At 42.6% G+C, this 72,089-nt stretch overlaps 1 protein-coding gene and 1 pseudogene across 1 annotated transcript; both read left to right on the plus strand.

The window, feature by feature from the left end:
• The first annotated feature begins 901 nt into the window (after positions 1-901).
• PHLDA1 (pleckstrin homology like domain family A member 1) lies at positions 902-3,038 on the plus strand. Its single transcript, XM_045872943.3, has 2 exons — positions 902-2,055; positions 2,504-3,038. The coding sequence occupies exon 1, from the start codon at positions 902-904 to the stop codon at positions 2,027-2,029; it is 1,128 nt and encodes a 375-aa protein (XP_045728899.1). The 3' UTR covers positions 2,030-2,055; positions 2,504-3,038.
• An 8,001-nt stretch (positions 3,039-11,039) lies between these two features.
• On the plus strand, positions 11,040-32,433 carry LOC123838271 (26S proteasome regulatory subunit 4-like; annotated as a pseudogene).
• The last annotated feature ends 39,656 nt before the right edge of the window (positions 32,434-72,089 follow it).

Raw genomic sequence — 72,089 nt, forward strand, 5'->3', positions numbered from 1 at the left:
CAGAATATCTACAGAATTTTTTAAGATGCGAGCGTAGTAGGAGGGAGCTAGGGGCGAGTACAGCATTACCTTCCCCAGGTCACAGATGAATGAGATTACAAAACCGATCTGGCCCGTTAGGCGTTTCCAAAGAGAGACCCGCGGAGGCCATTCGGCTGTTTGGAGGGCTAAGCTGTGCCTTAAAGTGTGAGGTCTCTCGCTGGACATTCCCGGGATCTGTACCTGCCGTTGAGTTACTGTTGTGAGATGTTGTAGGCTGTGCGGATGGGTCAAGAGGGAATCGAGAGAGCTTGTGTCCCGGGTGAAGATAGGCTAGTGCCAGAGCTCCGGGGTCGAGAAAGGGAAGGTGAGACGTTCTCTGAAGTGGGTCACCCCTCTCTACTGGCGCTTCCAAACGGGACAGACGGTAGCGCTCTTGCCTTGATTTAACAATCGCCCTCTCTGCTCCAAGAAGAGCTAATGACTGGAAGCATACATGAGTGTAGACACTGTGTCCTCTCGGCCTTTGTGCCCTCAGATGTTTACATAGGGTCTCGGAGCACATCGCGAATCCCCGGGGCTGCTTCCCGAGGACAGCGAGACAGTTTGGCATTCCAGGCCCTGCCTGGTAGCCGTACCCACCCTCGCAGCCCCCGTCCTCAATGAGACTGGTAGAGAGCCTGCCGGCCGGGGATAACCGTAGCAGTAGGATGGTCTCTCGGCGCCCTCTGAGCGTCGGCATTTGTCGCCGGGCAGCTGGGGCGCCCTCGGCTGTCGCCCCAGGCGGAGGAGAGGAGTTTCCGGGGCTCCGGTGCCTCGCAGCCCGCGCGGGGAAGGAGCACGGAAGCGAGTGGGCGGCGAGAGGCGGAGCGAGGGATGCGGGGGGCGTGGACGCGGCGGGCTTTGGAAAGGCCCCAAGTTAATGAGGCGTGCGCCGGCGGCAGAGCGCCTTTCCGAGCTGGGCTTTCCCCCGCGGTGCGGGCGCCAGGAGCCGCCTTTTCCGCTGGGTGTCACTCGGGGGTGGGGGGGATGGCCCATTCAAAAGCGCCGCGAGGGGGCCCGGCCAGTGGCCTTCAGTGAGCGCTCGCAAGAGGACGGCAGAGGCCCGGAGGCTCGCAGCTCCGGGACCTTGTGGCGCCTCAGGACGCGGCTGCCCGCTTGCCCGGACCTCGAGCCGCCGCCTCCACCGCCGCCGCTCTGCTTCCTGCGTGTTAGCCTCCTCTGCGCGCTCCGGGCGGGCGGCCGCGGGAGCCGCTGGGGCGAGGACGGCGCGCGGCTGCTGCTGCTGCCCCCGGCCCGGGCGGCTGGAAGTGGAGAGGCCGAGCCGAGCGGCGCCCCTCCCTATGCCGGGAGGATGTTGGAGAGCAGTGGCTGCAAAGCGCTGAAGGAGGGTGTGTTGGAGAAGCGCAGCGACGGGTTGCTGCAGCTCTGGAAGAAAAAGTGCTGCATCCTCACTGAGGAGGGGCTGCTGCTTATCCCGCCCAAGCAGCTGCAACACCAGCAGCAGCAACAGCCTGGGCAGGGGCCGGCCGAACCGTCCCAACCGGGAGGGCCCGCCGTGGCCAGCCTCGAGCCGCCGGTCAAGCTCAAGGAATTACACTTTTCCAACATGAAGACCGTGGACTGCGTGGAGCGCAAGGGCAAGTACATGTACTTCACTGTGGTGATGGCCGAGGGCAAGGAGATCGACTTTCGGTGCCCGCAGGACCAGGGCTGGAACGCCGAGATCACGCTGCAGATGGTGCAGTACAAGAATCGTCAGGCTATCCTGGCGGTCAAGTCCACACGGCAGAAGCAGCAGCACCTGGTCCAGCAGCAGCCCCCGCAGCCGCAGCTTCAACCCCAACCCCAGCCTCAGCCCCAGCCCCAGTCACAGTCTCAGCCGCAGCCCCATGCCAAGCCCCAGCCCCAGCCTCAGCAACTCCACCCGTATCCGCACCCGCACCCGCACCCGCACCCGCACCCACACCAACTACCGCACTCGCACCAACAGCCGCTCTCGCAGCCGCACGGCCACAGGCTTCTCCGCAGCACCTCCAACTCGGCCTGAAGGGGGCAGCACCCGGGCCAGACAAGGTAAGGTCCCGGCAACTCGGGCTACCAAGGGCCTTTCCGAGGAGGAGGTCTCGCGGGCTGTTGGGAGGAGTAGGAAGCCTAATTCACGGGTGTGGTGCTTGGAGGGGAAAATGAGAAGTTACTCCAAGTTTCTGGAGATGTAGAAAGAAGGGAAGCAAGCCGGAGGTAGGAGAGGCCGGGCAGAGAGGGGAGGATGAAGGAGCTCGGGTTAGGCTGGGCGGCCTCGCGGACCGCCTCCCGCCCACCCTGGCCCGCGCGGGTCCGGTGGTGCGCCGCCCAGCGACGCCGCTGGCTCTGTTCGTGTCACCAGCGCCGCTCGAGTGTGGACACTCGAGGGAGCGACCCCGGGGTCTTTCTGAGCGCGCTTTGTCCGCCGGACTGGCCTGAAGAGAGCTGGGTTTTGGAGGATTCTGAGCCAATGACTTAATTGCCTGTCATTTCTTTCCAGGTTTTGAGGACTCGAGGAAGTGGGACGAGCACCTTTCTGTTGTCTTCACTTGAATCGAAAGCAAAAGTCTCCCCGCCCCGCACCAGATCAAGTAGTTTGGACATCACCCTATTGATAACTTGAGATTCCTCTTAGTTTTCTGCATACTCTTCATCACAATGCGGGAAACGGTTTCAGTCCAGAAGGCTTTATTTATGAACCTTTGAAAGGATCTTCCAGTATGGTGGACCTTCTAGGAGCAATGATGTACTGTAATTTTATTTTAATGTATTTTGATTTATGATTATTTATTAGTTTTTTTTTAAATGCTTGTTTTAAGACATTTCTGAATGTAGGCCATTTTCCAAAAAAGAAACTTTATTTTCAAAAACCTATTCCCTAGTAAATTCTAATCTTGGAAAAGGAAAAAAAAAAAAGTAGAAGGGCGGTGGAGGGGAAAACATTAAGAATTCATTCATTATTCCTAGGGCATTTTCAGAAGGTCTGACACTTTCATTGTTATGCCAGGTGGTTGAAATTAAACTCTGTGATATTACTTCTTTTTTTTTGAGATTTTTTTTTCTTAGACATATATTTTCTGTAGAAGTTTAAAAAGCTAAATGTTCAGAGTTGTATAACTATGAAAATCTAATTGCTTTTCTAAAAGGAAATTCGTAGTAATGGTGTCTAATTCCAAATATTTAATACATAACCCAACTGATGGCAGGATGAACATACCATGAATATATGGTAGGGCTGGTGTAATGCAGGAAGAGCCTTGCTTATAACATCCGTTTGAAGGGACTAATAAGGAGATTTCTATGATTTCTGAGTATCAATGCACTAGGCGTTTCAAAAAACACAGTGGGGGGAAAAGAGAACCATTCAGTTTGTTTGAGAGAACATTTGTGCTCTTATCCACACTAGAGATTACCCTTCTCCAGCTTTGCATACTCTACTTGAACCACATTTTCTGACCCTTTTACTGTATTCTAGAAATATACTCTAGAATCTCATAGTTTAAAATACAGTTTGTAAATATTTTGAAGGACTAGGAGTCATAGCTTTTTTGTATTTGTACTGAAAATAATGTTGATGACAGAAACCAACTGTTTTGCTTTTTATTGCTCTGTGAGAAACTTGAGGGTTCTATGTTTTCCAGTTAGGTTAACTAAACTCAGAAATTGAAAAGGGAAGGACTGGATAAACACTGGATTTTCAGTGAGAAAACAACCCAGTCTTGTTTTAGCATCTACTTGTTCAGGAGTCTGAGGGGCGGGGTGGAGGGGGGAGCATGTGCTTTTTAAAGGTGGAACAAACCGTCTTCTGTGTCAAATCAAAAGGATGGTCAAAATCCACAAGGCAGATGCTACTTAAGCTTAAAAAGAGCCATAGTTGATAACAAATCCTCTTGGGGCTGAAAATCACTTCCTATCTGCGTGGCTTTACTGACGATCTCTGTTTTCCATTCTCTTTCCCACAAAGTCTTGATAGTATTTTTCCAGCATCCAAATGGGAATGGTCAGTATTAGGCTATTGCTAAGTTAGGTAGTACAGAAACAAAAATAGAATTTCATGCTAGAGATGTCTTTATTCTCCTTCCACCTAGAAAGGAATTTAGATCTAATTACTTCTTAGTGCAATATTTAAATGACGAAATTTTGAGATCACAACCCTAATCCGCAAAGTTGTGGGGAAAAACGAAAACTCAGGCAAATGGCAAGCAAAACTTAAGGGACTCCCACTTCCAGTGGCTAAGACACAGCTATGAAAATATGCTGCAAAGGGCAGAAGCATATATATACACACACATATATGTATATATGATGGGCAGTTCCGACAGCAAAGCTGAGGAGTTCTGAAGTATGGTTTGGCCTCTCTGAGACTACTGCTGTGCTTTTTAGATAATGTCTCATTGTATTGTTGTTTTAAAAATGCAGATCATAACATGATCTTCTCTGATTAAACCATAGTTTTTTCTTTCAAGTTTTTGTGCTATAAAAGTAAAATCCATACCAAAATTTTTTTTTTTAAGATTTTGTTTATTTATTTGACAGAGAGACTGCGAGAGAGGGAACACAAGCAGGGGGAGTGGGAGAGGGAGAAGCAGGCTTCCCACCAGGCAGGGAGCCCAATGTGGGGCTCGATCCCAGGACCCTGGGATCATGACCTGAGCTGAAGGCAGACACTTAATGACTGAGCCACCCAGGCGCCCATACCAAATATTTTTAAAATGAAGATTCATGTGGGCTTTTAAAAGATACTTGTATGTTGTTAGCTGACATATAGGCTAGGTAGTGTTGTTCAAAAAAATTTGCCCAGGCTCCCTCCTGGCTGCTGAAAATTTTTTTCCTGCCCCCACCCCCCATGGCTGTGGTTGTTATTGGGGCCACCAGAATCATGGTTACCTTGTCTTGTCTTTCCACAGCCCTTATTTCTTGGTCTGCTGTGATATTTACATTGAGTTGACCCTCTTAGTGACTCTCTAGTCTGAACCCCTCTTAGCATTTACCTGTGAAACCTCAGAAATTAGAAAGGAGAGAAATAGGATGTTTTTGTTGTTTGACACTTTGAAATGATTATGGCTGAATCATTTTTTCAGGACAGCAACAACAAAAAGCATGCTTACTTTTTGCAAACTCAACAAAACAAAATATAAATGCAAATCATTTAATGTGTCAATGCCCAAATTCTACCATATTCTGTAAGAAAATGATACGAACCACCTAAGGTATTTTGAGGCCTGACAAATCATGGAAAAAGGTAAAAATGATTCTTTCAGTCCAAGAAAAGGAAAAAGGAAAGGACAGGTCCAATAGAAAATGTACCCCTTAAATAAACACAATGTAAAGAGTTGGAAAAGGAATGGAAGAAGACATGAAAAGGAATGTCCCCATCTGGAAACAGCTTTTGTCCTTGAACTTGTGTTGACACCAAGCCTTGGACACAGTAAGCTCAATCACTATTTGTTGGGACAAATGAATGAAAGAAGAAAAAATATGTAGCTCCCAGTATCCAGGAGGTGCTTTCTCTTGCCTCACACAGTGCTTCCTTCACTGGCTTTCATGTCGTTCCTGAGAACAAGTACCACGGGCAGGCTAAGCCTCATGACGAAGCTCCTTAGACAGACTTTCTTAGCAGAAATGCACATGGATCTGCGTGTGCCCTACAGGGAGTGCTGAGGTCAGAGAGTAAATGGCTATAAAGGGCCCTTTCAAAGTGAGCGTTTCCGTCATAGAGGAAACGGATTCTCTCATCATGTAGAAATCAACCCGACTTTATAATTTCATTTAACGTGTTTTTTCCGATGGAGGTTAAAACAACCAAAAAGCAACTCATTGCTTAAAGGAGCTCCCTTCCCATGTGAACACCACGAGGAATGCTTGCTTTGACTCTCCTGCTCTCATACACCAACACTCGGTTTCTCTTAAAGGCCCCTCACTTTAAATCTGACACTACACGAGTTTGTTGCCAGTGTGTGAGTTCAAGCACATTGCTTGTTTTCTGTCCCCAGGGAAAGCGACTCGGTTTTCGTTGGGCTCCAGTCATTTGCAGTGTCCTGGGCAGGGGCAGGCCGAGGAGAGGTTTTGAGACTTGAGTGAGACGGGAACAATCCCATGGAGCTCAGAGCTTTGTAGGTGAAAATGGGCCTGGGAGTATTCCTTCTTCTCTTTTGCAAATGTCAAGCTAATTTGCTTTTGCTTTACCAATAAACTGCCCTCAGCCACAGCCTGAAATTTAAACTTGGGATTATAGAGCTTGATATTGAGTATATCAGCCATTCTTTCAAGAGAAATATACATGTTTACCTAAAGCAACCTAATATATATTAATTGTGGAATTCTGTTGAATGGGTTTTAAAGATCTGTTTTCTAAATTCTTGACACAATTCGAAGGGTGACTTTTTGATCTGCAGTGTTGAACAGCCAATCTAGATTTACAGAAGATTGGATGACAAAGGGGTCTGTGACTTTGTTGGCTGGACATTTGCCAAATGGAGGATAGAATCCAGCAGAGTTTTCCTGGCAGGGCACAATTGTCCAGTGAAGGCAGCTGAAGGACTCTGGAAGCATCTGCATAAACGCTGGTGAGACCTACAGCAACCTGCTCTAAAGTGACCTGTCGGTGATCAGTTAGGCATTGGGGAAGTTTTAATAATAGGTGGTCCTTCTGGATCACTGTATTTATTTTGAGAAGAAAGATAAAACTATTGTCCATTACATTCCACCATCAGTCTTCTGCTTAGTTTTAGAATATGCAAATGTTGGCTTCTGAAAACCAAGCATCACCAGGTACCAAATGCTTTAGAGAATGTCACATTTGTGAACTTAATAGTGTGGTCATAATTTGTGTAAATATGTCTCAAATGATTTTGGAGAGATGTGATTTATTTTTCATATTTTCAAAATGCATTCCATTTCAAATAAAGTATCCATTGTGATGACCAACCTGTGCCCCTTTTGGAGGCCTTGTTTACATGGCATGTACAATATGCGTTCCAGTGGGAGAAAGGTTCTAGAGGGCTTGGGTGTTATAAAGGCCATTGGCCATTCTGGGAAGAAAAGGACCATTTTTGAGGTTGGGAAATTTTTTTTAAGACTTATTTATTTATTTATTTATTTTGGAGGGGGTGTTTGCGGGGGTGGGGCAGAGGGAGAGAGAAAATCTCAAGCAGACACTGAGCTGAGCGTGGAGCCCCACGCGGGGTTTGATCTCACAACCCTAAGATCACAACCTGAGCCAAAATCAAGAGTCGGGTGCTTAACCAACTGAACCACCCAGGTGTCTCAGCTGGGAATTTTTAATATAGAAATTCACTAAGATCTTTTGGTGAAATAATTAGCTTTCAGATTGCTAATGAATTTGAGTTGAATTTTCCATAGCACCCCAGAGGATGAGAAATGGTCCATAGTGATTTGCTTGAAGGCAGTTCCCTCTGAGTTCCTGACAGATTAGTTCTCAGTCTCTTGAGAGCATAAAGCCTCGACTCTGAGAGAATCATTCTTCAAACAGGTTATTTGTAAAGCTTCCTGTTTTGTGTTGAGAGCAGAAGAGAGACTTGATTCTTTAAAGGAAAATAATATAACTTTACTCTTACAATCTCCAGTGGCATCTAAAAGACATTATATCTCAAAAGACTTTCAAATGGGGAATTTGAAGGCAATTTTTTTTTGTCCTTTGGCATAGTCTTACAGTGATAGCTTTATTACTCTGCCGTTTCTTTGTTTTTTAAAGAAGAAATGAAAAACGAGAAGACAAGTTACTGCCATTGCAAGGGGATGTCAGGGGTACCGTGTGAAAAGCGGGTAAAGCCGGGTTGGAAGGACTTCAGAGTCCTAGTGCGTAGGTTCAAGCCTGGGTTCTATCACTTACCAGATAGGTAGATCTTGCATGTCTTAACCTCTTAGAAAACCCAATTTCCTTCTCTGTTAAATTGTTAACAGAAGTTCCTACCTTAGGGTTATTGAGAAGATTTAGTAAGTTAGCACACATCAAGGTGCTTAGAAGCTCCCTGCATACAGCAGCTAAACTGGCTTGGGAATCATTATAGCCATATGAATGTATAATATATGACGTTTTTAAAGCTATGAATTGTATTTTTTGAGATCTCAGCACTTCTTTTAAAGGGTAAGACCGGTATGATGGTAACATCCTTGTATTTAACTTTGAAAAAGAAAAATAATCACTATTCATAGTGCTCCTGTTTTCATTTGCTTATTACTTTCCAGTTGTGGTCCACATGCTTATATATTTTAAGCGAGTTACAATTAAACAATAAAAATACTCTTATATGTATCTGTAGAGGCAATCACCCAGATTGCCACTTCAGGGCAGAGAGGACATTTGGTCCCCAGGTATGGGAATGAATGTTGGTGGCTGTTGTGCTCTCAGTCCTTTCCCTGGAATTGTCCTCAGCCTTGTCTCAGGGAGAGCCACCTTGCTCTAGGATGCACTCCTTGGGGATATCCCACGTCTGGTGATTGGTCTGTGGAGAGTGGAGGAAGACCAGGCGCTGTTGTATCCATCAGGACAGGTGTAAGGGGCATCCAGAGCTCCCCACAGAATTGTTGAGGCCTGTCTCAACAGTGAATTTGCACTGCAGTTCAGTTCCCCCTCTGACCCATCCTGTTTCCCTTGTTCCCTCACAGGTAAGTTTCTCAGGAACCCTGACCCTCCTCCCCTCTTCCCACCCAAACCTCCTGCAATCAAGTCTGAGAGTCTCAGAACCTATTTCTCAAGGAATCCTATGACTGTGTCTGTGAATGAACACCTGTATAGAAAGAATGTATGAATATACATATTTATACATCTGTATGTACACACATACAGTATTTATAAGTATTTATTTCTACCACTATGTTTCTGTAGGAAGGTTGGCGATATTGGACACAGTATATAGTATAATGGTTAAGCCTATGCTTTAGAGTAGACGCTCTAAACCTGGAGCAATTTTGTTCCCCCGGAGACATTTGACAATGTTTGGAGACACTTGGTTTTCACAACTGGTGGTAGGGGTCAGGGATCAATATCCTACAATGCTCAGGACAGACCGATCTTCACAACGAAGAATTATTTAGTCCAAAATGGAAATAGTGCCAAAGTTGAGAAACCAGCTTCAGAGCCAGGTACGCTTTTTTTTTTTTTAAGATTTTATTTATTTATTTGAGAGAGAGAGAGAGAGGATAAGAGAGACAGCACGAGAGGGGGAGGGTCAGAGGGAGAAGCAGGCTCCCTGCCGAGCAGGGAGCCCGATGTGGGACTCGATCCAGGGACTCCAGGATCATGACCTGAGCCGAAGGCAGTCGCTTAACCAACTGAGCCACCCAGGCGCCCCCCCCCTTTTTTTTTTTTAAAGATTTTATTTATTTGAGACAGAGAGAACGAGAGAGAGAGAGCACATGAGAGGGGGGAGGGTCAGAGGGAGAAGCAGACTCCCCGCCGAGCAGGGAGCCCGATGCGGGACTCGATCCTGGGACTCCAGGATCATGACCTGAGCCGAAGGCAGCCGCTTAACCAACTGAGCCACCCAGGCGCCCCAGAGCCAGATACTCTTGTTCTTGTTAGCTGAGTTCCCTGGGGAAAGTGAGGTAGTTTAACTTCAGTTTTCATGTGTAAAATGCAGACAGTACTGGTACCTGTCTCATGGAGTTGTGAAACCAACAGTAGGAAGTTTACTAAAGGGCTGTCACGGTTCCTGTCACAAAGTATCCATTCAACACATGGTAGCTATCATCCTAATTATTATTATTTAAAGTCCTATGGCAACATCATATCCCATTGTTTTCACTTATTATTTCATTGATTTTCCTATTGTCATCCAGTGAGTTTGTTTCTAGGCTATTGTCAATGCTGCTTCAGTAAACATATTCATGTGTTCCTCATATTGAGAAGAGCAGGGACTTGGATTCTAGTTCTGACTCTGCTTAGTCTTGTGATATTAGGCAGCTCATTTAATCTCCCTGAGCCTTAGTCTCCTCATTTGTAAGTGGGAATAGTAGCCCGGCTCTTGAGGCGATATTATGGACACACTATGAAGTGGCAGTGAAATCTCCATGAGTTCAAGTCCCAGATCGACCACTTAACTACTTTACACTCACAACAAAGCACTATGGGAATGAAAACATTGTTACTGTTATCTGGCTACTATTTTAAGAGGGATTAGATATTATATCTATATAACTATTATACCTATAGATATCATATGTGTATATAATACACATATGTGTATTCTAATCCAAATAATCTGGATTTAAGAAGTAGAAGGTTAGGCGCCTGGGTGGCTCAGTCATTAAGCGTCTGCCTTCAGCTCAGGTCATGATCTCAGGGTCCTGGGATCGAGCCCCGCATCGGGCTCCCTGCTCAGCGGGAAGCCTGCTTCTCCCTCTCCCACTCCCCCTGCTTGTGTTCCCTCTCTCGCTGTCTCTCTCTCTGTCAAATAAATAAATAAAATCTTTAGGAAAAAAAAAAGAAGTAGAAGGTTATTGCAACTAAAAAAATAACATCAAGTAATTCTGGTCTTTTTTAAAAATAGAATTTAAGCCAAATTTATATTTATATTAGGGTGGAAAGAATCATGTGAACATAATATTACAACTGTCCAGAATTACCAGCAGAGGAAAAGCTGAGGCATGAGCTCACTGGCCATATGAAGCTATCGAACAAGGCGTTCTTACTTGCTTTGCTTCTTTTTCAAAGACCTTGTTGGAAACTCTCACCATCCAGAAAGGCAAGTAAATATCACCGTGTGAGAGTTCTAGAGCCCCAGCCTTGATTGCCTACAGAGTGAGTCTGGTTATCAAAGATGGCGCAGGTGGGCCCAGAGGACTTTGGAGATTTAGACAATGATGTGGGTGGAATGCGGCTGTGGGCAGGTCTCCTTGGTCTGAGGGTTGTTTGGCATCTGCCTTTAATTTGAAGAGATTGTTGGCACCTGAGGACAGAGCTGTCCAGTTTGTTACCTGATAGGTCACAATTGACTGCTCTGAGGTAGGGTAGATGTGGGCTACTTCCCTGCCCGGGCATTCACCTGAAGCATCTGATGTTTTGTTAGACTCCGGAAATGAAGACTTGAGAAAATCGTCCATGTGGTTACGTTGCCTACTCTCAAACCCTGCCAGAGTCATTTATAATGGAGTGAGCAAACACAAACTGCCGTCCTGTAAGACCAGACATCCTGATGAATGAGTATTCGACTGTTGTGCAGAAAGAAACAGGAAATGACTCTTGAGGAGTCTCAACGTTTTAATTATGTCATTGTCCTCCGCTGGCTCTCTCCCGATGCTGATAGTTCACACAGGTCAGTTATTTTGCAATTATTTTGAACTCTGCTGGAGCAAACTCTACCAAGTAGTGCAGCTAACGCCGTCAGGGCTGACTCATCACCTCAAAAGTGCAGAGCGGCTTTGTGACTCATCACAGTCAAAGAAGCCAAACTTGTAATAATTTTAGGCATATTCCCTTTCTGGTTTTTTGCTGTTGAAGAAATGCCCATTTCTACAAAACTTGGCTGCAGTTTGTAAACACACACTTTAACGATCCTTCTAAGTAACTCCCAGTACATGTACGTGCGTGTGTGTGTGTGTGTGTTCACTTTTCCTGCTAGTAACTTTCATGGCTAATGAAGGCGGGTTGGTCAGTTTTTTGTTGCAGAACGTGACATCTGAAGGGTTTGAAACAACACTGGGCAGAGCTGGCTCCCTCAGAACGTTACGCATCCTGCTTTGAGGGTCAGCCCCACCTTGCCTAAACTCCTGTGGTCTGTGGTGGTGCCAGGGCCCTTTGCAATTTCCTGTTGTTTTGTTTCAACACCACCAAAGGAGGGAATGGCTAGATCTCAGTGGGAGAATAATTCAATAACTTTATCCTTAGTCCCTGACAACAAAGGAGACTCTTTTTTTTTAAGATTTTATTTATTTATTTGAGAGAGAATGAGAGACAGAGAGCATGAGAGGGAGGAGGGTCAGAGGGAGAAGCAGACTCCCCGCTGAGCAGGGAGCCTGATGCGGGGCTCGATCCCAGAACCCTGGGATCATGACCTGAGCCGAAGGCCGTAGCTTAATCAACTGAGCCACCCAGGCACCCAACAAAGGAGACTCTTAAGGTAGATAAAAACACAACACTCCTATGAGTTGTGTTTGCAGGTGTGAGAGTGAATCTGATCCTTCCACAATGCACAGGCTCACTATTCAATAATTGTAATTATTGCCAGAAGTTCTAATTAAGTCCTGATGCCTATAAAAAGTGCCAGGTAGCTACTGGAAGACCTGAGCTGCATGACTTTCCCAACAGCTAGTGAACTCTTCTTTGTATTTGCCTTCTATAAAATGGTAGTCAATAATACCTCTTTTCTTCTTGCATAAATCGTGAGTTAGAGACCAAAGCTGAAAACAGAATTTTAGGAGTTTAGACAAAGTCTCCTTCATCCTTCCCCTTTTCGTGGAGGAAGAAAATGAAGCAGGCAGGGGAGTGGGCGGGGAGAGGGCAATGACCTGCTCATGGTCACACAGCCAGTTAAAGTCGATGACCAGATTAGAACCTGAATCCAGCTTTCCTGATTCTTTTTTTTTTTCTTTTAAAGATTTTATTTATTTATTTGACAGAGACAGACAGTGAGAGAGGGAACACAAGCAGGCGGAGTGGGAGAGGGAGAAGCAGGCTCCCCGCTGAGCAGAGAGCCTGACGCAGGGCTCGATCCCAGGACCCTGGGATCATGACCTGAGCTGAAGGCAGACGCTTAACGACTGAGCCACCCAGGCACCCCCAGCTTTCCTGATTCTTAATTAATGCTTTTCCCACTGTACCACCATTTTGTGAGGTATGGAAGATAATTTACCTCAAGATGTGGTTGTTCTTGTGGATAACCACTTGAAGAATTCAGACATCACAGCTTTCCCCCCCATAAGTATACATTCTCATTTAAATTATATAAACCATCTTAAGGAGTTTATAGATATTGAAAATAAACCATTTATTTTAATTAAATTCCAATTCCACAAGTTTAAAAAATGAGTTGTGTCTTAGACCTTTCAAATATAATCTGTGTGTGGGGGTTAACAGAAACGTTAAGAAGAGGAAAATTCACAAAAGAAAGCAGATACATATTTTGCAAAGGACATATTTTATAATATGGTGGTTGGGATATATACATATATATTTAATTTATTGAAAATCATTTATTTAGAAATTGGGTTAAAAAGATTTGGGAATTTGTTTTATCATATGACTTCCAAAATATTCACAGAATGTTTCCAGTGTTATTAGTCACCCTTGAGGTCTTGAAATTATCTCCGAAGTTGAGAATTTTGAAGTGATTTGAATGTTTATACAGTTACCTGAGGAGGAAGCTGACTGGCTTTTCTAGCCTCTCTGTGTAGGTGTCAGGAGAAATACTCCCTGAAAAAAGTTTGTGGAAGGAGGTGGATCCATGGGCATCCATGAAATCCTAGTAGGTGGGATGGTGAAACTTGTTGCTGCCCTTCTAGGAAACTAGGTGCATGTAACCCACATGGCCGCAGAGTCAATCATAGATAACAGTTTATGACCTACCTAGGACATTAAATGCCCAAACTGGACAACTTGGAGATTTCATGAGAGGAGAGGGGAGAAAGAAGAAGAGGGATCTTGAACGAGTACATGTGCTCCAGCATCCAGTGAACAGGTTTTTGATTCAAAATTATGTATGCGCCCTGGGTGACGCCATTATTTCCTCTTACATAAAATGACCTTTTCCGGGGCTTCATTCATAGCACTTGGCTCCCTCCCGGAGTCACAGTGCTTGTCACAAGGCAACGGGCTGCCTGCTTGTCCTTCTGCAGTGATGACTGGACGGGCTTGATAGCAAGGACGCTGACAGCCTCTCTCTGATGGCAGATTGTCAGCATTCTTGACCCGGGCACTTCAAGAGCCTGGGAAAACACTTTGATTTCAATGTGGCTTTAAAAAACAAGATCCAGTTGAACCGAGCGACTGTGTAACATAGGTCCACAGAGCAGTTTTTGTAGGATTAGCTGGCCCTCAGGGCCCCTAAACAAATTCATGACGGTGTTGGTGTCATAATCAGGGGATCCTCTTATTTGTATGCATTTAACCTGACATAGAAAATCAATATTCTTACTTCAAAGTTATTGCACTGGGATTAACATGCGGAGCAGGGACAAGAGACAAAGAATGTGTGGGAATTAGAAATATGGAAAGAGTTGGGTGTGAAACAGAAGGGTATGTGAGTTGTTAAGGGTGGATGCAGGCAGGCCCGGGGAGTGAAGAGCTCTTGCAAGACAAGGGAGGGCCAACGAACATATTTTTTGAAAGACTTCCTCAATTCATGCTTTCCTCAAGTACCAAAGAATATTTCCCTTTTTCTCAGGATGTAAAGTTCCTATGGACCTTTAAGGGTTTGATTTGTTTCTTTTTTTTTTTTTTTAAAGATTTTATTTATTTATTTGACAGAGAGAGACACAGCGAGAGAGGGAACACAAGCAGGGGGAGTGGGAGAGGGAGAAGCAGGCTCCCCACAGAGCAGGGAGTCCGATGCGGGGCTCGATCCCAGGACCCTGGGATCATGACCTGAGCCGAAGGCAGCCGCTTAACCGACTGAGCCACCCAGGCGCCCGGGTTTGATTTGTTTCTAACAAGGGATTATGAACATAATTTTTTTAACACTTTTTTTAAAAAGTCTTATTTATTTAGTTTTGAGAGAGAGAGAGAGAAAGGGAGCCCAAGCAGGGGGAGTGCTAGAGGGAGAAGCAGGCTTCCCGTGGAGCAGGGAGCCCAATGCGCAGCTCGGCTGGATCCCAGGACCCTGGGATCATGACGTGAGCCGAAGGCAGACGCTTAACCGACTGAGCCACTCAAGCTCCCTGAACATCATTTTTTAAAAAAATAGAGATTAATTTGGAGGAAAAGAGAAATGAAGAATTAAGATTTCTTCTCTCTTTTGAAACCTCTCCTCTAAATGAGAAGAAAAGGGAAGTAAATGCAGAATAAAGGGGAACTTCTGTGAGTTTTCTATAGGCTCAAATCTTTTAAGAAACAGTTTCTGTAATTAGGCTTGAGTTTGAAAAGCTGACATTAGACTAGACTGCAGGAAGGGGTGAAGGCAGTCCCGTCTCTCCCAATGATACCAGCTGTTGATTCAGACAAGGTACAGAAAGTGCTTCACCCAGTGCCAAGTTCATAGTAAGTGCTCAACAAGGAAGAGCAACAATAGTAACAATGAGACTGTTGGATGTGGGCAGATCTTTTTGGGGTCTGGCGGGCAGACTTGCCATGATTTTTTGCACTTTTTTTTTTTTTTTTGTAAATAAAGATAATGTTAACAGCACACCTTAACAAAACTGGTTGCTAATTCACATATAAATAAGACACTTGTTTTAAAACAAGAATTAGGGAATACAGGCACCTATATAAAAATTGGTACTGTTTCTCCAGTGTTGTTAGCAGTGATTGATAAGCCTGATTCTACTCAGCCAATTTAGCTAAAAAATAAGCTTAAACTTATTTTTTCTGTAAGTAGGAGATGCCTTTAAGAAAATTTATGTGCAGGGCGTAGGGGCAGGCCTACAGGCGATACAAACAGCTATACTATAAGGTTTGCTCTCAAGAAATTGGCATCTGAAACCCTTTGGAAGATAAGACATAATACTATTGGTGGTCTAGTACTAATCATAGTTAAAAGAGTATTAGTAATAGTAGCAACAGCAACTAACATTTATTGGGTAATTACTAAGTGCCAGGCCCTACACTACATGTTTTATAGGAATTATCTTATTTGCTTAGTATAGAGAGATCTTTGATGTAGGTACTTCAATCGGCATTAGATTTGATGGTATTTAACAAGTAGCTCCAAATAAGCATATTAAGATAGAGATTTTCTTCTCCTTTATATAAAAGACATCTGGAGGTGGGCCGTTTAGGGCTGGTACAGTGACTTCTTGGTCATCATGGAACCACCTCCTTTTATCTTTCTTTTCCACCGCCCAGTTGGTACCGGGCTTATATCCTCACGATCCAAGATGTTTGCTGAAGTTCCAGACACATTATCTGAGTCGTGGACAAGAAGAAAGAGAAATTGGGAGCAGATCAAAAGGAACATTTTCCAGATAAGTATTTCTTTTTTAGAGAAATTTTGGTATCCCCATAGGATGACTTTCACTTACATCTTATTTTCCATCCAAAGTTGCAAGGAAGGCCAGAAATGTATCCCTTCAGCAAGGCATGTTGCCATCCCCACTAAAATCAGGGTTCTGTCAGCAAAGAAGGGGGCAAGAATGATTTTGGGGAAGAGAACTAGCAATCTCAACCATGGTTCTTATCACCCTCCAGTTCGTAGCTGAGAAATTGAGGATTGGGAATTGAAGACACTTGCCAGCAAACAGTGGGACCAGGATTGTCATTCAAGCATCTAACTCTATTGCCTTTGTGTTTAACCCCTATGCAAGCCATGCCCATATATTAGGGTGAAAATACAAGGCAGACCTCTCACAAGCATGGGGGGATGCTTAAAAACATCAACGTACAGTCTTTTACGTATTGTCACAATTCTTCCTAAGGTCTTACATGTTCCTTTCAAATATGATAGTGTTGTAATGATGTTCAATTGGTTCTTTTTTTTTTTTTTAAGATTTTTATTTATTTATTTGTCAGAAAGAGAGAGACAGAGACAGAGACAGAGCACAAGCAGGGGGAGCAGAGGAAGAGGGAGATGCAGACTCCCGCTGAGCAGGGAGCCCGATGCGGGACTTGATTCCAGGACCCTGGGATCATGACCTGAGCCGAAGGCAGATGCTTAACCGACTGAGCCATCCAGGTGTCCCTAAATTGGTTCTTTTTTACATTTGAACAATTTAACTAGAAAGATTTTTAAAACAGAAAGATGAGGTCACTTTCATGCCTTTGTGGCAGAGTCCTATTGACATAGGAGAGATATAAGACAGATCTAAGGTTTCAGAGGAATCCGGGGCACTGAAGGTGGCTCTCCATCAGTGCTGCTTGGGTATTTTACGGCAGCCAGCCCTTTTAGAGATCTCATGTCCACCCACATTTGAAGGTTCCATGACAAGATCCTAATCAGGGAAACAGGAAAAGAAATGAATGATTTTCATTCATGCTCGACAAGAGGTGCACACTTAGTGTTTATTATATGTTGAGAGCTTATTCTTTAGGGAGTTCCTTCAAGGGTCAGTACAGTAGTGCAAAGACTCTTGGAGTCTAGACTTGGCTTTGCTGCTAATGAGCTGTATGATCCTAAGCAAATGACTTTGCCTAAAGATATGTCTTCGATTGCTCCCTTTCAATGATAATATTTTACAATTATTAGTTATTTGTAAACTCAACTGCCTTTCTTTGAAAAGAGTAGAAGCTTTAAATTTGGAGGACCTGGGTTCTACTCCTAGCTCTGCCTCTCCTAAGCTGTGTGACTTTGCACGAGTCACCTCACATACTTGAATTTCAGTTTCCTTACCTGTAAAATGGGAATAATGAAACTTGTCCCATAGAGCTATTGTGAAGATTAAAATAAATAGTATTTGTGAAAGTGCTTTGCATAGTAGTACATGATCAGTAAATGCAATCAATATATGTTATTAACCCAACGTAACAGTTCTTTTTTAGTACTTAATGCATTATATCTATTTTATACCCAATTAAGAGAGAGAGAGAGATATTGATATTTTATGTCATCTCTATCTGCATTGGGAGAGACAGTAAAGGAAGGGATTTCTAGCTTATACCCATAGGTCAATATATGGTCTCTTCTGTTCATCTAGTTAGGTTTAGATACAACACCAAAGACCTTTCCCCTGCTGGGAAGCCTGTGTCTATTCAGGCAAAACATCTAGGAAGAGCTTGTCTCTGGTGTATGCTAAAGAGCATCCCCATCTCATGACCTCTTTATTTCCATCCACTGGAGCCACAGACATTGAAATCTCTATCAGCTTACAAGACCATCTGTCTTTATTCTGTACTTTCCCCTCATCCTTTCTTTAGGAAAAAGAAGGATCTACAACAAGACATGCTTACTTGGTAGGGTTTTGTTTTGTTGTTGTTTCAACAGTCCAATATGCCTTCAACTCAACCTCCTTCAACTCCTATCCAATGAAAACCCAGCTGTACGATGAGAACTGCTGATCAGAATGATGAAAGACATTAGTGACCCAAGTGCCCGATTATTCCCTAGACCTGGAATAAATGCTAGCATGATCTAGAATTATTTTCTACATGCTGGCCTGAAATGAAAATGGGTACTTCTCAAAGACTTGATTTAGGCAGAAAATGTATTGAGCTGACTCCTCTATTACCTGAACACTCTAGTGAGCAGTGTTTACCTTCAATAATGTAACCAGAGACAATAATGATTGAGGAAACACTAAAGATGTAATTATAGTAGTTACTATTTTGTTCCAGCATTTGCTTTATGACATGTCCTTTATCTTAACAGTGCTACTAGGTAGGTAGTGTTATCTCCCTTCTTCTGATAAGAAAATAGAAGCTTACAGAAGTTAAATAAGTTCCCAAGATCAGAAGGCAATGACACAGATCTGGGACACTCCAGAGACTCTGTTCCTTCCACAACAGGAGGCTGACTTCCAGCCCTTCAGACTTAGCGGGAATGGTGGAGCCCAAGCACAGATGGGCTCATCTTTTCCTGGGGAGAGAGGGCCTTGGCAGAGGGCAGCTGTGAGGCCAGGATGACTTTCCAGAGAAGAGTGTGGTGCCAGAGGCCATCATGCAGCCTGCAGATTCTCTTCCCAGACCACCCTGCTAAGCAGTCTGTGAGCTTTGAAGTTATCATTTTAGTTACGGAATGATGCGGTTATGGATCAAGGGGAAAAAACATAACGACTAGTTTCATTTAGCATTTATTTAAAAAAAAAAAAACACACATGCCTTTATAGGGAATGGAATGGAAGTCTTGTCTCCCAACTGCAACAACAGGATGACTTCCTGGGGAATTAATGGGAACATCTTGTCATCCCAGAGACCCGCCCACCTTGCCAAGACTGAACCCTTGGCCTTATCCAAGGAAGACACATAAATCACAGTGAATGGGAAGAAAGGCTGGGTGGCAGACTGTGGGGTGTGGGCACTTGCACAGAACATAAGTGCAAAGGAGCTAAAATCTAGACAGGGGGTGGGGGCTCAAGACCTGGCCCACTCACCATGCTGCCTTCACCTTGTTCTCACCAACCCTTGATTTTATTTGATTTTTTGGTAATTTATCAAATTTGGCTCCTTGTGTCTCATTTGCCTTTAGAGTCTCTGCAGAGCCCCAGAGCAGAGCTGCCTCCCTCAATCTGCAGAACAAAGGCTCAGGAGAAGCTGTGGAATCCAGGTTTGCTCTTTGGGTGTGAGAGGCACCTCCTCTCATAAGGGGGAACCCTCTATCTCCCACTGGGAGGAAGTGTGAATGTGTAGAAGACATTTTCCTAGGATGACTAGTTTCCTAAGGAATGTGGAAGTTACAGAGAGGGCAGACATGTAAACAGTAAGACAGACTTCGCTAGGAAGCAGAAAGGGGAAAGGTTTTGAGTGCAGATGCAAATTCTAGCCCTTACAAAGAGAAAATTAAGGGTGAGTAGCCTGGAAGCATAAGGAGGCTCTCACATTTTTATCTGATTCCATCCGTGATTCCTTCTTCAGCAGGTGATGATGTTGCCCAGCAGTGAGCTTTTTCCAAGAGTTGCGTTTCTGTACTCCCCACTCCACCCCCACCTTGGTCTGCCTGCAGCCTTATCCCTCCAAGACCTCTGCACTTGACATCTGGGCAGTCTGCCTACTCTGTGGATGGGGACCTTCCCTTTTGACTCCTGCTCACAGTCTGTGCCTCCCCCCGCCCACTCCTTTCCACATGATCTGCTGTCACTGCACGTCTGACCTTTTAACATGAGGGTGCTCACAGTACTTTCTAGAAGGAGGCTTCTCTCATGGAGTGCATGGCCCTGAGAGGGTTAGGATCCCAGGGAAGGAGCAGCTCCAGTTTCCCTGGTGGTGAGCACGTGCAGTCAAAGTATATGATAGCACATCACCAACTAAGGCAAGAAGCTGGAGATGGAAATGGGGTTCAGTGGAGGATCAGGATCACAGATGGCAGAGAAAAGAATGAAGCCTTGTGGGAACCCACAGGTGGGAGTAAGCACGCATGGCACAAAGGAAAAAGAGCTGAGCCAGTCTCCATTAGTATTATGGTCTTCTTAAGAAATCCTAATGTCCCCAGACCCCCGATCATGGAGATACATGCGTGGGCAATGCTGACAGTGTATTTGGTTGGACCCCAACCCGCTCACTTTTGCCTCCTCCTCTTTTCCCCTAGAAGGTCGGGACAAGATGACTCTGCTGGATGCTTGGTGCTGACCGTTCAGTCAAAGCTATTATCAGCATGACTGCTGCCATGTCCTCTGTCACGGCTGTCTTGGGTTTGTCCCTCCAGTGACCACAGGGCCTTTTGAGATCTTGGAGTTGAGTCTGGCTCTTTCAGTTTATACCATCACCACTGAGGAACTTTGAGAGGCCTCCCAGGCCTGGGCCATATGTCATTTGTGACCCCAGCGTGTGTGATACTGAAAAGTGTCCATCAGCAGAGGTTCCCCACACAGGACCTGCCCTTAGCTGCCTTCCTCCTGGGTGGTCCCCAATCATCAGTTTATCTTTCTTACCTCCCCACTGCTGTCCCAGGAAATCAAGGCAGCATTTGCTCAGGGGTGTTAATCCCAGTCTACCAGGTGTCTACTGTCAAGACCAAAGTCCCTTTGCTGTTTTTTTCTGGGAGCCTTAGGACTTCCTCACACAGATAGAGGACTCCTGGTAGCCTATCCCGTTTCACAGTTTCCAAAATAAGCATGTAAATTAGTACCCTACAGTGACATATAATTTAAAAAGTAGCAAAATCATTCTTTATGGATAGACTTGTAGAGACCAGGCCAGACTTGTGTTTTTAGGCAAAAACAGAGACTATTTCAATGAGGTCTTATTAGGCCCTGAGCTATTTTTGAGGTTGAGTGCTGGGAATCCTTTTAGTAATACAAGGCAGAATCCCTTTGGGCATATTGGACCACCCCCAGAGATACAAAGTGGATTGCAGAGGCATTCCAAAGAGAGGCTGGGAAAAACCTGACAGGAAGTATTCCCAGAACACTCTACTCCCCAAGTCCCTTTTGGCTAATGACTAGGGCATAACTGTAAACACAGCAGAAGGGTTCAAAGAAGAGCGATTTGTATATGCAAACGTCAGCTACTCAGCAAACAGAAAAAATGCCCTCCTGGCTTTTGCCAAACTCATAGCACCCCGTATATCAGGGCATTCTGACTTTAATCAAGGAAACATGCATGTCTATTACCCACGGCCATGTCTAAGCCCCACATACAGCCCTCCAAACATGCCGCCCCCCCCACCCCCCAGCGGGCTCCATCTTTCAGCCAGATTTTCCTGGCATTGGGAAGAAGAGTGATGGCTGAGACATGAGAAAAGGGGAAAAGGAGGCCAAGATGGTCAGGTTACTGGATCTCATTTGATGTCCACACAGGGTGGGTTTCTGGTGGTCATGGTCTTGACATTCATGACCTTGCTGATCACCCAGTTAATACTGCTCAGCAGCACCTGGCCTCACAGAACAAGACATATGTGCGCTTTGGAATTAGATAAGCCAAGAGCCAAACTCAGCTCTATCACTCAGTAGACTTGATAGCTTACCGGACCTGTTTTCTCATCTGTACAATAGGACCGATAATTCCTGATCCAAGAATAGGCCTCATTTTGACATTATAAATAAATATATTTTAGGGCTTGACATACAGGAGATAAATACTGCTATTGTTATTACCCTTCGAGTACTTCCACAAGTATTATAAAGTAGTGACTGGTCAGTGAGTGCTTACCATATGCTGGGGATTGGATTAAATATTGTAAATACACCCATTTTGTGATCACCCTTCTATTATAAAACTTGTTTTTTTTCAAACCATGATTTTTTTTTTAAAGATTTTATTTATTTATTTGAGAGAGAGAGAGTGAGAGAGCACAAGAGGGGGGAGCGGGAGAAGCAGACTCCCCGCTGAGCAGGGAGCCCGATGCGGGACTCGATCCCGGGACTCCAGGATCATGACCTGAGCCGAAGGCAGTCGCTTAACCAACTGAGCCACCCAGGCGCCCCTCAAACCATGATTCTTAATACAGTGGAGTATTGCTATATGTCAGTCTAGCTAAATAAGAATCTCAGCCAGAAAAGGGAGGTTTGAATAGACTGACATTTCTGTTTGCATTTGTTTATTTGAAATTCACTCATATTTCACAAGTGATCTCTATTTGCACCTAGAAACGATATCGTATTTCAGCAAGCGTTAATCCTGACTGTTTCTAAACTTCTACATGATGTTAAGAATTGGGACAGTTGGCTCTATGGGCTAGATTAAAAACCTAGAGGTAAAAGGATAAACAAACAAACAAAAACCACCCCCACCCCCCCAAAAAACCCTCTACTTTTAGGTAAACAATTAATTGAAACCTAAGTATTGGGTATCAACTGTTTCAATTATTCTACTATCTGACATAATCTTCCTCGACTCTGCTTCTATATAGATACAACTCTTTTATGCCACCTTACACTTCTCCAAAATTTCTGGGCTCTTTAATAAGGGGACAGGAAACATTTGCTATTCTGGACCCTGTCTGTAAAGAGTCTAAAATCATTAGCTTGTGATCCATCATGTGCCAACACATTTTGTTTGTTAGGAGTCGATAGCTTTGATGATTCTCACGCCAAGTGCCCCGCTCTAATTGAGAAGTGCAAGGGCGCCCAGTGAAATAAAAATCTCCAAGTGGGGTATGGGTAACCAGCATGGGGGGCTGTGTCTGTGGTAGAGCTAACTCACAGCTCCATCCCTGCTTTCCTGCAGGTGTCTGGGAAACACTGTTTGCCCCGTGCCTCCCCTGTGATAGAAAGATTTGATTTTAAGTCATTCAATCTCTCTAGCAGGTTGAGGTGATCTCCTTTTCCTGGGATACACATTGAGGGTTCAATACATTTTCCTCGGACATACAGTTATTAGATGAGGGCTTACAATGGGGTGGGAAAAATGAAGGAAGCAGACATGGATCCATTCGCGGTGACAGACTATGGTAAGATGCTTCCTGTGTCATACCTCTTTTGATTCCCACAATAAACTGTACATTAGTTATTGTTATCTGAACTTTACTGATGAGGAAACAGAGAGGTCAAGAAACTTCCCAAAACACTTGGCAGCACCATCAGGATTCAAACCAGCGTCTTTCCAATATTCACTCTGGTATTCCAGACGAGTGGCACATTCAGAATAACTTGGGATATGGGTAGTAAGAACATTGACTTTGTTGTTAGAGTTCATGGATTCCAGTCCCAGGTCCTCCATTGTGTGATCCTGGGCAATTTCATGCCTCTATAACTCAGTTTCTCATCTAGAAAAAAGGGAAAATAAGAATAATAATAGTAGTAGCAGTAATACTTACCTCAAAGATTCGCTGGGAGGATTAAATGCACATAAACCTTAGCACCCAGGGAAACCTTAAAACGTACCACCTGTTACTCGTGCTCTTTTTATTGATGAAGGACATCACTAGGTTTATTGAGAAGGATACCACAACAGTGCTTTTTCACAGCATCTTGTTAGAGACTTCATTACCAGAGGTAGGCTAAGAGAGATGGTAACAGTATTTAATTTAGGATGACAGAAGTAAGGGTTCACAAGACTTTCAGTACTCACTGGAGGGAATTTAAGTGCAGTGAAAACACAAAATCTGTGCCTGGGAGTCTTGAGCAGCAGTTGGGTTGGACTGATGTGAGGCCCAGGGGGATGGAGGAAGGAGCCCTGCTCTGCTTCCAGCAGCAAAGGGAGCTCTGGGGGGATTCCTATTCTGGCTGCCTCTGAAGGACTTATTGACAAGGAGTAGTGGCTTTTGTCACCACTTACCCCAAGCTGTGGTCCCTTATAGCTATTTCCTTTTTTTTTTTTTTACTCTTTAAAAAAAAAAGATTTTATTTATTTGTCAGAGACAGAGATAGAGACAGAGAGAGCACAAGCAGGGGGAGTGGCAGGCAGAGGGAGAGGGAGAAGCAGGCTCCCCTCTGAGCAAGGAGCCTGATGCGGGACTTGATCGCAAGACCCGGGGATCATGACCCAAGCCGAAAGGCAGACGCTCAACCAACTGAGCCACCCAGGCGTCCACCTTGTAGCTATTTCTGAGCCAATCCTTGGGGAATGGTGTGAATGGTGGTGGCGATGGGGTGTGTGTGTGCATGTGGTGTTTGTGTATATTTAAACACACATGTTTGTGTATGTGTGCATGTATGTTTGAGAATACTCGAGAAACAAGAAACCACCGTTACGTGATTCTAGTCTATCATCTCTCTCCCTATTCATTCAATACATATTAAAAAATATTGAATAATTCAATATTTCATTATTTCATTTACTCACCAAATATTTATTGACTATTTCTTACTTGCCAGGAACTTTGATAAAGTCTGTGTTAGAAACTTGAGTAAGACACAATTCTCTGCTCCAAATGAGCTGATAGATAGATAGACAAATGTACGTATGTATGTATATATGTATGTGTGTGTGTGTGTGTGCGTGTGAGTATGTATGTTACTGGAGGAGTCTGCAGAGGTTCTTCAGATAATTAGTTCTCTACCTGTCAGGAAAGAATGTGAAATTCAGTTAATAGCAAACCATGGATTTTGCCCCCAAATTAGACATAGACAAACACTTTATAAAATACAAATGCTGTTGGAGTAATGGGTTGAAATGCATTCAGGTTACTGTGTATGTAATCAGTGTGCCTGAAAATGACTGAGTTGAATCTGTCTGATTTAAGTATAGGATAAGGGGTGTGGATATGGGTGGACAGTGATAGCTGTTGAAGAAGCCAGAGTGGAAGACAAACCTCCTACTTGGCCTTGTATGATGTCAGTTCACCCTTGGGAGGGCAGCACCTGGGGGACACTTTCCTCCTGCCTGTCTCTATAAATATCCTTTTGTGTTGGTGGCACCACTTTCCTTCAAATAAAAAAACATGCTATTTGGGGCGCCCAGGTGGCTCAGTCGTTAAGCGTCTGCCTTCAGCTCAGGTCATGGTCCCAGGGTCCTGGGATCGAGCCCCACATCGGGCTCCCTGCTCGGCGGGGAGCCTGCTTCTCCCTCTCCCACTCCCCCTGCTTGTGTTCCCTCTCTCCCTGTGTCTCTCTCTATCAAATAAATAAATAAAATCTTTAAAAGCAAAACAAAACAAAACCCAAGCAATTTGCTATAAGGCAGTTTTTAAGGATTTGTTAATCAACCCATCACTCTATTAATCTGTTGCCCAAGGAGCGCTCCTGTCTCAGTTACAACCATTCCCTGAGGAGAAAGCGACTAAGAAGCCTTGGAACCTCTTAGACGGTGTAACATGTGTGGGATTTGCCCAGGTTGGTGAAATTCAAGCTGAATTTACTTAGTACTGAAAAGCAGTACTAAGTCTAATGAAAGATGAAGAGGTAGATTAACCTACCAAATAATTAGCTCTGACAATAAGGTGTAAATATAGTCTTCCCTCCAGCCTCTTGGGTTCTCAGGAAGACTCCAAGCTGACTTCCGGACTCTCTGGGGGAGAGGGTGAACGGACAGGCTCCGGAAGGCCTTCGGTGCCAAGCATAGCAGCCCCACCCTCCTGGCGGTCTGTCCTCAGACATACTCTGGTTGTCTCAGTCTCGGTTTCTCATCTGCAAAATGAGGATGCTAAGACCCATCTCATAGAGTTCGATGTTGAAAGAGCCAAGTGAGATCTTACCCACAGTTATGTGATCTTGGGCAAGTTATTTAAATACTTTATGTCCCAGTTTATCCATCTGTGAACTGTGGATAATGTGGATAATAGAAGTATCCACCTAGGGCGCCTGGGTGGCTCAGTTGGTTAAGCGACTGCCTTCAGCTCAGGTCATGATCCTGGAGTCCCGGGATCGAGTCCCGTGTCGGGCTCCTTGCTCGGCGGGGGGTCTGCTTCTCCCTCTGACCCTCTTCCCTCTCGTGCTCTCTGTCTCTCATTCTCTTTCTCAAATTAAAAAAAAAAAAAAAAAAGAAGTATCCACCTAACGGAGTGAATTAATGGAGAGAATTAAAATTAGTTAATATACACAGTATACATAAAGTGCTCAGAGCAGTTACTGGCACATAATCAGCATGATGATGATGATGATGATCATCATCATCATGTAAAGCATTTGATGGTCCTCAATAAGTGGTAGTTCTTATTTTATTATTTTTTTCTCTAATCCCAGGCATGTCATTTTGTTAGAGCCCTGCTTTTATCATGCAGCTTTCTAACTAGATTACCTAGGATTATTATTTTAAACTGTGGTAACAGAAAGACCTGAAAGTATCAGCACAATGAATATTTTTTCCTGTAATGGTCCAGGATGCATCAAGATTGGAGGTAGGGCTCTGCTTCCCAAAGCCACTAGGGGATCCATGTTCCTCCCTACCAGTCTCTCCATACGTTTGCTTCAGATTCAGATTCAACTAATGCTGGTGGGCCTATTAGATGACAGACACTTACAATCACATTTACAACAACCCTGTGAGGTGAGCATTATTACGTCAATTTTATGGATGAGCAGTCTGAACTCAGAGAGCTGAAATCATTTGCTTACAGTCAGAATCTGCCCACTACTCTTCCTTTCTTCCAATCCCATAGCATTTAGAGTCTCTACCAAATCAGTTAGTATTCAATCCTCCCTTTTATAAGAATGCTTCTTGCTTCCCCAATAAAAGTGGAGCTAAAGCTTCTAGGTCAAGCATGGGGACTCTCTTTGTTTTTCAGATCCCTGGAATGTTCTTACACAGGCTGGTTAACGTCAGGATTACTTGAACCTGAATGTAACAAAAGTCTCACTGATGAATTTACTAATGGATCTTTATAACTTAGGTGTTAGCCTTCATTCAGGCCAAACCCAAGACCGTTCAGACTCAAAGTTACGTACAAACTTCTTTCTTTTTCTTCCTCTTAGTGCGTGTTGAAAGAAACGCTGTCTCCTGAGGACATATACATATGCTTTGCCCCAAGTTTCTCACCCCCACTCCCCCAGGCACCCCATTACTTGAAAAATGAACCTTGAAAAAATGAACCTTAAGCAGAAATTTGAAAAAATGAACCTTAAGCAGAAATTCACAGCTGTGATTTTCCGTGTCCAACTTCCCGTGTTTGACATGAGGGGGAAAGACTGGAAATGCTAGCTCCCTGACCACTGAAAGGTACTCGCAGTCTTTCCTTTGTGATCCCTTTGGGTGCTGGAAGGTCCTCAGAGCCAGCAGCTCGGGAAAGAAAACCAATGGGGCCTCAGATGATGATGATCCTAAGGGCCTGGTCAAGAGCGAGGAAATGGTAGTGGGGAGCTTTCTTGCTTTGTTGTGCTTCCCCCCTCTTCAGAGACTTTTAGTACAGTTGTCTAAAGCTGGTTACGATAAAACAAACATTACGAATGTCAGGGAGATTGTATTGCACTGGGGTTCTCTGGCTCCCTCTGTCTCACAGCTGCAAGTGCTGCCTCTTCCGTGTTATTAATTTAGAGGTAATCAGGTTTACATTTGCAGCTGTGCAGCATATGTTTTCCTCACACAGTCATGGCCATGGGCACCAGGACGATTAAGACTGGAAAAAATGCTAGCGTTTTTTTCCCCTCCTCTGAGGAATTAATGATGTTTTTCCTTTTAATGCTTGGTTTTGTGTGATTTTATCAATAGAGTATGGCAAACGTGTTTTGAGCACCTCCCATGTGTCCGAGCTATAGGTTTTTTAATAAATGTGATCACTTTGAAATATACCATCTTGGTTTTTTAAAAAATGGTTCTAATTTTATTAGCGGAGAGAGAGCCGAGGGCCTGAACTGCTAAATGGTAGGAGGCAGGATGTGAAGTTAGGCACAGCAGAACACCTGTAACGCTGCGGTTGGACTGTCACGTCAGGAAAAAGCTGATTAGGTATTTCCAGTTGGAATTTGCTATTTCCTTTTCCAATTTCAGTGGAACTCTAAATCGTCCTTAGGTTGCTTTGATAGAAAAGTCCATACTGCTGTAATCTGGTTTCTGACTCAAACACAAAAACCGTCTTTACTTTTTTGGATAATCTTGTACAATTTAGCAGACTACGGATTCCTTTGAAAGAGATTTTAACTGAATTATGGTGTGCAGAGGAGAGAGAAGCCAGGAACAAGTCTTGCATCAGAGAGATCCTGAACCGCAGGATGTGCTTTTGGTGTCTAAGCTCCCCTGTTTCTTTCTCCATTCAGTGCAATCATTCTCTTGCATTAAATAAGACTATCAATACAAATAAAATTCACTTGAAGAGTTGCCTAGCTAAATTAACCCCTGTATGAAATGGTGCGTATTCAGCAAAGATGCAATTTCATTTGACTTTGTTTTTTGTTTTTTTGTTTTTTTTAATTAGCTTTTCACTAGCTTTCTGAACATCAGGGAGCAGGCCTTCATGCTAAAAGATGATCTAGCTCGGGGGTGGGCAGACTACAGCCCTTGAGCAACTCCTGCCACCACCTGCCGATTTGTGTACTTGTCTCCAGCTGCTTCTGCATACCGATGGCGGGGACAAATAGTGGTAGACTTGGAGAGGCTACAGATGAGGCTAGCTTTGTGGGCGTATGACTTGTGCGGTGACCCAGAGCCCCAGGCTTAGCGCGGTGACCCGGAGCCCCAGGCTTAGCAGGGTCTTGTGCTTAGCAGGGTCCATACCCCACAAAGTATGTAGCTGGAGCAGATGACAGAGACTATATGGCCTGAAAAGCCTAAAATATTCATTGTCTGGCCTTTTACAGAAAAGTCTGCTGATCCTTCATTTAGCTAATCTTCTGTTTTTATAGTTGTAATTATTTAAATCATTTAATGTGTATAAGAATGAACTGGAGAACATGTTTAAAATGTAATTACTCAGAGATTCTGGTTCGACCAAGGTCTCTTGTGTGGCCCAGGTATCTACATTTTAAAAAAGCCCAGCAGCCCTCAGCTGACAGCCAGCAATGAAACAGGGACCTCAGCCCTACTACCGTAAGGAACTGAATTCTGCCAACAATCTGAATGAGTGTGGAAGTGGATTCTCCCTTAGAGCATCCAGATAAGATCTCAGCCTGGCCAACGTCTTGATTTTAAGCCTTGTGAGACCCTAAGCAGTGAACCCAGCTACACCTGCCCAGACTTCTGACATTCAGAACCATGAGCTAATAAATGAGTTTTGTTTTTTTAAGCAAAAAATAAAATAAAATTAAGAAGCCCAGTGATGGTTCTCAGGTGGCTGCTTCTTGGGCCACCCCTGGAGAAATCCTGGGGGCCTTTCTCACCTTTGTTTGGGCTATCTCATTAGATATAGGCTCACCGATTCACTTGCCACTAGCCCGCCCTTCTCCAACCCATATTTTATACTGCGGTCAGGGTAATCGCCCCCAAACCCTGCTTTTGACCTCTTACTGCTTTGCTAAAGATCTTTTCATAGTTATCCAATCTCTGCAGAACAGAGCCCCAACTCATGTGTTTGGCATTAAAAAAAATCCTTCCACTCTGGCTTCCACAAAATCCATTTCCAAATGTCTCCCCGCCCTGAGCCCGGTACAGAGGCAGCAAGTGATAGTGTACCCTCCTATGAGTCTCAGAATCCTCACCCTGAAAACTGAGACAATAATGAATATGATGCACTAAGAAGAAACACAGCAGCCTTTCTCCTGTATGCTTGCCCCAAATGTATGAGCTCATTCTAATCATGAGAAAACAGCAGACAAACCCAAATCGAGGGATATTCTACATAATGACTGACAAGTACTCTTCAAAAGTGTCAAGGTCATGGAAGACAGGGAAGATGGAGAAACAGTCACAGGAGACCAAGGAGACATGACAGTGAAATGCAATGTGGGATCCTGGATTGATCCGGAACCAGAAAAAGGACATTAATAGAGAAAGTGGTGACATTTGATGAAGGCGTATTTTCCAGTTAATAATACTGCACCTGTTAATTTCCTGTGTTTTGATAATCGTACCTCAGTTACATAAGGTTTGTTAAGGGAAGCAGGGTGAGGGATATAAGAAAATTCTCTAGACTATTTTTGTGACTTTCATGTAAGCCTAAAATTAGTTCAAGATAACAAGTTAAAGAGGTGGAAATAATAAGATACGCATTACGGGGTTGTAAGAAGTGAGAAAATAACAGCTAACTTCTGAGGACGTTTAATAGGTGCCAGACACGGAGAACTTCACATGCACGTAAGTCATCCCAAGAACCATGTGTAGTAGGTAATACTTTTCTCAGGTGCAGCACCTGCACTTAGTAAGGTCTCCCTGAGTCCCAGGAAACTTTCTTCTATTCACTGCTTCCCAAACGTGTCCACTTTTAGAGTCTCTGTAAAGCCTGTTGGGGCTCCTCTTGGCACTTTGGACTTCTAGAACTCCTATTGTCTGTAAAATTCATTTAGCACGAACTTTGTGCAACTTGGTATTGTTAATTTTCTATGTCTTGTCATTCCAGCGAGAAATGATCCTCTTGAAAGCAGAAGATTTGGATAACTCACAGTGCCTCACACCAAGAATCTTGGATAGCACACACTGCTTGCACCAATAATCTTGGCTATCCTGGGATGCCTTTCGTCAGGAATTTCCCAAGTACCTCATCATCCTCAGATTTCCAGGGCCCCCAGGTTCATCTTGCTTGGGCTTGGGGCAGGATCCCCAGCCTTACTGGAATCGGAGACATTTGTTTCTAGCACAGTGAGGGAGTATTAGCAGTTGGCTTCTTGGATGGTTTCCTGGAAAAGCACACATTGCAATCTGACTTCTAGAGTGACATTCAGCCATTACACTTTCTAAAAATTGTTTAAAAACACATAACAGGTGGTTCAGATTTCTTTTTTTCATCCTTGTCATCCTTCCTGCCACCTCCAGGGCTATGACCACAGCTCTGACTCTGACCCATCTTGCTTTAGCCACTCGAACCACCACTGCCGGGAGACATATGAACCTCCTGTACCGACTAGAGTTGGGGAGAAAGAAGAAGAAAACAAATGGACCAGATGCTGCCAGCAAGCTGCCCCTGGCAACACCTCACACTCAGTGCCAGTTAAAATTATTGAAGTTAGAACTAAAGACTGCCTTCTCATGGGGGAAGAATTCATTAGAAATCAGGAACAAATGAAGCCTTTAGAAGAAAAGCAAGAGGAGGAGAGATCTAAGGTGGATGATCTGAGGGTGACCCCAATGTCAGTAGGAACCTTGGAAGACATCACTGATGACAATCATGCCATGGTGTCTACATCTGTGGGCTCAGAACACCATGTCAGCATTCTTTCCTTTGTGGACAAGGATCTGCTGGAACCAGGCTCCTCCATCCTGCTCAGCCACAAAGTGCATGCCGTCGTAGGCGTGCTCACGGATGACATGGATCCCTTGGTTCTAGTGATGAAGGTAGAAAAGGTGCCCCAGGAAACCTATGCTATCGGGGGGTTGGACAACCAAATCCAGGAAATTAAGGAATCGGTGGAGCTTCCTCTCACTCATCCTGAATATTATGAAGAGATGGGTATAAAGCTCCCAAAGGGGGTCATTCTCTATGGTCCACCTGACACAGGTAAAACCTTATTAGCCAGAGCAGTAGCAAACCAAACCTCAGCCACTTAAGAGTGGTTGGCTCTGAAATTATTAAGAAGTACCTACATGATGGGCCCAAACTCATTTGGGAATTGTTTCGAGTTGGGGAAGAACACGCACCATCCATCGTGTTTATTGATGAAATTGATGCCATTAGAACAAAAAGATATGACTCAAATTCTGATGGTGAGAGAGAAATTCAATGAACAATGTTGGAACTGTTGAACCAGTTGGATGGATTTGATTCAAGGGGTGACATGAAAGTTATCATGGCCACAAACGGAATAGAAACTTGGGATCCAGCACTTATCAGACCAGGCCCCACTGACAGGAAGATTGAGCTCCCCCTGCCCGACGAAAAGACTAAGAAGTGCATCTTTCAAATCCACACAAGCAGGTTGACGTTGGCCAATGATGTGACCCTGGACGACTTGATCATGGCTACAGATGACCTCTCTGGTGCTGACATCAAGGTGATCTGTACAGAAGCTCGTCTGATGGCCTTGAGAGAACATAGAATGAAAGTAACAAATGAAGACTTCAAGAAATCTAAAGAAAATGTTCTTTATAAAAAGAAGGCACCCCTGAGGACTGTATCTCTAGTGGGCCATAGCTGCCTTCAAGGAAATAATCAGGGGTGTCCCGACCCCATGAAGGGATGAGGTTGGGGAAGTTGCCCAGAGGAACCCACGTTCCAGTTATCTTTCTAAGCAAAACCTCCTGTAGCTTTTTGAGCGTGATGTGTAGGACTCCCCCAGGCTGCCTTCATCTGTTGGTCACATGCGGTGCTCTCTCCCCGATAAAGCATGCTCCTTCTCAAAAAACACGTAACATAAAATTTACCAGCTTAACCATTTTTATGTGTACAATTATGTAGTGTTAAGTACATATTGTTGTGAAGTAGATCACGCTCATACATTTTTTTAACCTCTAAAAATACTTCAGTTATCCAGAATAGATGACAAACTCTCACTACTTAACAATGAAAAAAAACAATAAAGTCATTCAATAAAAAAATGGGCTAAAGACAAACTGACATTTCACCAATGAAGATATACATATGACAGATAAGCACATGAAAAGATATTCAGCATCATTAATAATCAGGGAAATGAAAATTAAAACCTCACTGAGATATCAAAGTTGAAGATACCAAGTGGGTGGCTTAGCGTCTGCCTTTAGCTTGGGTCATGATCCCAGGGTCCTGGGATCGAGGCCCACGTTGAGCTCCCTGCTCAGTGGGGAGCCTGCTTCTCCCTCTCCCTCTGCCATTTCCCCCCACACGCCCTGTGCTCTCTCTCTCTCAAATAAATAAATAAAATCTTTGTAGAGTTAAAAGAACATCATCCATTGCTGGCAAGAATGCAAAAAATGACAACCATTTTGGAAAACTGGTCAGCACTTTCTTATAAATTAAGCTTATATTTACCATATAACCCAGCATTCCTACTCTTAGGTATTTACATGAGTGATGACATATGTCCACCCAAAAACCTGCACATGAATGTTTACTAGGCAGCTTGATTAGTAAGTGCCCCAAACTGGAGAAAACCAAATGTCTATCCATTAATGAATAGTGAACAAATTGAAGTACATTCATACTATGGAAACCACTCAAGAAAAAAGAATGGACTACTGATCCCCACAACAACATGGATGGATCTTGAATGTATTACAATAACTGGCAGAAGCCAAGTTCAAAAAAACATTATATAATCCCTTTAATATAACACTTGAAGAAAGCAAAACTACAGGGACAGACTAGGGTCAGGGATAGGATTAACTATAAATTCTATAGTGAAATATCCCTTATCTTGACTGTGATGGCAGTTGAAACAGCTTGGACAGCTAATTATGATTGTTCAAATTCATAGAACTGGATACCTAAATAAAGTCAGCTTTTACTGTATGTGAATTATAGTTCAGTTGACCTAGCTGTAAAAATACTTCAGCTATTTAATATTTTAAATAGTTGGCTACTTAATTTACCATATTGCCATCAAAACCTAATATATAGGTAGGTCTTAGTTTTCTCTGGGCAGTTCTAGTTAATGCTTGTTTACTTGGTGACCAAGTTGGTTTAACCTTTGTCCCAGACAATAGAAACCTGGTTTGGATGATAGATAATTGTGGTAGGGTTAGGTGGTATTCTCATAGTACTTCAGACAAACTTCTGAGATACCAGGCCATTAAGCGGAGTGGTCCAGGATATTAGATTGCACTAACCTTTCTTCTAAGGAAAAGTATAAGTTAGAGCACATTCTCACTGCCCCTTCAGGCTTAGTCTGACTGATAAAATATATGACACAGATTCTGGAGTCTGGGAGATTTAGGATTAAATGCCAGGACAGCTGCTAAGTAAGTGGGTATGGTATTTAATTGAAATAACCTCACATGTAAAATAGATATTATAGCTGAGTTGCAGAGGTGTTAGAAAAAAGTGACTTAGCAAATTGCTTGGTACAAAGTCAGTGTTCAGTAGTTGCTATGATCATTGTTGTCACCTGTTGTCATTGTTGTTACCATCATCGTTCCCTGTGAGTAAAGAGAATTTTCCATTTATGATGGGCCGCCTCCACACACCGAGGGCTGGTAGGTCACGGCATGGAGGTAGACACAGTTTCCATTCACTGAAGTCATATGGGCTTTGGCATTTGCAGCCTCTTTCCTTGCTCGTGAAGTGGACTGACTGAAAACTTGTTCCTCATTTACAGCTGGGTCCCTCCCTGAAGAATGACTCGTAGTACCTTCAAGTACCTCCCCTCTCCATTGCTGCCCACTTGCTGGTTGCTTGTTGCCTGGCGTTTCTAAGACAGAGTGAAGTCTATTTAAGTAATTTTAGGAATGCAGCACACCCGAGGTGTAAGACAGCAAGAAGCATGCTTCACCTGTGCCCTTTGGCTCTGTTACTAAGTGTGGTCACATCAATGGGTAGATATTTGAGTTAGTGAGTCAGGATATTTGAAGAAAGTGTGACATTCAAGTATGATTCATTTGAACCTGTGGAGAAAGAAATTCTTGCTTAATGTTTTATTGAGAACCCGCAATGTGAGCCGCCATGAACCTCAGGCAGTTAAGGAGTCAGACGATGTTTTCTTTGGACCAAGAAATGAGTGCTGTGTTATTGTATAGACTGGGAATGAAAAGAAACGTAAGATCCAGAACCTGCTTTGAAGACATTTATACTGGAGGTAGGAAGACAAAATGAAAAGACACAAATCAAGGAAATGATGATACGGAATAGAATTTAATGCTACTTACCATGGAAAGCCCAAAGTATTTAATAATAATAATAATAATAATAATAATACAAAGATGTGAGTTAAAGGAGAGATGAATATAAATGAGAAGGGTCAGAGCAGGTATTTAAAAACTCCCTTCATAGGACCTTAGTGTGTCCTTACATGTGACTTAAGAATTTAATTTCTATCACCAACAGGGATTTCAGAAAATCCTAGTCCTATACCCATGCTGAGTGAGAAGCATTCAGTGCGGCTGGTATTGAAAACTGAATTCAGTTCATTGTTAATAGATGCAAGATTGATCAGGGTAGGAGATAGCTGGGGTTGGGAAATCAAATACTTTCCAAATGTTCAAAAGACCTATTTGTGAACTCTTAATAGCAAGTTGCTATGGAAACTTCTGTGTGTGTTTTAATAAATTATGGGAATTCTACTTTGCCATGAGGGAGATGGGAAGCAGAGGTTAAGAGGAAGCTTCAAAGGGCAAATAAACCCTCTCCTTTGATAGTTTCTTCATCGATGGATAAACAAATTGTGATGTATACTCACAATGGAATATTATTCAGCCTTAAGGAAGGAAATTCTGATACATGCTACAACATGGATAAAACTTGAAGATGTTATGCTAAGTGAAATGAACCAGACACAGAAGGACAAATATGACATTCCTCCACTTCTACGATGTACCCAGAACAGTCACATTCATAGAGACAGAAGGAAGACTTATTTATTTATTTGGGGAGGGGTGGTGCTGAGGGAGAGGGAGAGAGAGTCCCAAGCAGACCCTGATGCAGAGCCTGACACAGAGCTTGATTTCAAGACCCTGAGATCACGACCTGAGCTGAAACCAAGAGTCCAAAGCTTAATTGGCCGCGCCACCCGGGTGCTCCAGAATTTCATTTTGAGATGAGAAAGTTCTGGAGATGGATGGTGATAATGGTTGCAATATGATTGTACATAATGCCACTGAATCGAACACTTAGAAATAGTTAAAATGGTAAATTTTATGTGTTTCTTATCACAATTTAAAAACCCCAGACATTTCCTAAAAAATTACATGTGTATGCATCTAGTCTCTCCTTGAGTAAGTATCCCCTTTGCTTATAAAGAGCAGTTGAGACTAAAAAGTGTCTCTTCTACTTCAGTGAAACATTCCTGTGTGAATCCTAGCTAATTAAATTACAGTGTCAAGCCAGGCAATGATTACTGTGATGGGGGATAAAGGAGTCTTGTGCATTTTAGCCTTGCACACCCAAACCTAGGGAAATGATAAGGTATAAAGTGTAGTACCTTCACTGATACTTACTTATGAGCTCACCTGAGCATTGAGGGTATTCCAGGTATATGGAAAGCAATGGTAATGGCATGCAGGCAGGAATAAGTATGTGGTGGTGGGGGTGAGCGGAGTGAAGGGGTTGGGTGAGGGGCAGTAGAGAAATCATCCTGTTTGGAGGGAAGATTATATGAAAGCAAGTAGTGAGATAAAATGATGGGTTGTGTGAGGTTCAAACCATCCTGACTGGAGGGAAGATTATATGAAAGCAAGTAGTGAGATAAAATGATGGGTTGTGTGAGGTCAGACTATGGAAGGAGTTCAGGTTTGGTGTATAAGTAATAGGCATCCATAGCAGATTCTTATTCTGATTTTGTGTGCATTGTGTATGTCAAAATATAAATCCTTTCCAGTGGTGAGATTATATTCTTGAGAAAAGATGGAAAAATATGTCCTTGAGCCTTCAGAATTCTTCATCTCTCTTCTCAGGGCTCTGCTATGTGCAAAGATTCTTTAAAATGCAAAGCTTTGTGCATGAAGAAATGAAGTGATTTCAAAGAAGGCAAATTATATTTGCACAGTGCACAATGACTACACTCCAGTGATCTCAGTAAAGGACAAAACTGATAACTGAATTCTTGAAATCCATTCCTGTGACAAACTGTGCCGTAGCTAGTTATCTGATCTGCTTTCCTTGAAGGCTGAGGTGAGGGTCACAATGTGTTGACTTGTGGCATAAATATAAATGTTTCCTTCACTTTTTTCTTCTGACATCATCTACTAGCTGGAGAACATGGAGACCTTTTGTTTGATTTGGAGAAGGCAGCATATTTACCAATGGCTGAAGGTAACTTCAAAGAGTGTGTGGAGAGAGACCTAGGTAAAGATTGCCTGGATCTCTTCTAGATAGGATGGGAAGTTGACTTGGGTTAAATTTGAACAAGTCCTGTTGCATAGGTCATTGAAAGTTAAGAATAAGCTTAACTTATTGTAAAAACATTAAGTTGTAGAAACATTGTCTACAATGGTAGTCCCTCAGACTGTTTAAGAGGCTCTGCTGTCGGGCGCCTGGGTGGCTCAGTCATTAAGCGCCTGCCTTCGGCTCAGGTCATGATCCCAAGGTCCTGGGATCAAGCCCCGCATTGGGCTCCCTGCTCGGCGGGAAGCCTGCTTCTCCCTCTCCCACTCCCTCTGCTTGTGTTCCCTCTCTCGCTGTGTCTTTCTCTGTCAAATAAATAAAATCTTAAAAAAAAAAAAAAAAAGAGCCTCTGCTGTCAGGATATTGTAATAAAATTGCAAAGTCCTGGTATACTGCAGTTAATAAAGGTAGAGCGAGCCATTCTAGTGTAATCAACAAATATTACCAGTCAGGGGAAAGAAGGTGTTAAAACAACTGTGTCTACATGAATAGGTCATATGTTGGAGACAAGTGCTATTAATTTTCAGGGGTAACTAAGAACCAGGTTGAGTCAGATTCATTCTTTTTGGCTAATGAAAAGCGAACATGAATTATACTAGTGAAGAAAAGGGCCAAACTATAGTTTCCATTTCTAGCAAAGCTGTGCAAAAAAATTTAAAGGGTAGAAAGTGCTCAGCATGGGTCATTTGTCATGAAGCCCGGCTTTCTGTTTAGCACAACTAAAGGTGCTTTGCCAAAAAGTAAAGACCAGAAGGGAAAATACTCGCTTTAATTTTCGGGCTATTGTGTTGCTATAGACCTGCACTCTCTAGTACCTACTCACATGCGGCTACTGAGCATTTGAAATGTGGCTAGCCTGTACCAAGACGTGCTGAGCATATAAAATATACACGGACTCTCTATTTGTAGTACAAAAAAATATGGAGTATTTTATTGATGATTTTTAATGTTGATTTAATCGAAATAATAGTATTTTAACTATCTTTGGTTAAAGCTAAATAAATTATAAAAGTTAATTTCACCTGTTCCCATTTACTTTTTTTTTCATTTACTTTTTAATATATCTGCCAGGAAATTTGAATTACATAAGTGGCTTACATTATATTTCTATTGGATAGCACTGGTATAGATGGTACCACATGGAGTTTCAGCACTAATATTTTTACTGACGCATTTCATTTTGCTAGCATACACATAATAAGTTGAAACTCAGTTAAGACAACTCAGGTTGTCTCTCTCTCTCAAATAAATAAATAAAATCTTAAAAAAAAGGGAGGGTGACTGGGTGGCTCATTCAGTTGGGCATCTGCCTTCAGCTCAGGTCATGATCCCAGGGTCCCGGGTTGGAGTCCCACATCGGGCTCGCTGCTCAGCGGGGAGTCTGCTTCTCCCTCTCCCTCTGCCCCTTCCCCACCTCATGCTCTCTCTCTCATAAATAAATAAAAATCTTAAAAAAAAAAAAAAGAGAAATCAGGCTTTTTAACTCCTAAATTACTGTCTTTCAAAAAATGAACTGTTTCATCTTACAGAAGCTTTAGAAAATACCCAATGTGGTTATCCTTCATACAGTTTCTTTCGCATTTATTTGTTTAATGATTTTTTTCATTGTGCTGTCATAATGATAACTTTCTATTCTTCGGAAGAATTAGATCAGATGATTAAATCCCCTTCTGAGTATTTAGAAGGGGGCAGCCAAAGAAAGCTGATTTGAATACAGGGAATAAACAGTAATTAAACTGTAAATGTTGATTTTCTTTTGAAGTCCACTGCCGTGTTTGGTGTGAATAAAGAGCACATTGTCAGTTATTTCTGCTGCCACAGTTATGGCACGTGAGAGTCATTGAAAGGCTACGTTAAATTGGGGAGTTTCCCAGGGCTGCTGAACTGAGACTTCTCTTGTTTATATTAAAGCCTGGATAATTTTTTTTTTCCCTCAAACAGTACACATTGATTTTAGATAAAATCGGAGAGGCTTTTCTCCCCCCTCCTTCAAACTCATCTACTTCACTATAATCTGGAGATGAGCTTTTGAAACCTGGAAATGTGGCTTCTCACTGAAAACCAAAATGGGCTTCTTTCCATAGTACATTTTGGGGAAACTTTAAATAGTGATTCTCAACCTCGGCTGTTTCTTAGACTCACCTAGGGAGCTTTTCACACTCCCAGGATCCAGGCTCCCTGCCAGATCAATTATATTAGATACTCTGGGATAGGATTGAGGGATCATTAAGTGATTGGTTTTTTTTTTAAAGATTTTATTTATTCATTTGAGACACGGAGATACAGAGAGAGAGAGAGAAAGCATGAGCAGGGAGAGAGGCAGAAGGAGAGGGAGAAGCAGGCTCCCCGCTGAGCCAGGAGCCCGATGTGGGGCTCGATCCCAGGCCCCTGGGATCATGACCTGAGCCGAAGGCAGACGATTAACCATCTGAGCCACCCAGGCACCCAGTAAGTGATTGTTAACACCCCCCACGTGATTCGAATGTGTAGCTGAGGCTAGGAACCCCTGCTGCATTAAGGCTAAGACACACCTGTGTTCCTAGCTTTTTTCAGAAACACTCAAGGAAACTGGTTTGCAGTATATGAATCAGAGAAGTGCCTCAATGGCTTTTTTCCCTACAGTTGAAAATTAAGAGGGGCTGCACATTGCTCACTCTGTGGCACATAACGATGTATACTTTTCTCATGCTCTAACGTAAACATCGAAGAGACTTTGATGATAAAACCTTCACATGTTTAATGATTAATTAGGCTAGCATTATTCAGGAGAGGTGATGCAGGTTATTAATTTCTTAAAACCACATACACAACATACGCACACATACAAAGTCAGGATGTTATCTACTGCAAATATATTTCATAAGTTATTTGTCACAGAAGTAACAGTTTCAACTGGATTGGAAAGAGAACATTTTCAGCAGGGTGAGAACGGCAGAAATTGTGCTGAATTATTTTGGGTTGGGTTGGGTACTGTCTTTGCAAATGTAATTATATGATGAAAACCAAATTTTTCCCTTGTGAGACTAGTTGGTCCTTATGAGTCTGATTCTCTTGCATTTACGGCCTTCCAAAGGAGTTCACATGGTGAAGGCATTTTGTAAGCTGTAAAGCACTAAGCAAAGTAAATTAATGCATTATCTACATTTTGTGAAAGTTTGGAGTTTTCATATTTAAAATCAATATCAAACAAGACAATCTGTATTGTGGGTAGCCGAGAAAGGTGATTTATTCTGGGGTGGCACTGTTGGGAATGGATGGGGTGGGCTTCTTTAGGAATCTCAACATGGATGGAGGGTAGAGCCTAAAAGTCCTTGAATCAGTGGCAATTTGTTGTTGGCTGTTTTATTATTAACAGCTTTGAGGGGTTTGTTCATTCATTCAACAAACATTCATTGATGGTCTACTAGGTGTCAGGTAATGTTAGAGACAGAGCAGTGAACCAGGCAGAAAAACAACAAAACACCCGCCTTGTCCTCATAGAATTTACATTCCAGTTGGGGGAGACCAAGTAAATTATGTAAATTATGTTTTAGAGAAAAATAAAGAGAAAAGGGATAGGAAGAACCAGAGTATGGTTTTTCATATGACTGGGGCCAGCCTCCCCAAGGTGACATCTGAGCAAAAGACTGAAGTAGGTGAAGGAGCAGGTCACAGAAATCTCAGAGGAAGGGTGTTCCAGGCAGCGGGGACAAGTAGTACAAAGGGCTTGAGGTGGGGGCGTACCTGGGCTTGCCAGGAAAATACAGGAAGTATGAATTTCAGATGAGCAACACCTACATTTTGAATAGAAGTACGTGCCATGAAATATTTGGGGGGATACCTATACTAAAAAATCACACTGTCCGGTTTTTTATTTACTAAATCTGGCAACGCTAGGTACACTTAGCATATCTGGAGGAGTAAAAGGGGGCCAGAGTGAGGAAAGGGGACAGTAGAAGTAGATGGAAGTAAGAGAGGCACCGGGGGCCAGAGTGTGTAGGGCCCTTTTGGTCGTGGTAAGAACATTTGCTTTTACTCCAGCTGAGACTGGACATCACTGGAAGTAGAGAGGCGCTGTGACCTGTGTCGGCCTGCCTGCCATGTCACATGAGGGAGGACAAGGGCAGAAGCACGGGAACCAGTTAGCAGGTTACTGCAACTCTGCCGGTGAGGGACAATGGAGGTGCTGAGAAGTGGTGAGAGTCTGGCTATGTTCTGGTGGTGAACCAGCAGTGTCTGCAGATGGACTGCATGGGGGTGCCCGTGGAAGAGAAGGGACCGAGGAAGATGCCACTGCCATCCAGTGAAAGGGGGAAACTTCAGGTGGAGCACCATTGGTTTGGAGCGGGGGAGGGGAGGATCACGAGTTCATGTTTGACGTGTTCAGGCGGAGATGTCTATGAGACAGCCAGGTGGAGGGGTCAAGTGGGCAGTTAGTCTTTTCAACTAGCAAAATCTGGAATAATTTCCTTTCACCCGAGCGAAAAGGGAAATGAAAACAAGGGTGAGGAATGGGCAAGAATGCTGCTTAGAATAAGGGGAGCTTCATAGCCCTGCTTTGGGGGACTTTGCTGGGGGGTGTGACTGTCTTAGGGAGCTGAGAGGTACGGGCAGCTGCCGGTGTGTGGCAATCTCTTGAATCCCAGGGCAAGACAGGTCACCGGAGCCCTCAGACGACAAATGGAAGAGCTGAGCTGCATATCACATCTCCACGCTTCAGCTGCCACGACCTAGCTGAGTCACCGGAGGCCCCCAGCCACCTCTCAGTCACCGCCCCCTCCCCACTAGGGTTTTGTTGGTGTGACCAGGTTAACCCATTCTTGCCACTTCCCCTCACAATAGAGCAGCTGTGAAAGAAATATGTGGGAGTTATTCTCCATACAGATTACCTCAGAAGAAAAAAAAAATCTCTATGCAGGGGTGAGACAAGCCTTTATTATTACTATCATGTTGTTCGCAACCACAGTCTTTAGCCCACTGCTGTGATGAGTGAGCCTCTTCCCACCTGGAGCTCACACGACTCAGCCTCCGCTCCACCTCCGGGAGCCCTCTCCTTTCTTCAGAGGTCTTCAGGAGATTGCTGATTCTTCCTTCAGAGCTTAGGCGGCAACAGATGTTATCATTTCATCTCTCCCACCCACAAAAACTTGGCTCCTCCTCAAGGCACTTTCACATTTTCCCACACTTTCCTTCTTGAATCTTTTCCTGTCAGCTTCTATGTTTGCTCCTCCCCTTCTCTGTAGATGCTGTGAGAACTTGGCAATTGTCTCTTTGGCTACTTTTTGTTCCTTATTCTCCCCCTTTCTCCTCCCCCATTTTATTTCTTTTGACTTGTTGTATACGGAGATTTGGTTCGCATTTTTGTTCTATCTGACTCTAATCAATAAGGCTCAGAATGGAGTTTTTGTTTTTTTTTTACCTTCGTTATGTTACTTGTGGGTTTCTCAGGTTCATTCGGAAATCAATTATACATTCCTAATAATGAAACTTAATTTGGGTAAGTTTTGGCGATTCTCCCCGTGCCAAGTCCATGATATGATTGCCAGCTGGGATAAAACATATAACAATTGCCATTAATATTTTGTTTCAAGATTATTGAACTCGACTTGAAAGTTTCCCACTGGCTTTATCTTGGGAAGAAGTTATTTGATCCAGAGATCTGAATGTAAGAGATCTCCATGGTTCAAGTCATTTGGTTTAAGTTGTTTAATGACTCTGGGTTAACTGGAACTCAGATTCAGTTCCACATGGTACCCAGGCCCCCTTTGTCTGACCAGCTCTTTTCCGCCAATTAGCTGGGTTTGAATTCAAAAGCCTTTTTCTCTGATGCCAGTTATTGTTTATTATCTTGGCAAATTCTCACTCTGCTTCAGTTAAGGACAAGTTTTCAATCTTCATCCATTGGTGTCTCAAGTGGGTTTCCCCTTTCAGGTCCATGGGGAGTGTAATATGGGTGAAATTCCTTGGAAAGAAACGCCTCCTCCTTCCTTTAGCAAAATCTGCTCTGCAGCCAGTGTTTTCATGATGAGTCTTTATTGTGCTGCTAGCCCTTATCTTGCACAGGACATCCTGTCTTTGGCACCTACAATTTTCAAATTGGTTGACTGGAAGAATGCAATGTGAATTTCAGTTTTTTTAAGCTGCAATGTAGCGAGCTCTTATTCTGGGCCAGTCTTTTACATAGAAGATGCATTCCGTTCTCACAACCCATTTTATAGATGGAGACGGACCCTCAGAGAGGTTAAATAACTTGCCCAAGTTAAAGATAGTAAGTGTGGGAAATGAGGGCTTGCACCAGATCTGTCTGATTCTAAAACACGTGTTCCTAAGGACAAAACTTCCTGATATGATATGGGGTTTAAACTAAATCAGCAGACGAGAATCAAGATGATTCCTTTGCCTTCTCCCAAAGATTTTAGTTTCCCTGGAAAATTTCCAACTACTTTGATACTCATCTGAAATCTAAAAATTGAGTTGTCTTTACAATGTCCTTTCCTATTCTTGGAGTCAGAACTCTGATTACCCCAAAGAAACTCTGAATCTCTAATCTGCTAATTTTTAAAAAAATATTGTTTTGAACATAGTGGGTTCCAGAATCAGAAACCAACTGTTCTATACTGTACATCATCAATAGACGAAACAGCTCCCAAATGCCAAACTATGGGGAACATGTACTCATTAAAGACAGACTGTTTAATTCTCCCATGATTGCTACCCAACGACTGTTCTAATACCAAAGCATATGACAGACGCTCCGTGCATTGTTGCTAGGTTAGTTCAGGTTAAAAATGGAGGTAGAAGATGAGAGAGCGATTTGTATTATCTTTATTGTTGTTCCCAGCAGGTCAGAAGATGAATTCTGAATGAGAGGCTGAACTCAATTGGTCTCTTTCAATGTGTGCTTGATGAAGTGTTTCTGATGGGACTTTGATTGGTCAAGCTTGAAAGATCATCTTTTCAGAAAGGTCAAATTCCCCATTATCCAGGAAGAGGGAAGTCAGGCTGCTAGCACGTCTGATGCTAGGTTTCTTCCTTTCTCATTTCTTACACATAAGAAAGAAATCTGGAAAATGAGCAGATGATAGGTGGGATGTCCGTGTGGAAATAAGGCTTTATTCTGTTTCCCCTCTACTGCCTTCTATGATTACATACCTGAGTGTAAGGAAAAGGTGACCCAAGTCAGTGTGGCAACAAGTAATTCACTTGTTTCTTCTCCTGCCCCCAGCCTTATAGGGCCCATACAGCATGATAGTGAAAAGCTCAGATTGTAAAGTGGAACAGCTCTAGGCTTAAATCTTGGTTCCTTTGCCAGTCGGCTTCATTTTGGGCAAGTGACACAATTTCTCTACTTTATAGTTTCCCACCTATAAAGTCGGGATAGAAATAGTATACCTCTATGCTATGGTTACTATGAAGATTAAAAGGATTAATGTCGGTAAAACCGTTAGCAGGGTACCAAGCATACAGTCAGCATTGAATAGATGGCAGCTATTTAAAAAAAATTATTACTATAGTCACAGAAAACACACTGGCTCATTAGCTGAAAATACTGCTAGGATGGAAGTTCATTAAGGGAGTGGGAAGATAATAGCAGGACTCCCTGATACCAACTGTATGTAAATCATTTAGCAGTGCTCAGAGAATCATAGATCGTACTGCACTACCTTGCTGTGAGAGAAGACTGAATCACTTCCATTTCCATCAGTAAATGCTCAGGGCAGTAACAGGGTGCGGACCGAGAAGTCCTGCCTGTCTACCTGGAAATGACTAAACTCCTTTCTCTAATGTAATAAAGTGGGATAATGCTGGTGAGGGTAAGAAGAGAGAATACACAAGTGGCCCTCGAGGGAAGTGAGGTTGGAAGGGAAAGGAAAGGGTCCAAGATTAGCACCAACATGCATTCTTGAGCTAGGACCAGAACATCATTTGTATCCTAATGTCCTCTATGACTTGAGTTCCCAGGAACAGATCAGAGCTCTGAAGTAAGCTGTGTGGCATGTGAGCACCTAATTCCCACTCTCCTAACCAGCAAGGGCAAGGTTTCTTAGCCAAATTCATTCCAAGGGCAAAGGCCTGAGTACTTTCTTTGAGGGATGGTATATTATTTTATAATAAGGTATCCAGGATGCTGTATTCTTTGTAAACCCGTATAAGGAGGGAAATTGCACTAGAAAGCTCATATTGGAGCAGAGGGAAATGCCTTTGAACTCTGAAGCTCAGCAGGTGGTCACCAGTTCCCTGACTATGGATTGGTGAGCAGAGAGTCTGTTGCAAAAGCACTTGTGTTCGTTACTGTAAGCAAGGAGAGCTTTTTCTTCTCCTCCTGGGTGTTGGCTTTACACTCTGTACATGTTTTTGGATGAACTATATTTAGCTTTTGGATTAGCGTTTTGAAGTCATGCTGAGTTTGTTTAAAACTCCAATCACAACCTGAATGTTGGACTATGGCTGTGGACAATTCTTCAGATTGTGTTAGGACTCCTCCACCAGTTATTGTAAACTCTGCCTTTCTGGAGCAGACACTGAGCTCCCATCTGCTTAAATGTAAATAATCCTGTCAAATTCATTCCAACTTTCATACTTGTATGAGTTTGGTCTACTTCCTTGAAGCAAGCCAAGCAAATTCTCTAAATACCAAATATACGATGGGGATCCCAAGGGGCACTGGGTCATTGTTCCCCTCTGAGCTGCTCCTCCACCCCCACCCCAGCTAATGGTGGAAGGTGTTCAGATAACTGCGTGAGACAGCATGCCAGTGGATACTGCCAGATCGTCCTCAATGCCAGTTCAACTGCTAAGTTTTCTCAGAAAATCAATGCTTACTCTGTATTCTCAGCCCCTCAGCTGCATTCTCCTGACCTGATTATCTTGCTCTCTTCTGCCAATAGATTTGCATCATTTTTCTTGTTCCTTGTTTGGCTGCCCTGTCTCCAGCTCTGTTGAGACTGTCTGTGGGTGGTTTCCCTGTACCGAGATGACAAGGGCAAAGGTCAGAAGCTTCCATGATTCATTTCCTCTTTGCTGCATGCAGTGGATGGTTTTCTGGGTGAGTCACTCAAATGCCAAACACAGGAGGGATTTTCTTCACATGCAGGCCCCCAGGCTCCGCCATGCCCTGAATCAGAGGAACTGAGTTCTTAATATCTCCTTAAAATTTTTGTGTTTTTTTCTGATTATTTCATAAGCCCATTTGTATCCCCTTTCTTTGTGTCTGATGACTGTGACTTGTGAATGCTGCCTACCCCTTGGAGAACTTTCCACTATCTTGTGGCGCCCCACTGAATTCTAACTCTAGAATAATTGGACTTTAAAAAATCTATCCCAAACATACTCCAGTATTAAAACAGTCTCTGGTAAGTCATCTATCCTGGAGTGTTAGCAGCAGTCTACTTGTGACTCCTCAAAAATCCATCCTCCTCTTCCTCTCCCAGAAAACAATCTATGGGAGGAACATGGATGTCGGCTGAGGAAGATGTTGAAATTACCTAGAGCTAAGCTCTGCGGTAAACTGTTTTTTGTTTTTTGTTTTTTTTTCCCTCAGTGATGGGAGGGATATTATTCTCTTTCTTTTTTTAACCTTTTAAAAATTATGAAACAGAATATACAAACAGAAAACATAAATGTACAGTATAACGAATAATTATAAAATGAACACCCCTCAATCAAGAAATGGACCAGGGCAAGCCCAGAGGCCCCTCCTTTGTTTACCTTCTAGACCACACCCCCTCCCTCCTCCTCAGAGGTAACCACTATCTTGACTTTTGCGGTAATCACTTCCTTGCTTTTCTTACTGCCTATGTTTGCAAGATTGCTATTTTCTAAGGTCATATCTCTTCTGTTTCCGCTGGTGGCACTATATAATTCATTTGTATTAAGTAATGACCATGGGATGACACTGGGCTGCGGCTGTGTACAGGTCCTGTTCTCTCCATCACCCCCAAATTCCGCAGAACTGCCCATCCGTGTTTACTGTGTCGTGAACTAACAATATTCCTACTACGACACATGTTTACAGTAAAGACAGTGAAGAGGTGAGACAAGCATGAAACTTTCAGTGGTCTCTCTTCTGTGTTCTGGGTTTCCTGAGGGCAAGTAAAATTAAACAATTTTGTAATGGGAGTAGGAACACTTCTCTTCTCCCCATACTGCCCCCTCCCCTTTCACTTTCCTGAGAAGTAGCCTGGCAAGGTCTAAGATCTACAGAACTTGGGCATGAAAAGGACCCATTTACCGGCTCTGGATTCTCCTCCGCGCTGCCTCCTCCTTTGAGAACATGCGTGCCATTTAGAATATTTCATCACACTCTTCATTGCAATTCCCCACAAGGATTCTTTGACCTTCTTTGGTCTGTCATAGTTTCTGCTGAACTAGGAAAAAAAAAAAGAGAGAAGTGGGAATGGGACTTAAAACCTGATTCTTAACCATTTTTACTTCCTGTTTTCCTTTACTTCCTTGATTGGCTCAGGCAGGTTTGTGGATGAGGGAAGGAAAATCAACATTTATTGCACCCCTAATTTTGAGTCCATTATCTTATTAAATGTTAATTACACTATGGGATAATCACAAGGATGATGATTATTGTTTATTTTTAGCCTATTGACCCCCTTCACCTAGGGGTACCAGGTACCAGGTCACAGAGGCAGCCAGACCCGTGATGTCAGGAAGCACAGTAGTGGCCCGGAGCCTGTGGTCGACATTGTAAGCGTAGTGAGAGAAGCCAGTCGGAAGACGGTGAGGACGACATGGCGTGCGATTGCCCAGGACACATCCACTGCGCTGTAGAGCCCCTCCCTCTACGGTGCTGCTCACTGCCCGTCCAGCCTGGACCTTATCCAAGAGGTGGTTCCGGCACCACCAGGACTTTATGTGTTGCCTATAAGGCAGCTCCCCAGTGTGGTCCCTGTAGCTGGTGTTTCCACGAGAGGAGAGCAGGTTAAATGCTCCTGTGACACAGTTTGGTCAGTCAAGGAGCCGGTGTTGGGAAAACAAACAAGGCAGGGATTTAATTTTGGAGTATGTCTGGAGGTGGTATTAACTGAGCATGTTGAAGTTATTTTCAGAGGTGCTTATGAATTGTTCAGATCTGTGTCCTTAACTTTGGGAGGGAGTAACATCTGAGTCAGATTAAATGTGGAACCTGAACAAGGCTCAGAGCCTGTCACAGACGCCATTGACCTTGGGCCACTGGCTTTCATTCATCCAACGAGGTTTGGTGCCTGGTGTTAAAGGGTATTTTTTCAGAAGAGGAAGCTGGAAAGAGAGCAGTGGTGGCAGCTCCCACTTCAACACGTCTCTGGGACCTTTTAACCCCTGTGAGACGAGGAACAATTTTTCATCTTCACCCTGGCCTGGTTCTACTCTCTAACTCCTTTGAAATGATCATGTTGTTGCTATCTTCTTATGAAATGCTTTTCATTCTTTTGTAATACGTATGTTGTATAATTTGTTCATTCTTTTTTAAATCAACAAACACTTTGGGATGCCTGGGTGTCTCAGTCGGTTAAGCGTCTGCCTTCGGCTCAGGTCATGCTCCCAGGGTCCTGGGATCGAGTCTCGTGTCAGGCTCCTTGCTCAGCGGGGAGCCTGCTTCTCCCTCTGCCTGCGGCTCCCCCTGCTTGTGCTCTCTCTCTCTCTCGCATATAAATAAATAGAAAATCTTAAAAAAAAAATCAAGCATTTTTTTGAACTCACACTAAGTGACCCGCACTGACTTAGACCCTGGTGATACACAAATGAACAACACAGATGAACGGCACAATTTATTTCATTTTAAAAAGTTTTCATTTTTGTCAATAAACCTTTAAGACACAATTATGTAATTACAAGAAAAAAGTTGCTTATGTTTGTGATCCAAAGGAATGACCAAAAAAAACCCACAACAACACACAAAACCACAACGCCACGTGTAACCCTCAGGTGCAGGGAAATTGTGAGAGTTTTACCAGGAGATTGCAGCACTAGCCTGATAAGAAAATAGCCACGTGTGTCATTTTCCTTGCTTTTTCTCATTCCTGTTTCTACTCTGGCAGAAAATTCTTATATTATGCTTTTGTGAATTAGCCCCTTCTCCAACTCATTGTAGGAACATTACTGATTTGTTTCCTGACTTAGTGGGAGTAACCACATCTTTCCATGTATCTAAGACAGGTTGGGGTCACGCAGTGTTAGAACTGGACAGACCTCCAGTGTTTATCCGTGAGGAACTGTATTCCATATGGGACGTGATTTGCCCAATATTAGTGGCTGGTTAGCAGCAGCCGGTCCTGCGCCTCTGACTCCAAAATGGAATTCCTGCCTGACTTGTCTTCCCGACTTCTGCTCCACAAGTGACAACACTTCACTATGTCACTGGCTCTTGTCTGTATCTGACACATATATTTATGTATGGACTACAGTGACGCTGTGGCTCATATATATTAAGAGTCTACTGGACGCTAAGCAATAAGCTGAGGGCTTTATATACATGACATTATTAATCTTTACAACGACCATTTTTTTTAAAGATTTATTCATTTATTTGAGGGAGAGAGGGAGAGAGGGGGCACAAACTGGGGGAGGGGCAGAGGGAGAGGGAGCAAAATGCCCAAGCAGACCCTGAGATCACGACCCAAGCTGAAATCAAGAATCGGACACTCAACCGACTGAGCCACCCAGGTGTCTCTCTTTACAACAACCTTTTAAGAACAGCATTATTATTATTATTTTCATTCACTTAGAATGGCTTAGAAAGGCAAAGCCAATGGTTCCTTTACCAGCTTTTTAAAAATATTAGGTTATCTTGTAAAACAAAATAAATAATGATAGTGTTAGATTAAATAAAAGTCAGAAGAAAATATCCATGAGTCCATAATGATAGCGATAATTAATTGAATAAATAAATTGAGGAGAAGGAACAATTCCTCCTTACAGAGGATTCCAATTAATAAATGTAGAAGGGATGAGGGAAATAGAAAATCACCATTAGAACACTACAGTAATAATTGTGGCAGGTATCGGTGCATGAAAGTTTGAGAACAAACACAGTATCTGCAGTTTCTAAGTATCTCCCTCAAGATATTTACTAATTAAAAAAGGAAAAGTAGAGGTACCTGGGTGTCTCAGTTAAGTGTCTGACTTGATCTCGGCTCAGGTCTTTTTTTTTTTAAAGATTTTATTTATTTATTAGAGAGAGTGAGAGAGAGCATGAGAGGGGAGAGGGTCAGAGGGAGAAGCAGACTCTCCACTGAGCAGGGAGCCCACTGTGGGACTCGATCCTGGGACTCCAGGATCATGACCTGAGCTGAGGGCAGTCGCTCAACCAACTGAGCCACCCAGACGCCCCTCGGCTCAGGTCTTGATCACTTGGGACTGCATAAAAAGAGTTAAATTGAAGTGTAAATGCAAGCCCTGTTTTATGTGTGTGTCTTCTTTTATATTTGACACAGCTCATCTTTCAGGTTGCTTCAGGATCTGGCAAGTAGAAGTTCCCAGCAGGCTGGAATTTCCCACACTTGGGGAACTGGTTGCCAAAGAGGTGTGATAGGGAGATTGTCAAAAGGGCTCGGAGCCCACATCCTCTTCCTCCTCACTACTTTTAGCATCAGGGACCACAGTAGCCCCCAGAGATGTAAAGATGAATGTGGTGCTGTACCTACCTTCAAGTAACTCCTGGTCTAGTTTGGATGCAGACCCATGCATGGTTCTGACTGGGAATTGAACAAGTCAGGGCAAAAGGAAGGTGAGCATTGCTTTTGGAACAAAAAATGACCATCCCCATTTTCACACATGGGGACGTTGACATAATTTACCCAGGTGTGATGGCTCTATTCTTAGAAATTGGGATTGAACTCCTCCTTTGGACAGTGGACCTCCTTTCCTCCAAGAGTGGGGCTGTGGTCTGGAAATTTAGAGAGTTTTTGCTCTGCATAATCACGTTGCAGGAATTGGGGACTGTTACTCAGTGCTTCAAAGGCAACTGTAAACAAGCAGGAATGTGGAAGCTGGGTGCAGCCTGTGCCCCAGATTTCCCCAGATAAATCAGAGGAAGGAGGAGCTTGGAAGGGTTAGGGTGGGCGGAAGCTTTGCTGAGTATGGAGTGGAGAAGTGGGCTAATAACAATACAATGCAGTGGAGTCCTGTGCAGGTTGTAATGGGATCACAGAGGAGAGATTCTGGCTCTTTGATGGGACGAGGATGGGGGGCTAGAGGCATGAAAACCTCACAGAGTACACCGTATGTGAGGTTAAAATATGAGTAAGAGTTCATCAAATGTCTGAGGTGAAAAGAGCTTTCCAGAAAGAGGGCTCATACATTAGCGAGTAACAGTTCCACCTCCCAGGACCTTTTGAATTTTTTCTTTGAGTGAGATATGGTGTCTGTATAGGGCTTCTGCCAAAATACAGATAAGTTTCCTGGGAGGGTATTATGATCATGTAACAGCAGTTTCAGAGGAATATACCAAGTGAGTTTTGTTAAAGGAAGAGAAAAAAAACAGGGCACTCAGCTCTGGGAGGTCAGGTGCCATCCCTGTTTCTAACCCTATTTTGGGCTGAAATGGGGGTCCTGGGCATCCAGGGAGATACAGAATGGTTGTGCTTGATGAAGGGAGTGTGTGTGTGTGTGTGTGTGTGTGTGTGTGTGTGTGGTGGGACACAGGTTCCAAACATTCCCTCATGAGTCACGCTGGCTTTGACAAAGTGGCTGTTCCTTCGTTTAGATGGGAGATGACTAACCATTCAAACCATTACTTTGTTTGAAATGAACAACTGCAGAACAAAAAATGTAATAGTAATAATGAAATGGCTAGTGGTTATTGAGAATTCATTGTGTACTTTATATGCAATTTCTCATTTCAACCTTCCTGCCATCTGCCTATCATACTATCATTTGCATCTTCACTTTGCAGAGGAAGGGACAGAGAAGGGGCGAGCTAACTTGGCTGTGGTCAGAGAGCCAGCAGGGGCAGATCCTGAATCCCAGAGCAGCCTCTTAACCACTGAGCTGTGCTGCATGATTGCTGCTGGAAGATTCAAGCCAAGATTTTGAGCATCATCTTAGTGATTGCATGTACACTAAATGTCTGCTGTGAGTTTCCCTTCATGGCGTTTTGGGTGAGACAATACTGTGCTGGACAGTCCTGTGCAGTAGCAGTTACAAGTCCTGATCCCCAGCCACCAGGAACTCCCCAGTCACTGTGACCACCTAACATGCCTGCGCATGCCATTCCCCCATGCCCTACTGCTAAGAAGGTTGGTAGGCTCACAAGGCAGGACCTGAGCTAATTAAACCTGAAAATCTGACCATGGGCAAGAGCTTGGGACAACTTGGTGACTCTGGGCAAGCTCTTCAAGTTCCCCAAGCCCCAGTTTTCCTCATCAGGATAATAAGACTGGTTATCCAGATCCCACAGGATTGTGGTGAGGAACCTCTAATATCAAGAGTGCTTCAAAATAATTAAAGTAGAACGTTGCACAAGGTTTAAAGACAAATAAGCAGGAGCCATTGCCCATCTGGAACTCACAGCTTAGCAAGGTAAGTGAGGTGATAACCAAACCTTTTAACCAATGGAGTGATACAGAGCATTGCTCTACTCAGTGTGGTCCCTGGGCAAGAATTGCATCCCTGGGTTGTTCAAAATACAGAATCTCACTCCTCATCCCAGCCCCACTGAATCAGAATTTGTCTCATAACAGGATCCCCAGGTGGTTTGGATGCACACAAAAGTTAGAAGAGCTCTGGCTATAAAGCACACAGGAGGGAACGAGTAAGTCTGTGTGTTGCAGTGATCAGGGACGTCTTCTAGAGAAGGGAATGCCAGGCTTTGAAACAATAAGTGGGCTTCCAACAGGCAGTGAGAAAACAGAGTAAATAAGAGCCTGCTAGGTAGGAGCATAGAATTTCTCTCCATGTAATTATTTCTTGATTTGAGATATTGCAGCTCCAAAAGGAATGACAATTTATGTGTAATCAGGAAACAAGAGGGTCTTTGAGTATCCAGGTTCATGTCTGATATCAATTCAGTTCAACAAACATTACTGGACATCAGTTGTCGATTATCCTTCAACACATATGTGTTCCAGGTATGGAAGGAAGGGTGAACAAAACAGGTGTGTTCTTTCCCTAAGTTCTGAACCCATAAAAGCCCAGGTTAGAATCCTGAAAAAACCATATCCCATTTGTCTAAATGTGGGAAATTTTTAAGCCTTGCCATTCCTCAGTTTCCAAATCTGTAAATGAGATCATGATCATGCCTTGCCATTCCTCAGTTTCCAAATCTGTAAATGAGATCATGATCATGCAACCATTTCATTGGGGGTTTATGAGAAGCTTACATAAGTAATACATTTAGAGCACTGGAAGTAGTAACAGGAACATAGAACAAGTTTATTGGGCACTTTCTATAATTAATGGTTAGTGTGGGCAGAGTAATTGGAAATTTTGGAATAGGTTAAACATTTCTGAAGACCTTTTAAGATTCCCTGGATGGCCAGATCACCAGTGTTTCCTACCCTCTGACTGCAGAGAGCACTGAACAAGAGGATAGCTAACATTCCCCATGGTACCCAGTTATAAGCTTGTCCAAAGACTTTCCTCTTTAGCTATTTCATCCTGGCTCATTCCTTGTTCACTGTGTGACCCTCAGCCAGTCACCTCACTCCCAGACCTCAGGATCCTCATACAGATGATAATGGTGATAATCATTGTACCTGCATATAGGGTTGTTATCAGGATTAAATGAATTACTCTAAGTAAAATGCTTAGAACAGCACCTGAATCATATTAAGCAATTGATGAATCCTAGCTATCATTATCATCACTCTTCTTTTTATTATTTCCCTTAGTTAAAGAACTATCTGGGGGCACCTGGGTGGCTCAGTTGGTTGAACGTCTGACTTGTGATTTTGGCTCAGGTCATGAACTCATGGGTCATAGGCTGGAGCCCCAAGTCAGGCTCCATGCTCAGTGGGGAGTCTGCTTGAAGATTCTCTCCCTCTGCCCCTCCCCCCACTCTCCTCTCTTTCTCTCTAAAATAATTAAATAAAAATATTTTTTAAAAAAGAACTATCTGAAAATTAACACAATATAGGGTATCACTCACATATTGTCAAGCTTGGTTCTAACATATAGTGTCCTTTGTGTTCCAATCCTTGGCTCTTCTGCCTCTCTTGCTTGACAGGAACTTGATTTGGTTGGTCGTTAGGCCACCCAGAGTATTCTTAGTCCATACCTGCCATGCGAGCCAAAAGCGAAATATGATATACATCCTTAAAATAGGCTATCTGTTAAGAATTCCCTTGCCATCACCACCCCCCCAAACCCTGTCACGCACACTCTCTCTCCAATTTGAGAATGTGGACATTCATTTTCAAGTCTGTGTCCTTATCACTGGCGATTTCTTTAAAGGGGACAGACAGACAGACAGTGTCTATAAAGATGTAGAACATAGCAGCTGCTCTAAATCTGCCAATCAGCCTCATCTCGTATCTTCTGTCCTGCTATGTTGGGTGGCTCATCGTCTTACCTTTTTCATTCCCCTTTCATCGCTACACAATGTACTATTTCACTCTGAGGAGAAAATGGAACACCTGTTGTAACTCTTTGAGGATTTTGTTCTGTGTTTTCTTGTAAAACCAAACCAGAAACCCCCACTGGCAAAACCAGCTGTGCCTCATATTTAATCATAAACTATAAAGTGTCAAGGGAAGGAAAAAGTGAGTTAGCCAATGAAAACAGTACGCAGGGGGCCAGAATTGGTTTTCAAGATTTATGAGCTGAAAGCAAGTCACACTTTAATGGGATATTAAGTGAAACCCATCTTATTCATGGAAGACAGGTTATATTTTCCTATGGAAGCTTATATGGAATGCCTCTTTTTTGAAACTTGAGTTGTCTCCTTAAAATGATACGCATGTCAGAACGTTATAATAAATCTTCTGAAAACTAGAAAATAATTGACAGTTTGGTACCATGGAAATTATATATTTTTCCTCTAAATTGTGTCAGATTTTTATCTACTGGTACATGTTGTGAGTGAAGTGTAGGGACACAAAGCAGGGTCTTATATTTCAACTTGCTTTACCCTTGGTTTGAGGTTCTTGTAATTTTGAAAAGGAGGCCCAAATTTGGTATAGGGAGTAAGACGTGGACAGGGTCTGTCCTCAGTGTCTTCAGTACTTTTTTCCCTTATGTTCCAAATTCTCCTTCAATCCTGGCTGCCAAAAGGAACTCTACCCCCACTTCCCTACCACTCCCACCCCCAAATGGCATCAGGAAAAGATGGATTCTTAGTGTGGATATGGCCATTTAGAAGAATATTTGCATTTAAAATATCTTCACTAAGTGTGGAAGGAAACACTGATGCATCTGGGGTATGTAAGGAATTACTACGGTTTTGTGGGGGAGTCTCCCATCCTAGGGGCACCTGTCAAATTATATTCTCTACGTTCCTTATGATGTGCAGTGCAGAGGCTCTAGAGGAGGAGACCATAGTGAGCTTCTCAGTGTTTTCTAAAATCACACTAAAATACTAACTAGGAGCCTCTCTGTCTGGCCTGGCTGGGTATGGGAGAGACAGATATAGAAACAATCTTAGAAGTGAGGCAAACCAGCCTGAAACAAAGAAATTAACTTAAGTATCTGTTAGAAATGCCCTCCATCAGGCAGGAGGGACCCTTGTGCTGGAAAAGGAGGGTGGTCAACTGTGAGTGACCGACACTTACAGATGTTGACTTTTCTCACTGTGCTCAAATTGAGCAGAGCTTGAACGTTCTTCTGGGAGTTCTTTCTTTAGCTTGGGAAGGGTGCTGATTTGGAACATCAGGCTATAGTCTCCAGGTAAGTCAAATTATGAGTCCTTTTCCAGATTAGTGTATACTCTACAATGCCAGGACATCTCTTTAGCCTCTACTTTGGGAGACAATACATTTAGTGGTTGAGAAACAGGATTTGGTATCAGACTGAAGACAAATCCCTCTAGGGCAAGAATGGCATCCATGTTATACCTGGTTCTGCCTGGCACAGAGTATATACTCAATAACTATTTGTTGGATGTTGAAGGAATGGATATATGAATGAATAATCTGTTTGCAATCCAGAGCTGCTATATTTTAGCTTTATGGCCTTGGGCAGGCTATCCAAACTTAGTCTCAATTTTCTTATTTGCAAAATTGGAAAAAGAACACTTACTTTACAGTTGGAAGAAATAAAAATCTAATGTATTGATAGCCCTTAACACAATGCTTTCATAAAGTTAAGCTTTCATTATAATGGTAGCAGAAGCAATAATATTAATAGCTTTCATATTCACAGTATGGGGTTGTTTTTCCATGGGGGAGGAAGTAAAATACCAGGTATAGATTCCTGTGGCAGCCCCCTGGAGGACGGACAGAGGAGAACTGCACTGCAATGGAGTCTGGGAGTGTTTTAAGAGTTTTAGGTGAGAGACCATACATGCTTTGGCCTTGGCAAAGATGGTAGAAAAGGCTGGGGTTGGGTCTTAGAAAAACTGGCTCAGTTTGAAAGGGAGATTGGTTTTTAGGAAGTCACTGATGTGTCTAGCCTCAAAGCTCAGGCCATTTCCACCACAATGTGCCACATTTGACTACCTACATGACAAAGATGGGGGCTAGTTCCAAGAATGCAGGGTGTGTGTGTGTGTGAGTGAGAAAGGCCTGGAAGTCATTGCCTGGTTGGTAATGGAGACAAAGAAAGTCATGGGGGCAGTTAGTGGGAATAAGGGAAGGATGTGTGTTAATTAAAATAAATTCCTGGGATGCCTGGGTGGCTGTTGGTTGAGCGCCTGACTCTTGGTTTTGGCCAGATCACGAGTTCATGGGTCATGGGATCGAGTCCCATGTTGGGCTCTCTGCTCAGTGGGGAGTCTGCCTGAGACTCCCTGTGTCCCTCCCCACTCCCAGTACAGGTGTGCGCAGTCTCTCAAATAAATAAATAAATCTTTAAAAAAAAAAAGTCAATTCCTGCTATTTTTGCCTTCTGGCTGGGACTGGACTTACCTGTGACCTTACCTATGGGAAGCATGGCTGATATGCTGACACACTGGGTTCTCTAACAATTATATGCACTCATTCTTTCTGGTGAAAAATAATGATGTTTGCCAGCACGTGATTCTATGCTGCCTTTACAGCCAATTTTCATGGCCTTTGCTATTTACAAAGCACTTGCTAAAAGGGAATCTATAAAAGGCACAAAGAAGAACCAACAGAGAAAGTTGGTGCCCTGAATGTATCTTATTAGCCGGGGTACACCAGGCATTGGGCTAGGTATTTTATATACATTATGTCTAATTTTTACAATCCTTCTTTCCATTTTATAGGTGGGAAAACTGAGACAGAGGTTAAGTAACTTGGTGAGTATGTTGTGAAGTCAGGATTCAAACTCAAGTCTATCTGAATCCAGAGCAATGCTCTTTCCAGTACTTGGTAATACGTGTGAGGATGCAAAGTTAAGCAAGGCCCTCACTCTCTGCCTTTGTCTTCTCTCATCCGCAGTTATCTTTCATTATGTGGATAGGCTCAGTGATAGGAATGGATATGTTGATGAAAAATAATCACTTGCTATTCCAGGGACAATGCCTATGTCTTTTTTTTTTTTTTTTTTTTAAAGTAGGTTTTACACCCAGTGTGGAACCCAACACGGGTCTCGAACTCATGGCCCCTAGCTCAAGACCTGAGCCAAGATCAAGAGTCGGATGTTCAACCGACAGAGCCACCCAGGTGCCCCAGACAACACCTATATCTTAAGAACTATGGACATTGAGTCCTTAAATATGTGCCAGTCACTCTGCTAAGAGTGTCACATTCACGATCTCATATAATTGTCATGAGCGCGGGAGCTGAGCACTGTGCATGCAGTGGGTTGGGATGAGTACGAGCTCCTTCCAGCTCTCTGCTGTGCCTCACCAGGGTGGGGTCTGTGACGCTGACTTCCAGGCGAGACACAGCAGGAAAATTACACGGGGACTCCTGTTACTGACGGTCACAGCATTCCCTGCCGGAGCCCTTTCCCCTCCAAGCACCAAGCGAGGTGTGAGTGCAGATCTAGCAGTCCTCCCTTATCCGCAGTTTCGCTTTCCAAGGTGTCAGTTACCCACGTCAGCCACAGGCGGGAAGCTGAGGGTCCTCCTTCTGACGAATCATCAGAAGGTCAGCAGGAGCCTACAGGTGTGTCGCAATGCCTACGTCATTCACCTGGCCGCCTCTCGCAGCGTGGGCACTTTAGCATCTCACATCCTGAGAAGAAGGGTGAGTACAGTACAATAAGAAGTTTTGAGAGAGAGAGAGAGAGAAAAAGAGAGAGAGAGAGACCTTATTCACATAATTTTTATTACGGTATAAATGTCTCTCAGTGAGCAAATGGGACGGCTCTGATTGAAACCCAAGGATGTCTGTCCTTAGAGGCCAAATGCCCGACAGGGAGGTCTATAGCTGATAATCTCCACCAGACTGTAAATTCTTTGAGGAGTATTGCGTTTCGTCACCTTCATAACACGTCCCTACAGAGTAGGGATTCCGTAATTCCGGTTACTGAGCACGGCCATGGAAAGGTGCTCGCTCCAGGTGACGGGATGGTGCAAGGCATAAGGGACGTGCTCAGTGCTTTTTAATCGACCTGGACTGAAGCCAGGGTTATTTTTCTATTCTAGATCTGACCTCTATGAGCTCCTTTTGGCCAGTTGTCTTCAATTATTGTGGTTCTTTCACACCTACCTTTCCCAGCAGTTTACAGCCTTAGCATTCTGCTCACATTTCATTTTTAACTAAGCCTCCCTGCTCAGACCTCTTCCCTGTGTGAATAAGGTTTGATTTCCACAAAGAGCATCTTCCAGTCAGAATTCCATACGTGGCCATTTCTGAGCTGCGAAGATCTGACCACAGTGGAGGAGACATTATTTCTCAGAAAAGGACAGGGCTCAAAGCTCTTGATTGGTCTCAGGGCCCCATTCTCTTTGGTGCAGTTTTCATTAGAGGGATCCGGGCTGGTTCTTAGGAGCTTCCTGTGGGCCAGCTGCTACGGTGGGGTTGGCAGGTACCAGGTGTGGCCAACAAACATACCTACCTCAGAGGCCAGGGCCCTTTGAAGTGCCGCAAGAATGTCACACTTCAAAGAAACCTCACTGCAGCTGTCACCTGGCTATCTAGTGGAGGTCAGGGAGTTAATATGCAACCACAGACCCAGTCCGCCCACCTCTGACCAACACCTGGGAAGCTGAAGCACGTTTTCCTCCAGTGCAGAGGATTTGAAAGCCTTGCTCCTAATTTATCTCAGCATTGTTCCTACTTTATCTCAGCAAGAGCTCAGTGCCCTGAGTTTTTAGATAAAAATCCACTGTGCATGTCCATCCAACAATAAAATAAGTAAATAAGCTGCATCTTTTTCTTTTCTGAATAGGAATTATTTTGTAATGAAGTAAGTATTTGCAATTACTATTAGGAGTTTAATTATGGGACTAATCTGTGGGAAAAAAAAACGTGAGGCTTCCTACAAATGTGGCATCTTTTATCTGAGGATCACAGTGCATTGTATGCAAATTAATGAACTCTCCTGGGCTTGGTGTGCATTCAATTACTGTTTTAAATTTTCCTTGGGCATCCGGCACTCTGGGGCTGAAGTGGGAGGCTAAAGTTTATTTATAAATTGCAGCAAGATGGGTGCAGATTAGATCTAAAAAAGGACTTCCTGGTTGTGATGTTATTAAGCACTGGCCTGAATCACTATGTCAGTTTTTAAAGACTTGCATGATGAGGATGTCCTGCCACTTCCATGGTGCCCTTTTACCACCAAACCAAATCCTCCTCCTCCTCCAGTAGAACAAGGCGAGTCTTTGACTTAAGCACCAATAGTAAAATATCAAAGGAAAGAAAAAGACGATTGTAGTGGGTGACCTAGGAAAACCCCAATTCTGGACTCTGTGAAGACCAGGGCAGCAAGGTGTTGATGCCTCAATTAACATCATAAAGAACACATTTTTCATGGAGTAGCTTTTGCTGCTGTTCCTATTTGCAAATTCAGACTGTAGCTCCCTTCCCCTCTACCCCCACCTACACAGTCCAATAAAGATTATAGGTTCTGTGTTTTTAAGAAATAGGATAGACAGATATCTGCATGTGTGTGTTTAGGGTGAAGTTTCATTTCAGATTTCTGTCCAATGTCTGACAGAAAAACCAGCCCTGCTGTTCTAATATGCCTTCTGACCTTGGTTTATATAGGCTTCGTGTTTCTTCTACCTACTCTTCCTTGGGCAGGGAGAGAAAAGATTTGGGAACACAACAGGCTCTGTGCAAACTGTCTACAACTACTCTGAGGGCGGAAACTAGCTCACCTCTCACGGTTCCCCAATCTCCTTCTGTCTGTGTCTTATGGCCAGTTAGAACCATCAAGTTTCTCTCTCCTAGTGTCTTACAGCTTATTAGAACCATCAGATGTTTCTGTAGCTTTGGCGCTAACCTTTGCAGGTAGTTTTCTTCTACCCTTAGGAGTCAGCGTCCCTGGACTCGATCCAGCTGAAGCAGAGTGGGTGGAAGGCCACAGGAGTTGAAGACAAGGGTTTCTAGAATTGGGCTGCTTAGTTCAAAATCTGGTCCTGTCATGTACTAGCCATGGGAACTCGAGTAAATGTCTTAATCTCTCTTCCTCAGTTTCCTCATCTGCCAAATGGGTACAGTAATAATCCCCACCTTACTGAAAAGACCGGAGGGTTTGCATGCAAAACACTTCATAAGCACATAATAAGCACTCAAGAATGCTATGATAATAATAATCATTACTGTTAATTAATCGGACTCTAAAAATATTAGAATGAGTCTTCTAGGGGAAGACTCATGCTTATATCTCTTCCTAGATCCAAAGCACCTTAAATTATTATAGTGCTTCTCTAGTTGTGGATTGGATCTTATTAATGGTTCATGGAATCATTTTAATTGGGTCTCAATTAGCCTAAGAAAAAAGGAAGAAGAGCAGTATGCAGATGGGTAATAAGGATAGTATTGTTTTATAAAACTTTTGTTTCTATTATACATGTATACTTATATGTTATATATGTTTACTTAACATACTTAGATATGTATATTTACACTTATACCCACCCCAGGAGTATGGAATACAATGTAAAATATCTTATTTCAACTGTAGTCAAAAAAGTGAAAACCATGAGGCTAAAACATACAACTTGAAGAGGAATGCCTGTTGGCAACCCTGTGACTCCTCTATGTCATGGGTTATATACTGAGCTCTTTCAGAATGATAGGGTCTTTTAGAAATAGGATTAGGAAAGTCATATGTGCAGCAAATGAGAGAAGAAAGGAATCATTTGAATGACTTATAGGGCAGAGAGGAAAAAACCCATTACGTATGTAGTATGTAAATTATAAAAGCTCCTTCTTTGCAAAGTAAATACGTGCAAAGGGTTAATATCCTTACTGTATAAAGAACATTTACAAAGTATATGAATAGCTAATTCACAAAAGAAGTGAAGAGCAAACAAGCATATAAAAATATCTTCAACCTCATTAGTAATAAAGGAATACAAAGGAAAACAGTAAAATTATTTTTTCACATATCAAATTAACAATTTTGTTTTATGGTATTACCAAGTGTAGAAAAAGTTATAGGGAAGTAAATACCTCCACACAAGACTAGTGGGAATAAAGATGGGTAAAACTTCTTTGAGGGAGCAATTTGGTGATTTCATTGCAAAAGTCATAAAATTGTATATACCTTTTGAGTTGACAACTCTACTTGAAAGAATCTATCCTAAGGCCATAACAAAGCAAGTGAACAAACATTTAGCAAGCAGATGTTCATTGCAGGAATGTTATAGTAAAACACTGGAAGATAAAACATTTTATTAAAAAAAGATGGTTAATAAAATAAACTTCGGCATGCTGATACAATTGAATAAAAGTCATTAAAAATGATGCCATGGGTGGCTTCTGGAATAATTCCCCTTTGTGTGGGGACTGATGCCCACAGGCAAATCCCACCTTGAAAGGAAGCTTTCTTTCCTTGGATACCAGACATCTCTGAAATTATTAAAGACTTAGACCTTAAGTTTTGCAGCTTTTCCAAAGTGCACCAGATTGAATGTAGGCATCAGTGCTAAGGTGAATAATAAGAATGTGATTGACTTTTAGTAACATATAATGTGGAAGAAAAATTGCAGGTTACTTATGCATGGGCCAAATAGCCCACACTTGCCCTGCTGTTCCGCATAAGAGCCCCGACCACAAGTTCAGCTTTGGCCTCCCTCCTGGGAGCTTGATGCAAGAGTCAAGCGTTCCGGACCGTGTGTTACTGTTATACCCACTGATGGAACGGCTGTCCCTCCCCTGCCTGGCCCAGGAGAACTCAGGGCTTTGAACTAGGGCCTGCAGTGCTTGCCACTCTCAGGGTGCTGCCCACCTGCCTCCCTGTGGTCAGCTGGGAACTGTGGTAGCTGTAGTCCTTACTGCCCCAGCTAGCAGCTGGGGGTGAGGATGACTTGGGGAAGCATTTAGTCTTCCTTTTTGTTTTCCTCATATCTACTGAGGCTAGGCCACTGACTAGGATTTGTAAAAAATGCTCCTAGCCCTACTTTCGAAATGTAGAAATTAACCTTTAATCAGACTATAACCTGTAGAATGATGGCTAATAATATGGCAAGTGAAAAAAACAGTTATGACACCATATAATGTACAGCATAGTATCATTTTAGGAAGAATAGTGTGAATTCATACACACTAAACATAGGTCGAAAGAGAGAATATAATATTGATATTGTATATTCTATATTTTGTTGTTATATATGATATACATTAATTATATGTAATTATAGATCTAATTTTATGGGAAGTATGTACCCCATAAAATTAAGAGTATTTCTTTTTCTGGTTGGGAGGATTCAGGTGATTTCTCCTTTCAGTTTCTTTCCCTTTTGTAATTTTTCTCTAACAAGCAAATATTACTTTAATAATGAAGACAAACGAACCTTTTTGTCATTGCCGTTGTCTTATTCACTGATGCATGGATCCTACAATGATATCTATTGGACAGTAGCCTCTCACTAAACATCACGGACAGAGGAATGAATGGAAATGCTGAGCGTCATTGCTTCTATTGAGAATGGAGAGCAGTGAAGAAAGTTTTTAATTCATTGTTCCCATCACTTTCTTCAAATAGCCTCAGCTTGTTAGGTTCACAGGTTAGGGTTTGGTTAGTACGAGTTGAAAAACGTAACTTTTTTTCTGCTTCAAAATCACTCATGGCTTTGGGCTCCCTGTTGTGGGTGTTCTCTTTCCTCCCCTGCAGAGGGTTCCTCTTTGCTGACCCCAGAGGTCTGACTACTGTACCCTAGTTAACCTGTCAGCTGAGGTTACCTGATGGGGGTCAGGGATGAGATGATGACGAACTTGGTCCTTGGTGTTCAACTCAAGTTGGCCAGAAGTTGAAGAGAAATGACACAGTGGCTACAGTGTTCTTCTCTCTTGTCCTTCTTCATGGGGTTGTTTTGAAGCATAAATTAACTGAAGCACCAGGTGTGGGGATGGTAATGTGGCGCGTGATCAGCACATGGAAGTTCCCCGTCCATAGCCCTCTCCCGCTTCACAGCCTTCTACACTGGAGGTTTTCCTTTGGAGGCTCGGGGAGCTAATTATTTCAAGCTGGTGTGGGAATTTAGCTCCGGAGATTGGTAGATCAAAACTTGGATTGTTCTGACCAAAAGGAGCACCACTCTGTACCTCATTAAGTGTCTTTTTGGCATTTTGTCTTTCTTTTCTGGCTACTCTTCTGCTCACACCCCTTTTGGAGTCTGCGCTGATGAATCTAAAGTTTTCACGGTACCGCAGGGTTTGTGGGAACTGAATACATTTCTTCAAGATCTAACATAAAAATAAGTCTTGGCCCCATGCCAAAAGAAGTCACTGGGAACCCAATCAGAGCCGGGCAGTGAGCCCAGGCCCAGGCTAATGAGACATTTACATTCTAGGCCTTTCCTTTCACTTTGGTCTTCGTGGGATGCATTGTGAGTGTGTACCGTGGGCGGAGGCCGTCCATGCTTCCTAGTTTGGGGCTGTGCCCTCCCACAGCAGAGGAGGGGCATTATGAAAACACACACAAAAAATCCAACACGTTTAACAAACGACAAATCCTTAGCCGAGAGCAATTACTTGTTTTTTTGTAACTACTTACTTTTCATTTAAATTCTCTTCTAAGTCTTTGCATCTTCCATCCATGTTGAACCTGTTCATTGCTACGGTCTAATCATTTACTCTGACAGGAGGTAGAAATAGACAAAGGAAAAATGTAATCTCATTTCTTTCCATATTTGTGGGAACACTTGGCCCCAGCGTCAATATTTGTTGGAGTTTTAGGAATCTACCGGATTCGGGTATATTTAAAAGGCACCTAGAAGAGAATTCGGAATTGGAAAATAAGACCCAGGAGGAAGTTGAAGGCACAGTGATCATTTTGTTTGGAGAATAGCATTGGCTTTCTGATGGTCAGACAGTCACTAGTAGATGGAAAAACAAGAGGGAGAGTACTTATGTTTAACTTAGGTTAAAAGAAGTATTTTTCTCTCAGATAATGGATGCTAGTATGGCAAAGTGTGGTATTTTTTTTCCAAAAATAGGAAAGCTATTTGTGCAATTTGTGCCAGAAGAGAACCCAAAGGTTTTGCGGGTCAACTTTTTTTTCTAGGCTAGGGAGAGACCAAAGGGAGGCAGACACAGTGGCTCCTGAGTTAAAGAATTGTAGTTTCAAATCAGGGGTGAGAAGAAACAAAGTTGAAGTTCATTTCCAGAAATTTCAGGTTCCCAGATTTGAGAATTGCTTTTCAGTAATGGCTCTTTGTGTAGTACATTTTTATTTAAGCACAATTTCAGAGGTGTCAAGAAAAATAATCCCAGTCTTGAAAGTAAGGGAAAAAGAGCACAGGATGTTCTATCAATATCACATTTGGGGAAATATTTAAAATGCCACTGAGGATTATACAATTATTCAAGGAAAAATCCCTTTTGCTTGACGTACTGTTTACCACCACCAAGGCCTAGACTCTGTGAGGTTGGTTACATGATGATTTATAGATTTATGTCTGGTAGAAAAGATAACTCCAAAGATTACCTTTTCATTGTCCTGTAGGACATGAATCAATTTTGTATTTAACCTAGCACTTTTATTCCTACATTCTCTTTTACAAATTTATATAAATACCAGGTCCCCAAATGCCCTTGGAGGCAGTTTCCATTCTGCTGGCTCCCCCATCAACAAGTTGAATATGAGCTAACATGTGTTCGTTCATTTGTGTGAGTCGTGTTTTAGCTATTTAAGAATCGGGGCACCTGGGTGGCTCAGTCAGTTAAGTGTCAGACTCTCAGTTTTGGTGCAGGTCATGATCTCAGGGTCGTGAGGTTGAGCCCCTCGAGATGGAGCCTCGAGATGGAGCCTTGAGATGGACCCTCGAGATGGAGCCCTGCGTCAGGCTGGGTGTGGAGCCTGTTTAAGATCCTCTCTCTCCCTCTTCCTTGGCCTCTTCCCAACCCCCTCTAAAAAAAATAATAATAATAATTAAAAATTAACTATTTAAAAATCATTCTTTGACAGTGGAATTTGATATCTTATTTTCTGAGTAAGATTTCTCATTATAACTTCTCCTCTGCTCTTTGATTAGTGAGGAATGGCGTCATGATTTTACCAACATATATTTTTGTGGAGGCCGCATGTATAATTCCACCTGTATTCTTCCAAAGTGTTTTTAAACCTTTGACAAAACTAGTTCCTGATTTAAACAATGTGCAAAATCTGTCCTTGTTCTTAAAGGAAGTTAGGGTGAATGAGACTTCATAGCAATCCAGGAATTTTATCTAAATGGAAAAATCAGTGTTTAATGTAGCTCAGTACAGTCAATGAATGGGTCTTGCATACGTACAGTTTTTGCTGGCTACTGTGTTAAAAGTTAGACCTACCCATATAAATGGTTTTGGAGTAAAAAGACTGAATTGGTTTCCAAGAACACCAGCTCTTTAAAAAAGAAAATATACTGAATCATAAAGAGTTGAATTCAGTCGGAATTGTTTGTTCAGTGCCTGAATGAATTTGACTTCTTGTCCTTGAATATGATCCGCTTTTTGGTGTGATACAGTTGCATCTTTGAAATTTTGGAGCTGCAGAATGATCTCAAATAGTCTTGATTGCTTACGAAGAAAAAAAGGCAAGAGAAACTGTGCCACTTTATTATTTATTTATTTATTTATTTATTTATTTTTTAAAGATTTTATTTATTTTACAGAGAGAGAGAGACAGTGAGAGAGGGAACACCAGCAGGGGGAGTGGGAGAGGGAGAAGCAGGCTCCCCACCGAGCAGGGAGCCCGATGCGGGGCTCGATCCCAGGACCCCGGGACCATGACCCAAGCCAAAGGCAGACGCTTAATGACTGAGCCACCCAGGCGCCCCAAAACTGTGCCACTTTAAAAGCAAATAGATACACATATCTGGGACTGTAGCAATTCTGTTTCTTTCATTCAGACAGGTAAGATCCCTTTATAGAAATAAATACGTGATACCCAGAAAGGAAATACTTATTATATAAACTTATCTGGTAGCTGGAAATAAAACTCATGACAAAGGAACTCCAAATGTTTATCTTAATGTTTCAATATTTAAAATCAGAATAAAAGTACCAGTGATCTTTATAGACATAGATTTCTTTAGGATACTCATTCTAAGTTAAGTACTTAAATTCTTGCTTAGAGGTGTGTATAAATGGACTGCCAGGAAGTTTTTTTTCTTATTGAGAGCAGTGAGTAATGATAGAAAATAACAAGCGGGTTGCGTTTGTTTTAGAAAGCAGTATTCATCAATTCTGCTCTCCCATCTGTTTCATAAATATGGTTTGGCCTTTGTTTAAAATTGGGGTAAGCTTATGCTCCTCATTGTACTAGTTCCTTTAGCAGCTTATTTCCAAGATAGAGTATCAATCAATATTTGACAGGAGGGAATGCTCAGTTTTCTTAGGTCAGTATATAAAAAACTCTTAAGAGCAAGAAGGAAATTCTACACTCCCAAGATTGATAAAATTAGAATGACTTAAAAAATAAAAAGAATTGAGATATGATTTTTTAAACACAATTTTACTAACCAATGTATCAGTTACTCATATTTTTAAGGCTGATATTCTTGGTATGGTATATTTGCAGGCATCTAAGTTACAATAATTAAAAGTGGACAAACATAAACTCAGATTTACAAAACTGTTTTTAACTGTTGTTAAAAGCTCCCTGAAGATAAAGATGTTTATTATTTGTTCCCCTTTTGACTAGTAAGGCATTATAAATAAACATAACGAAAAGCTTTGATCTTTTTTTTTTGAGAAAACTTTGATCTTAATAAAATATCTTCAAATTAAAAAAAATTGTGATTTGAAATTGTTGAAATCAGTTTCTAGAACCACCCCTACCCCCAGGCTATTCACGTTTTCTTGGTCTTTGGTGGTTTGTATGTTTGTTTGTTTGTGGGGTTTTGGGGGGTTTTTTTGGCTATCAATTATCAAACCAATCGATAATGGGTGACTGCTGTCTTCTCTACCAGCCTTCAGAGCTGTTTATCTCAATATGAAGGTTCTACTAATTCTCTAGTTCTGTAGGTGTTAATGTTGGCTTATCTTAAGCAATGTTTACATAATTCTTTACTGAAGCTCCTCATCCAGCTTTATTTGGGGAAAATAGAAATGATGATCTGAGAACTATTTTGACCCCCCAGTCACAAAATAATTGGTCAAGTTGTTTTCACTTTTTTTTTTTGACAACTACTATTAAAAAAGAACAAATTATAACAGCAATAGATACTCCTAGCTGGAGAAACAGAAAAGAATAAAGACTCATAGGGGCTCAAAATTAATCCACAAGGCTAGATCCACCAAAGAAGCCTGTTTCTCTTTTGTTCAACAACTTCTAGGAGGGGGTGTCTGTTGCAGTCAAAAACAAACTGGTAAGTATTTTTAAAATCTTTGCCCCCAGATTCTTTTCTTTAATTAATAAAATGATATTCGGATGGGTAAAATCAGTGATGGGGATTAAAGAGTACACTTATCATGATGAAAAAAATAAAATAAAATACAGAATAAAATGATACTCAATTGTAAATAGAAGAATAATGATAGAGATAAACTATAGTTCTCATTCTTTCAAAAATATCGGCATTTTGTTCATGTAATGGTATATGACCTGTAACTGGTACCTTTAAAAAATAAATCAACTGACTGCATTTTTCTGTGGATAGGCAGATGAATCTTAGAGCATTTTTTACTAAATGAAGAAAAAATTTTTTTTAACTTTTTCTTGAAGTCATCCTTTCACATTGTACACAAATTATTTAAAGATGACTTTCCCACAATACGACCAGCCAGCTTAATTCCTCCAAGACATAGGAATGACTTAAGACTGTTTTTAGTTTTCTTCAAAAAAGCAACTTTAGCAAGCTCTGTGTCTGGAACTTGATGAATCTAATGTAATCACGTTCATCCTGAAGCAGCAGTCACCATGACCAGAAATTGCTCAAAATATGAAAGAATATCGTGGCCCTCAAAGGAACATATAACATAGCTCAAAGCATTTGTGGAGAGGTCTGGACATTTCAGGAATTTTCAGCCTTTGGGATTTAACAGGTGGAACACACTAATTTGTATTGCTTGGTCTATCTATCTAGTAGAAAGGTTTGCAGTTCAGCTCCAGCCCATACAAAATTGGCTAGAGACAAAACTGTGAGGCAAAGTTCATTCCCATCCTTGTCCTGATTGGCTAGCATCGCGGATAATCTCAGGGGCTCTGGAGTCAGACTGCCTGAGTTCAGATGCCGACTCTACACTTGCTAGCTCCATGACTTTGCGTAAATTGCTTAAGCACTCTGTGTCTCAGTAAACCCATGTGTAAAATACAGATATCGGTGGAACCTACTATCATGTGAATATAGTGACTTACCATGCATACAGAACTTAGAACAGCTGTCTGGTACAGAGTAAGCGTTTGATAAACATTAGCTGTTTATTTTCATAATTCTGCCTCTGGCATCCTAGGACTCTCTTTTTATTTCAATTGTTCCTATGTATTTGCTTTTAAGTTTATTTTGTGTGTGTTATAAACACATATCTAGTTTTAACAGTACATTAAGAAAAATTAATGAGTCAGGGAAAATTCTAGGGATGGAGAAGCCTTTCCAATTCTCAGATACATAATCACCTAAGTACTGTTTACTGCAGGCTCACAAGTTACCAGATAAGCAAAGTGAGGGAAAATTCCTGTTTTGAGAGCAAAGGCTAGGGTGTTCCTTGTGATGCACAAGGAGGATTAATTGATAAAACACTAAAAGAGAAAATGTCCTGTTCTTAAGTGACAGGGATTTGTTTCTTTTATGAGATAGACTATCTCTTTTTCTTGCATATTCCCTTTACTCTTACTCATCCTTCAGGTCTCAGCTTGGACATGATGTCCTCTGAGAAGACCCCCTTCCCTCCTTGAGTTCTCGTATGAAACTTTCCCATCTTCTACACCCCAGTTATAGCACTTAGCATGCTGCACTGGAAACAACGGTCAACCTGTTAGTCTCTCCCATTAGATTGTAGATCCATGAGAACAGAAACATTATCTATTTTGCTTATTGTTGTAAGCTTGGCCCCTAGCACAGTGCTTGGTGTAGAGTAGATGCTCAGTAAAATTTTGTTCTTTTATGTAGGGCATCCCAAGACCTTTAAACTTTGGTGCTGGTGGCTGTCAGTTTGGAGCCCAGGAGGGATTGGCTTGCTGGGTGTATTCTCACATGCAGGATATACAGGAAGGATGAATGAGGCCCCTGGAATTCCCCAGGCAATGCCCATGTGCTTTAGCTTCTACTTAATTGCTTTCTTACTCCATGCTTCACTCTTCAAAGAGAATCTTTAACTTCCGATAAATGAATTGCCCCTGATAAACCTACTGCAGGGGCTGGGGCTGGGTAAGACCTGCAGTAGGCATTGGGGCGGAGAAGAGACCAGTCACTTTCTTGTTCACTTTCAAACCATCCCAGAATACAACTATATTTGTGCAGAGCTCCTATCTGTGGATGCCCAGGTAGCTTGTTTCCATTTCCATTTTCTGGCCGTGGGCTGCTCTGAGACTTCCTCCAAAGGTTTATGAGTATCTTTGCTGGATAACTTAGAGTTAAACTTCCTTTTGGAGGATATAAATCTTACCTGAGTCATTCAAAGGATTCTTATTATCCAGATTTCTTTGTAGGTGTCAGGTTAACCTGGCTGGACCTGTGGCTTTCCTTCTATCGTCTCATCTGCCTGTTGATCTCACTTGTTCATTTCTTTCTGCTGAATGAGGATATTAACTGGTCAAACGGTGTGTATACTATATGCAAAATGATGTTGCTGCTTTGTCAAAAAGGAGGAGTTCTTTACCTTCTTGCCATTTGAACGAGAAGAAAAGATCTATTAAGAAGGTTTGTGCTGGGTAATGATTATGTGCCTCTATCTCTTTTAATTCCTGCTTTAAAAAGGAAGTGACTCATACTGTAGATAAACTGGACTTGAAAGAATGTCTGGCTTATGCAAAGCTCTTATTTACATACTAGTCTCTTTCATTCACAGGGAAATAGGGACTCAAGGACTTTGGGGTTTCTCCCTTTTTCTTCCTGTTCTTTGATAGCCTAAATGATCTCTGGGAGGATTTTCTCTGCCCTTAACATGTCCCCCAAACCCCCAGACTTTCCTTTCTCTGTTGGAAATAGGAATTGCATGAATATAAGAGCAGAGACCAGAGAGATATTATAAGAAGTTCCTCTATCTTACATTCCTCACTCCTGAAAGGCTCAGCCCTTCCACCACTAGTATTTCATGTCTTCTTGTCTGTCTAGATGAAGTTATATTTACACCCTACAATGTCTTCCCTAATGTAGGAAAGACGACATTAGGGTTCGAAGCCGATGGCCAAGAAAGAATTCTTGAGACGTCTTTGTTGCAAAAAGGTGATTTTATTAAGGCACAGAGACAGGACCAGTGGGCAGAAAGAGCTGTACTGGGGTCATGAGGTGTGGCCCATTATATACTTTCAAGTTGGGAGAGGGTTAGGGATAGCGTCTCTAAGGAATTTTGGAAGCAAGGTTTCCAGGACCTTGAGGGGGGGGTTTAGCTATTGTTGGGAAAAGGTCATTTATTACCGTCTAATAAAACCTTAGTTATGAGACCCTTCAGATAGATGTATATCAATGGGCCATATGCTTGGGGGATGATTGCCAGCATGTATGTTGTGTGGTTTAGAGATAAAGGAAGTTTCCAAAAGAATTTTTTATGTGTTAAAGTAGGCTTACAGGATCCTGGGCATTGGGCTAAGATTGCTTTTTGCCTTTAGCAAAGTGTCAATATCGAGGCAGTTGAGTCCCTAGAGGAATGTCACTCTGCCTGTTTCAAGGACTTGTCAATGGGTGTAGGTAGTAAGGAACTTTAATAATTTTTCTTCTGCCTTTGTTTCCCAAATCATTCCCTAGGGTTTAATAAAGCAGTCTAGTCTAGAGTACAGATGCAGGCATGTGCATGAGTGTGAGCTAGACCTGGCTCAGTCTTTCTAGGTGTGTGGTCTTGAGCCAGTCATTTCTCTTTTAGCTGATTTCCTCACCTATAAGTGGGAATCCTAATACTAGCTGAGTCACAGGACTGCTATGATGTTGACATGAAACTTTAGGTAAAGCACGTGGCCTAGTAACTGGCCAGTGGTAAGCTCATCCAATATTTGAGATTGTCATTAAAAAGAATTTTATTTGTAACCCAGGTTAGTCTCTATTTTTTGATTTTAGGTTTCTTTTTTTTTTTTTTTTGCCTTTTCTAAATCACTTCTTCAACTTAATTTTGTTTCTCAGTATTTGTTGAATAAATGAATTTGATGAATGAATGGTAGTGGTTTGTGTTCCCAATCATAAGAGCCTACTATAGTCTCAAAAATTCTAATTTGTTCTTGAGATTCCTGGGCAGGCAGACCGGTTGCAGGGTGAAGAGTTGATTCTTCTCTATGACAGAGTTAAAAGGGGTTCCTAGAAGCCAGGTTTCCTTGCCCTGC

This window comes from Mirounga angustirostris, unplaced genomic scaffold (assembly GCF_029215605.1).
Source record: "Mirounga angustirostris isolate CCGP_5_RB_7025 unplaced genomic scaffold, mMirAng1.0.hap1 SCAF_5, whole genome shotgun sequence".
Lineage (NCBI taxonomy): Eukaryota > Metazoa > Chordata > Mammalia > Carnivora > Phocidae > Mirounga > Mirounga angustirostris.

Coding starts and splice junctions, on each gene's coding strand:
- PHLDA1 (XM_045872943.3), top strand. CDS start 902: ATGAGGCGTGCGCCGGCGGCAGAGCGCCTTTCCGAGCTGGGCTTTCCC.